General features: G+C 34.5%; 3 long non-coding RNA genes across 3 annotated transcripts; 2 read left to right on the top strand and 1 right to left on the bottom strand.

The window, feature by feature from the left end:
• Window positions 1–5,323: 5,323 nt before the first annotated feature.
• On the bottom strand, window positions 5,324–28,516 carry LOC118680763 (uncharacterized). The gene is made up of 2 exons (XR_004976363.2): window positions 27,729–28,516; window positions 5,324–6,032 (listed from the first exon to the last, which is right to left on the bottom strand). It is a non-coding gene; the product is annotated as an uncharacterized lncRNA (long non-coding RNA).
• LOC138857955 (uncharacterized) lies at window positions 16,495–17,125 on the top strand. The gene is made up of 3 exons (XR_011397203.1): window positions 16,495–16,623; window positions 16,683–16,838; window positions 16,901–17,125. It is a non-coding gene; the product is annotated as an uncharacterized lncRNA (long non-coding RNA).
• Window positions 25,805–26,542, top strand: LOC138857832 (uncharacterized). The gene is made up of 2 exons (XR_011397032.1): window positions 25,805–25,914; window positions 25,975–26,542. It is a non-coding gene; the product is annotated as an uncharacterized lncRNA (long non-coding RNA).
• Window positions 28,517–72,089: the final 43,573 nt, after the last annotated feature.

Genomic DNA, 72,089 nt, shown 5'->3' on the forward strand with positions numbered 1-72,089 from the left:
TATTTCTCGTTATTATTTATTAAGTATATTGAAACCTTTTTGACAAGGGTTTGTTGTGTTCGAAAATGATTTAGTTAATGAATTCGATAAAATCTGTTCGAAAGTTCGGTATAAAGGTGTTTCTGAATATAAATATTCAATATATTCGACTTGTTTATAAATAACGTTTGAGTAGATAAACTCACAGCTGTTGTCCTGTTTATTTAAGCAGTCAAAGTAAACGAAGTGCGTGACAGTTGACAGGCACTAACGAGCTGCCGGGAAATTCAGGCATACACGTAGCGAGATAAGAGTTTTAACTAATAATTTGTAAACCTATGGCTAGAATGTATTATATGTGCTTGTTTCTTATTCCATGAGGCTGTTTGCGACACCTACGACATATAAATGATCAGGATGATGGCAGCGAGCAGAATTCCGACTGCCTGTCTGGGCGTCCGTCTGTCTGTACAAACGATAACGTGGGTAAAAGTTCAGATAACAACAACAAAAACTGACAACAAAATACAGAGAAAGGGATGGGCTGATTGCATTAATTTTGACATTGTTCAGGTATACTCAAGGACATATTTTGAAGCAATTTTATATAAAAAAAATTTTTTTTAGTGACATTAAATGTAGTATATGGGAGTTGGGGGTAATAGGGTTCATTAAAATACCTCACATACCATCACCAAGGATATGGTGTAAAGTCAGCTGGATTGTCGAAAATCCTGATTGTTATATGGGGCTAGGTCAAGTTTTAACCCAATTTTATTCATTATACAAAGATACATTGTTATTAGAAAAACACGCTCTCTCATTTTCAAAGTTCCCTCCGAAAGTTCGAAAATCTTTAGATTAGTTATATAGGGGCTCAGGGAAGTATTGACTCAACTCATCCTATTTTTGGCATTCAGCCATACTATTATCAGGAAAGGATTCTCTTCGTATTTCAATATATGTCACACATTGACCGATATTTTCAATAAAAAGTCTTCTATGGGCACTGGGGTCCACATATTCGGTACCTAAGGGCTTGAACAATTTTGCTTCGATTTAGACAATTTTTGGTTATAAGGCGGCACACTTTAAAGGGACTATTCGTGCAAAGGTTTATGCCGATATATAATATTAATTGGTGCGTCGTTGTAGTGCGATTCCGCACTATGACTGTTAATTTATTTTGCCCAGAATTATCAGCATAGTAAATGATGTCAAAAAATAGTGCTATAATACTCAGCTTGAACTGATATTATAGACTTTAAATGAAATCCCAAATAAAAAGTCATTTGAAGTTCAAGCGACAAATGTCACCAGTCATTGAGTAAGGCGGAACTCAACTGGCAGTAGTTTCGGCAACACAGTCTGACCGGATATTCAACTCTGGTACCAAGGGAAGCAGAATGCCCTTGGACTTCGGTTCAATCTGCTCATTGGGTTCGGCCCTTTGGGGAGTATCGTAGTGGCTGTGGTTTAAGCCTAATTGCTGGAAGGACTGAATTTTCAGTTCGAAAAAAGAAGTTGCACAAGCAACTGGGTTCCGTACCCGAAAACGGAAGAGGTTTTAGGTCGGCCTCGAATCTTACCAAGATGGTAGTGTGGGCTCAGACACACTGTCACTGGTAACCAAATTAATACTTGCAAATAGCTCGTATTATTTGGGGCACGTATCAACGCATTGTATTGATACGTTGTGCTTTGGAGCACCGTGAGGTAAGGCCGTCGCCGGCAGGTACTCACGTAAATCAACAACGAAAGTTGTAAAATACGTCTATCAGAGGAGTGTTATGTGCCGAATTTGTTTCAAATCGATCAGGCAGGTCTAGAGATATGTGATTTTACCTAAAAGTGGTTGGTGTCACGCCCAACGTCCAATTTTGACACCTACTCATGTGCCATTCTAGATGTAAAACCTAATGTCTCTAACTTATTTAGTTATTGATTTTTAACACTTTAAGTAATTTTTCACAAATCTTTCATATAGGAGTGCGCGGGGTTATCATCCAGTTTCACCTATTTTCACACTATCTTAAGAAAAGGTGAAAGATTTTGTCTTGCGCAAATTTAGATGATATAGATTTATTAGTTTGGAAGATATATTATATATACTAAACTAATGTGATTCGTTGTGCCAAATTAAATTTCTGTATTTAATTTACGGCTTAGTTACGGCACTATATACGTTTTTGATTAATGGCGTTTTGTTAACCTGGCAGTAGTCCAATTACGCCCATCTACACACTCGACCTTATTTTTTTATCAAGGAACACGTGCAGCAAGTTTCATCACGATATCTTAATTGTTACTCATGTTACAGTCGGATTTCAATTCGTCACTTTTATTTATTAGTTCTTTTTTCTTTATCGCTTTTACCTTTAAGGCTTTACTATCGTTTCTTTCTATTGGATGCGATTTTAATTTCGGCAAACTCTAAGGCCTCGTTTACGTTCAGAAATATTGTAGGATATTATAGAAAATTCAAATTTAATGGGGAATGTATATTATCATTCGAAAAAACATTATTTGACCTTTTTTTTGAACATTATCCTTTTCAAATATTGGCCGCGTCTCCGATGGTCCATCTCTTGAGTCCAATTTTCGAAGACTCGTTCGAGCATTTCGACTGGTAACTGGCGAATGACACGTGTGATGTTTTGCTCCAAGGCCTGAATCGAAGTGGGCCCGTCCGCATAAACTTTAGACTTTATATATCCCCACAGGAAAAGTCTAACGGTTGGATATCACCTGGTCTTGGTGGCCAATCCATCGACCCAAAACGGGGAAATTTTCTGCTCAAATGTTCTCTCAATAAATCCATTGGTTGGTGCAATGTGTGGGAAGTTGCGCCGTCTTATTGAAACCAAATGTCGCCGAGATCACGGGCTTCAATTTCAGGCATCAAATAGTCCATTGAGCACCGGCTCACAAACCAGATCAAGCCATTGAATTTTCTGGATGAAATGGCAGCTCTTGAATCTCTTCAGGTTGCTTTTCGTCCCAAATGCAGAAATTTTGCATGTTTACAGATCCTTTTTGTGTGCTGTCAATTTAAGATCTCGACGTAAAATGCGCCAAGCCGTTCCATACGTCAGTCCGAGTTGCTGTGAACGGCGCCGAATCGACTCTCCACAGTCTTCGTGCGTACTAGACGTGATTTATTCGGTCGAATATTATCCAATAATGAATGCTGGGTCTCAAGATGGGTGATGATGTTACGAATAGTACGCTCAGTAGGCCGATTAGGTTGACCATAAATTGAGCGAAGCGCTCAAAACACATTCTATACAGAACGTGAATTTTCCTAATAAAGTTCAACGATTTGTAAACATTGTTCAGGTCTTTTCATGATGAAATGCCAAACAATACTGAACAAAAATAATATGGCAGCTAGACGTGACTCACGCGTGATCTGTCGGTCTTTAGGCATCTCAAAATCTCTCAAAGAGTTGAGTGAAAAAGTTCAATTCAAGGTGGTGTCCTGTAATTTTTAATCCTTAATTGGCCTTCTAGCATGAGAATTAGGGAGAAGAGGGGAATTTTTCGATGTTATGTTTTTTATTTTACATTTCAATGGGCTCTCTTATGTTCAATTAAAATTTATTTTTTTATCGTTTATTGCATAACTTTCTTCTGTTTTGGTTAAAGTTCTTGAAATAAAAGTGATTGGCTTTACGTTCTGTTCAAGTACTGCTCCGATGGCGTGTTTCGAAGCATCTGTAGTCAAGTGAAATTCTGTCTAATAGTTCGGATAGGTTAGTGTTATTTCTCCTGAAACTAATGCTTGACGGTTTTCTTTTCTGATTAATTTTTCATTATTCTTCCCTTTTTTCCGCCTATTTCCAATGTAGCACAATTTTAAATTCCATTTGATTCTTTTACTTTCCCGTACACAAATCAAACACCATTGAATATATTCAGATGAAACAAATTGTGCCTCAAAATCCGACCATAACTCTTCAAGAGATCATCAAAAATGGGTCAATATTTCCCTTAGCTCCAGTTGATTTTATACTACAAACATATGTATATCGGCCAATGTGGAAGTTATTTTAATGAAATTGAGAGAACGTATTTTCTAATAACAGTGTATTTTAGTGTCTAAATTGAATAAACTCGGTCGAAAACTTGCCTTAACCGTCATATAACTGATATCTACGATTTTGAAACATCCCGCTAACTTTTCTTCATATATACCTATCTTTATAATTATAAAATTTCTTGCAAATAACTTTTCAAGTAAACCTGAACGATGTCAAAAATTAAAATATTGTAACACCGCACAGTGACTCGTTCTGGGTGAAGTTTCGTCTCGAGGATTATTCCTGGATTTGATTTACTCCATAAAAGAACAAATACAACTAATCGATATAGATATTAAGTTCTACATATATAAGTGATCAGATAGCAAGATGAGTTGAATTCCGAGTGACTGTCTGTTGATCCGTCAGTTCGAGTGCAAGCGATAAATATGACATATCGAGATAAAACTGGGTACATATGTTACTTGGCACCGAAGAGGAGTTGGTATTGTATATGAGAAGAACCACTGCCACGCCCACTAGGCCACTGGCACGGATTTATTCTCTAATAAATTTAATGTACATAAGTACATATATCACAAACCACTAAAACGATATTTAATAAATCAGGATAAATATTTTGGGCTCCTACTTTGACATACTAAAAGTGCGATTAATCAATACCTAATTTCGTCAGAGACTTAAAGTCTTATACGCAACAAGGTATGATAGGGCTTCCTAGGTGCCGGTATCAAGATTGTAGAAAAATTGTCATAGTTGGTTTACTTAGACGGAATATATTGTGTGCCCTTTATATGGGAATAATTCCTTATCTACGGTCAGGAAATCGTGTGGGGTGTAGGCTGTCGTGATTTTTTTGATGAGCCTTAATCGAAAGATAAAATGAATTATCATGTATATTGGAACATAGGTTGGGAGTTCCCTAAAGTGGTTAATTTTCTGGCTTTTAGATTAGTTTCCAGTATTTCGTCGATGCAACTTTGCTTTCGTTTATTTTTATAAGCAGAAATCCCTACTGTAAACATTTAGTTGAAAAAAAAACCCATTCAACAAAACTTATTAGCGGTTTCGTTTAATAATAACACAAATCCTCAGAGACCTTTTTATTAATCCACGTACTAAACGTTATTAAACCAAAACAAACAATTGCTCATATCGCTTCAAAACAAGTTTCAGTCGATTTAGCAAATTTTTTGCTTGGATTGTATGTACGGTTCGGGTTCATCAATCTTCACATCGTGGAATCGGAGAGTTTGAAAATCATAAAGCGCCCCAATGACCTTTTCTCACAAACAGACGGCTTAAACATTTTTACAAAGTATTTATTTAATTTTTTTAACAAAAAACTAAATAATAAATTACTCATTTATGTTTTTGTAAGATTTGCTATTTCATTTATTATTTAAGTATATATTCATTTTCAATATCAAGCAATCCTCATGGAATTCTGTATCAACGAGGTGGTTGAGTTCGTACAGCCGCAGTTTTTATTCTACCTACAAATCGCACTCCATTGGCGATTCTTAATTCATAACAGTAAATGTGCCCTTAAAGTGGACTTCTTATGGAAATCCCGTATTTTTGCCAAAGTTCCTTCACCGCTCTCCATCAATGATTGTAAGAGTATATAGTTATGTATTTATATACAAAATTATTATATTATTTATTTTATTAATTTTGCTTTCGTTAATTCTGTTGTTCTGGTTACTGTAAAGATGTGACACCAGTCAACACTTCCGTGGGGTTCAGTTGCGCTGTCGATGATGGGTTCGTATCTCACACATGTCTGTGAGTCTGTAGAGTTTTCAATTGCCAATTGCGTCAGTTTGCTGGTCTGGCTTCTTACTGCTACTTAAAACTTTTTCCGCAAAGTTTGTCGTCACATTTTTAGTCGATATCGTAATGGTGCACTCAACTCAAATAATTTGCTGTATAAAATGCTTGCAACTGTCAACCACTAAAAGATACTTGTGTTGCTTATTGGTATATGAGGACTTGTGTGGACGTAACCTGCAATAAGAAATATAAAAAAGTACAAACTTAAATTATTTGCAATTTTACACATAAAATGCAGAAATCATAATAACATTTCAGATTTTTTCAACACAGAATTCAATTTAATTATAAAAAATAATACGCTAAGATAAACTGTAAGCAAAGACTTCTCCTCCTTCTTCTTCTTTCTTCGTATCATATGTATACCCTGTTTCCACTTTGAAACATCGGAAAACCTTTAAAGTGTATACCATATATAAACGGTCATCGTGACGAGCTGAGTTTATTAATCCGTCTGTCTTTATATCCGCGTACACATCCCTAAGCTTTTGAGATATCGATTTTGCACACGTTCTTTTCTACCAAAGAAGTTAGCATATAGCTGCCATACAAACTGACCGATCAACTCTGTATTGAAAACTTTGTGATTTCACAAGGTATCTTCACGTAATTTGGGATGAATTATTTCCCAAAATAACGCTACAATCTTCGAACGAATTGTTCAGATCGGACAACTATAACATGTAGCTTTCATATCAGTTTTTGTATGGAAACTTCTTGTTTGGTTTTCGTATGACATTATTAATGTCAAGAGATGCCAAGGCTCTTTTTCTTTTGACTTTAACTCGGAAAGCGCATAGTATACTTTTAGAGCAGGCTAATCTACATTTACATGTATTTGAACGACATGCTCTAAAGACCATAGACCGTGAGTTAGTTCGCTGAATTTGTTGTTCTTCATTACCCAGTTTTTGGCATTCGCCGCCACCAATGTCAAAGTTTCAAAATCTTTTGTGGAAACTTCATTTCAAACTCTCTTATGCCTTGAGGGCATCTATAACTTGAAGGACATATAGTTATAAAGTGAAAGTGTTGTTCGTGGGTAGAGAACTTTATTTCTTAAATTCCTCCTCATTCCAAAATAGCGTTCGTTGGCAGGAATCAAAAGTTATGCAGATGTCATATCAAACATTGCTCATGTTAGAGTAGAAATTGGAAAAAAATGCTTAATAAACGCATTATTATTGGTGGCGAGACTTTATGAAAATGACGTCTAAAACGTCAAAATTGACATAAACTATTTGAGTTTTCTAGATTATCTGAAACTAATGAAAGAACAATAACAGCTTGAACAGTAATAACAACGATATAATGTAAGTAAGTATATGGAACGACATATCAGTTTTTTATACTTAATAATATTGCATTACTACCATTAAAAACAACGCATTCAAACCAACTTCATTTATTTTAAATTAATAAGATATCCAAACAAAATTGTCGGAATCGGTTCATATCTTCTCTAGCCCTCATGTACGAAATATGTACAAATATCTCTATCCCTTCGGCTGAGAATAAATACAATATATATGTAAGCATATCTTAATGTTTTTATATATGCGCTTCGTGTTACACCCCTGCATAGTTAAACTAAATTAACATCATTAATGTCAATTAATTTTATGGTCGGCAATCAGCGACCATAAGTTAAAGACTAGGTTTTATTTGCTTATTCCACTAATATTAAGAAAGCATGCTTTTGTTCTACGTTTTATGTTGGGCATCCTTTGTTTTTCGTTAACTCAATTAGGAAGTGAGCGGAAAAAATAATAAGCCCCTTATAAGCTAAGCAGTTGAAATATATTTCACAATTAAATTCTTTAGAAAATGAAATATACTTTATTATTCCAGGAACTCTAAATATTTATTGAACCTATGCAAATATTTATCAACTGCTGAGGAATATTCTATCAAATTTATACAGTTTAATTGTCTAATGGATGGCAATCATTTCTTAAAACGCTTATAAATATCATGCTCTTGTGGAAATATTTTTTGTATCATTACTTTTTTTTTGATTAAATTACATACTTAAGAGCGTGCCACTTTATTTGAAAATCTTGAAGATATCTATGTTTTCTCAAATTTCTTTAGCTTCAGTTAATTGTGTATCTAAACAGTTGTCTTATTTCAAACGATGTAGGTCTTTTTTAAATTTGTTTAATCTCAAAATATGCAAGTTTAAAAAATATATTATTTTTTCATTTATTTAATTAACGAGGTTAGGATCGGTTAGGTCCACATGTCAATTCTAGCAGGGATCTCATTTAAACAGTTTAGAACGCCGGTCCGTTGCGGTACCTAAAACTCCAATAAATTAATCAGAATGACCATCATAAATCGGCAGAGCCCTTTAAGTCGAAGATATGACTGCCAATATCTTTCAACCTGCTAGCTTATAACGGGCTTATTATTTTTTCCGCTCACTTCCTAATTGAGTTAACGAAAAACAAAGGATCCCCACATAAAACGTAGAAAAAAAGCATGCTTTCTTAATATTAGTGGAATAAGCAAATAAACCCTAGTCTTTAACTTATGTTCGCTGATTGCCGACCATAAAATTAATTGACATTATTTCAAAAGCTGAACAATGGAATAGAAAATCTCTCGATGTTTCAACCTTACCTTTATCATAAAACTTTAACAAGCTGTGTCCAACAAAATCTTTGATGAGAGGCCGCCTCTTCCTATAACTCCTCTAAGGCAGTATAAGGCAGCCAATACCCCTCTTACTCTTTTCTCAATGTTTGTCCTCCTTATCAGCATAAAAATAAAAAAGAAATTGTATACAAAACAAGTAAGGGAGGGCCAAGTTCTTGAGTAACCGAACATTTTATACTCTTGCAACTTGCAAGAATCAAATGCTCAGGTACTGCTACAACTTCATATTAAAAATGTTGCGAAAGATTTAATCATTCAATATTCGAAGAAATCGTGGAAAAAATTAATTCAAATTTGGTATCTCTTGACTTATATTGAAGATCATTAATTTAGACTTAATTTTATTGCTACAGTTCAAGTCCGCGTCAGCTAAAATTTTATTAAAAATTCCCTCAAATGAAATATATGTATGTGATATCAACTCTCTCATTTTCGTTAAAATAACTCACGATTTTTGCGGAATAAAGTCAACCAGAAGTTCAAAAATATTCCCGCTAAGTATATGGCGGCTAATATTAGTATTGACCCGACTCAAACCATTATAACATACAGATATACCATTATGAAGAAAGGATTATCTCCTAATTTAATTTATATATCTCACACAATGACCGATATTTTCGGTAAAAAGTCACTGGGGTAAACATATTCAGTACCTAGGGCCTTGAACAGTTTTGGTTTGATTTCGACAATTTTTGGTCATAAGGTGGCAAATATCACAGGCATTATTCGTGCAAAGTTTAACTCGGTACATTTATTGGTACTTGATTTGCATACTGAAAAGTGAAAGAATCAGATGGAATTTAAAATTTTGTTATATGGGAAGTAGGTGTAGTTGTACAGGTTGGTTGAAAAGTTGGTTGGTCGCACCAAAAAGTAGCACTACTACCTTCAAATTTTTTTTCTCAAGCTGGTACATCTGTCGTGAGATCACATGCAAAGTTATAAGTCATTCCGTCTATTAATTCTTTGTTTGCAAGCCATTTGAAGTTGATGTGTCAGAGTTTTTTTTTTTAAATAGAAAAAATTAAATATGGCGCAATGATTAGATTTTTTGTTTCGGAAGGATTGAAAGCAAAGGAACAATTTATGAACAATTGTTAGAAGTGTATAAAGAGTCTTCACCTTCAAAACGCATCGTTGAATTTTGGGCTGGTGAATTTAAACGTACTCGTATTAGGCTTTAAGACGATCGACGCGAAGGACGACCAAAATGATACTAAATTGAAACAAGAACGTTTAAAGTGAACTGAAACTGGTTGTTCAGCTCCAAAGTAGGTGAAGTCACACCGATCAGCAAAAAATGTTATGACATCAGATGCAAAAGAAATTTGTTAACTGATTATCCGCATAAAGATAAAACAATCAACTCTGAATATTATTGCTGCCTTTTGGATCAGCTGGATGAAAAAATTCGTGAGAAAAAACCTGGTTTGCAGCACAAAACAATAATTTTTCATCAAGACATTGCACCTGCTCGCAAAGGTTTTTTACCTATGACAAAATTCAACAAATTAAAGTAGGAATTGCTTGAGCATCCACCGTATTCACCAGATTTGGCTCCCAGCGACTACTACCTCTTCAGAAACCTGAAACAATTTATTATAGTCATTATAGGGTTGGCATAAAATTATTAGAGGATCATTAAAATAAGTGTGTTGAAGTTAAGGAAGATTTCATTAAGATATATTATATATATAGTGATCATTAATATATATATAAACCTGTATCTAACTCGATACTAGCTGATACAAACAACCGTTAGGTGAACAAAATTATTATACTTTGTAGCAACATGTTTCAAGAGTATAAAAAAAATCTTAAAAGCGGTCAACACTCGTTTTAAGCTTCCTTTAAAATTACCAGGGTTATGATATATAAAATTGGTGCCCTCACGTAGGTTAAGTTACACAAACAATTCAAACAAGTTTACTGTTTTATTTAATAATTTAGTTCAAGTACCCATTGTTATGCCACAAAGCGACCTCTGACATAATCTTCAATTGAATGCGGTGGAAAAAATTTGGTATGTAACTAAAGCTCATTCTGTGTACAAATAAATCGACACAGACAAACATACTTATACTTTTACATGGGAATATCACCAGGGTACGGTATGTAGCATCACTAACGCTAAATTCCCCAACTCTATATGGCAGCTTATGCACAAGTATTGGAGCCGCGTATTCTGGGTACACCCGCCTCAGCTTATTCAAGTTATATTGCCATTATTTCGGCGCCACATTCAAAACGATTTGATGTGGATTCGAGTGAGGGAGCTACTGACTGGCCATTAAATGTCTGCCTTTTAACCGCAGCATTCGCACACACCAACACAAACTGCAACGGCAAAGCGAGTATCATAGTGCCCAGAAGCAAGCATAGTAGGAGGCGTTTAGATTTATAGTCGCCGTTGCGTTCTTAGTTAACGTCGTAAAAATCCGCTTAATCTTAGGAGATAAAAGTTTTACTGCTTCACATTGTTGTAGTGCTTTGATTAAAGCTCCCAAGTTTTGTTTGTAGCCGACCCATTTCAGTCTCTCTACATCTCTTTATATTAACAAATAGAAAATAAATAAAACAAAAACAAGCAACGGGCTTATCTATTCATCGTTCGCTGTGTTACTGTTATTGAGAATATTGTTGCTATGCTGGAATATACAATTTTAGATAACCATATATCTCAAGACTTGTCAATATTTTTCAGAACGTATTTATATGTCAATAATAGTGAGCTAAATCTAAGCTTAAAGAAACATATAAATCAAACCGTTTATAAGTAGAGTATACAAATGTTATCGATGGTGGGCACAGTAGCCGCTGGGCAACCGTTTTAGAAAATATACTTTCCGAATGACTATCGAATACTGCTCAAGATCATTGCTCTACTATTTTGATAGCCTTAGAGTTTGATTGCATGGAATATCTTTTAGTTACTTAATCAAAACAAATACTAATCATTAGTACATGGAATACTAGAAGTTTATACGAGAGCGCAAAAGTAGCCAATACGATATCAGAAATAGAGAAATGTTGTTTAGATTAAGAAATATTCCATAAACAAAATTTTATTAAAAGCTAACTATGAATGAAATTGGTCTTGGTTGACTTTTTTTCATAGACCCAATATGTATATGTGTATGTATATGTAGATAGTATCATTCCATTCTCTGGAACAAGGCAAGCCCATAGTATGAGTTCATAATGGAAATATTTCCTCAATTTTGGGTTGCGTAATTTGCGAAAGTATAAAATGTTCGGTTACACCCGACCCAAGCATTCCATACTCTTTTTCATTTATTCCATGAAAAGAGGTCTAGATTAAATTTTATCAAACACTTCTTTACCTTCGACAAAAGTTATTGATTTTTTTAAAAGTTTGTTAATTAATTCAGCTTTTATATTCAAAATGGCTCTCGGAGTGCACTGCACAGGTCAAGAATATTATCAAAAATTTTAAAATAAAGGAAAACCAAGTAAGGAAGAACTAAGTTCGAGTGTCACTGAAAATGTTATACTATTGCAACTGGCAAGGATCAAAGACGGGCAAATAACGAAAATAATATACGTAGTATATGGGAGTTTGGGGTAATACGTAGACCAATTTCACATATTTTCAGCATTAAACTATAGTATATCCCTTGGACCATGGACCAATATATGGCATCGCTATAAAGCGATGGGATATAGGGGTAGTATTGACCCGATTTTATATATTTTTGGCATTACTACATATTATTTACCGAAAAATACGTTTTCTGTGTTACATTAAGGTACCTCACGTACCATCATCAACATATAATATATGGAGTAAAGTCAACCGGATATTTGAAAATTTGGATATTAGTTATATGGGGGCTGGGGCAAGTTTTCCCCGGATTTAATTCAGTTTAGTCACACAGATGCATCGTTATTAGAAAAACATTCCCTCTTAACTTTGTTAAGATAACCTAAATATTGGCCAATATATCCGGTTCGAAAATCTTTCTATTAGGTATATGATGGCTAAGAGACCCGATTGAACCCACTTTTGACATACAGATCTCCGAATTCCCATAATATATCTCATACATTGGACGACAATACTAATGGAGGCTCGAAGAGTTATGGCCCGTTTTTTACAATTTTTAGACTTGATATGATATATCTTGAAAGCACTCTTTTTTCAAAGTTTTATTTCAATATATTCATTATTTCGATTTGTATACTGGAAAGTCAAAAAATCAGATGGATTTTAAAATTGTGTTGTATGGGAAGTAGGCGTGGTTTTTATCCGAATTTTGCGCTGTAATATAGGCATGTCAGGATACCACGCCTATTGTCAAATTTTAGTAATGGCTTCTATAAAGCTTAACTACACCATACTATGTGTAAAATTCAAAGCCTCTGACTTGTTTTTAATGAGTTTAGTAGTTTTGATTAAAACCGTTATATGGGGAGATGGCGGGTTATCACTTGATTTCGCCCGTTTTCGCACTGTCGATAAAGGTGCTAAAAAAATTTGCTCTGAGTGCATTTGGTTATTATAACTTTAGTGATTTAGAAGATATTCACATTATACCTATTAGAGGGAGGAGCCATGCCTAATTTTTCAAAATTATTTAAGTTGCAGAGGCCTCCCCCTAATGCGATTCGTTGCACCAAATAACAGTCTTGTATCTTATTGTGGAACTTAGTTACGGTTTAAAACTAATTGATGCCGTTTTGTGGGCTTGGCAATAGTTCGTTTACGCTCTGGATTGGACATTAATGAAGAGATTAATTGAAAAGATTTGAAAACACGCTGAGAGGTATATAACCCGTCAAAATTGGAGTAACGAACTGTGATCTGATCAAAATAAAATTGGTTTGTTCAGATCTGTTGGAGAAATACAGAGATGCCTAAAGTCTACTGTCTTTGGCCCTAAACACAGCATAAAACTGACATATGCCCTTAAAATGGGAGTTCATGCAGGATAATGAAACCCAGCATGCCTTAAAACTTGTTAAGAAATGGTCCTAGGATCAAAAAAATAATGTGATAGAGTGGCCTTCTCAATCCCCCTGACTTAAATCTGATAAAACACTTGTGGGTAATATTAAAAAAAAAATTGTGGGTAGGAATTCGGTAATAAATAAAATCCGAGTGGTATACAATTGACCCGCCAACTTGCGCCAATCTGAATTCGATACGTCGTCGGGACCCTGCAGGCTTATAAAATATAGACTTTACTACTAAATATTAATTAAATAATTATTTAGGATACCTGGACCCTGCAGGCTTATAAAATATAGACTTTACTACTAAATATTAATTAAATAATTATTTAGGATATTTGAAAAATCATTGTTTCTTAGTTTTACGGGTTTGTTTCTACAATTGGGCATGAGTTATTTTCTAAAGCAACAATAAAATCTACGAAGAAATTGCTTCGATCAGATCACTATAGCATATAGCTGCCATACATATTGAACGATCGAAATCAAGTTCTTGTAAGGAACCTTTGTAATTGAGAAGGGTATTATAGCTTCGGTGCAACGGAAGTTAACGTTTTTTCTTGTTATATTCACAGATTTTTACAAACCTCATATCATGGCATCCCTTTATTCGCTTAGATCTTCTAAAATTCAGAAAAAACGCTATATCAACATATTGTCTTCACCATGACTCTATTGTATGTAATATGTACATACATACGAGTATGTTCCTGTGCGGTTTCTAATTTTGATAGCAAAACTTTCGAGAGCTGCTTTCTTCGCTAAGCGCATTGCTGTGTTTTGCTTTGTCTTATGTATATTGGATATTATCAATGAATACACATTGTTGACTGTATCAGAAATATCAAGGTTAATTAGCTCCAGGCCCCTTTTTTTCCTACAGCGTTCATATTAGCATATTCTCATAAATATATAATAGGTATATGTGGATTTGTACTACCTTGACTGTTGTGTGTGTGTCTCGGAGTTAATTTCATTCATGACAACAGTGTCTCCAGTACACGGTATGGATTACTTTACTTATTACTAATTAAATATTACTCATAGGCATACATTTTGTCTTGTCCATATATATCCACAAACTGCTCATGTAAATGCCAATTTTTCTCGTGGGCACCCTGTAAGCTATGTCAGGCCATTTTGCGGCCCAAAGCTACGAAAGATAACTACGTATGTAGTATTGCATTTTGTAATGCATACAAAATCCGGCGATACAATTACTTTAGTTTTATGTTATTAAGGTTCAGCGGGGCTATATTTTATTACTTGCGATTTCATACTCAAAATAAAAAAAGTTTTACTTTAATTTTAAGCACACAATAGAAACCGGGTGAGATTTTTCCATTGTTTCCCTATCTGAACACACGATGTTTCTCGGTTTCGTATAAAATTAAACGAATTCTAATTTTGACAACACATATCCATCACATCCCTTTAAAAAACAAAATTTCTATAAAATCCTTTAAGTTTTAAATTCAAAACAACTAAATTAATTGACACATCCTACACAACTAAAAACAGTCAATTAAAACACTTGTATGCAATCGAGGGCATTTTAAATTTTCATTGATTTAAATAAGACTGCGATATTTGATACCCCTTGATTGCTGGAAAACTTTGCTACAATTGTTAACAAACTTTAACCGCTTTATTGTAACACTAAATCAACTATTTTACAGAATTACCTGGCGTAATTTAATAAGTTTTCATACTTTTTGAAGTGATTATCCAGCTTTGAGCGGAGTTTTCTGCACAGGTGCAAAACTTTTTATCAGAAAAGTTTAAACAATATTATCTTTTTTACTTCATTCATTCTACAAATCCAAACGGAGACTACTCAGTAAAGCTGCTGCATCAAGCCACGGATTAGGAAACTCATTGCTTATTTACTTCACACACACCACATAATCAGCATGAAAACAAACTAACATTATGAATGCACATTTTGGTATAAATACTCCTAAGATAACTAAATGCTGTATCATTAAAAATTAGTAAGTGAATAAATAAAGAAGTGCACGTCACTGCATTGAATATTTCATTTTAAAGATTTCCTTTTTTGATCAAAACAAAGTCTAGCTTGTTAACTCGCGCTTAACAGAAATTTAATACCAATTCAATCCTTGACAAATACTTCAGTTATTTTATTATTTACGGGTATGCAGTGTTCTTGAAAGCACATGTATGGATATACCATATTTATAAAGCGACGGATTTATCAGAAGGCTGAGTCGGATGTTGCCTAGGGCAGCAAGTTTCAAGAGGCGGCAAATTTTGCTCCAAAATTTTTTATTTTGATTTCCTGAATTAAAAAAAAAATAATATACCGATGGTTACTTGACAATATGAAAAGGACCTATCTACGAATAAGTAGATTTACGCAATTTGCTAATTGGAAAATCGATATATTTTACTACTTAACTACAATATGTTATTGCGTAGTCGTAGATGGGTTATAACGCAAAACATATGACATGATCGTTCGGTAAGTAAAGAGTGTCTATCCAAATGGATATCACGAGTGCGGAGTAATCGGGTTACGGCGCTAGCGGAAGCTTTATTCAATTCATTTTTGTTACTAAACTTTCTTATAACTTAAACTAAACTGAAAACTTAACTTTAAATGTAAAAGTTTTTGTGACTAAGTAGTGTTGCGCTCCATTACGTTTGTATCGTGTACTGTTTAACTAGGAGTGAGTTGTAAAAGACATTGAAATCTTACCCTAAATCAAAGCGGCAGCGACAAATTACTGTTAAAAATTTCTGATGACCACAGATTTTGTATGGCGCACACATAAATAAAAGCGACGGCAACGCTGAGTGTTGAAAATGTCAATTTTGGCAGCGCGTTAGGAAGTAAAGTTGGCTGCAGAAAACAAATAAATTGTAATTTTTCTGAAAAACCGTTGGGTTATTGGAAGAATTGATGTAAGTATTATTAATAAATTAATTCGTTTTATATTATATTTCATTTTTTTCGCACTAATTTTAGAATTGAGAAAAAATAATAGAATTGGTGCACATCAACCCTTGTCTCTACGACAAAAGGGACAAAAAATACAAGGATATTAAACATAAAGAGCGAGTTTGGCTGTAAATCGCCAATCAACTAAAATAAATCTGCCGGGTAAGTTAAGCAAAAATATATGTATTACTTAGAATTAACTAATAAAATATTTCTTTCAGGAAAATAGTGTAAGATGTAATGAAAAAGTCTGCGTGAAAATTTAGAACGATAAAAATTTCGAAGATATTCTATCCGGATCCGGAATAAAACTGGGGCCGGCTTTGGAAGTATATGGCGAATCTAGAGTTTTTAACGGAAGCAATGGAGCCGGCCAGGTATGAAAAAACGTCGTTTATATATGTGAAATAAATGAAAAATGTAAACTTTTAATTTTTAGTACAACAACAAATGTTGAAATGGACACTAGAGAGCTTTCAGAAGACAGATGGTTGTCGCACAGCTCTCCGAAAAGTAAAAATGGAAGCGATGGTCTCTTCAATGATGTTCAAGTAGCAATGAAGAGTAAGTAGGTACATATGAACAACCACAACCCACCAACAAAGCCAAATACGAAACTTTCTTCGGTATGCTCAGGAACAAATTGGATAAATTAAAGTTGATGAAGTGGAAATTGAAATATTAAATTAATTTAAAAAAAATTATTACATTGAGGTATTTTTCGATGTAAAAATTCTTCTATTAACTAAATTTAAAATTTCAATTTCCACATCATCCACTTCACTTTCTGCTAATTTATAAATATAAATTTATAAATATAAATTGAAGAACAGATAAAAAAACTATTGCATTGATTTACTTTTCGATGTAATTATTTTTCTATTAACTACATTTAATAATTTAACTTCAACATCTACAACCTAATTTTTTATTTATTTATACATTATAGACAAGCTACTAAATCACTGTATTTTAAATTTAAGTGTTTTGAAAACGATAAAAATATCTTAAACTAGTAAGGAAGAGCTCATTTCGGGTGTAACCTGAAATTTTATAATTTTATAATCTTGCAACTTGCAAGGATCAAAGCATGGAAAATACCTTCAAGTGTTAGGAAAAATGTATATTAAAAAACGTTGCGAAACAATTCAAAATGGATTACAATCATCTTCAAATGAGATATTTAGGATATAAACTCAACTTAAGAAGCTAAATTTAATATAATGATTTGGTGTGAAAACGTCAACCAGAGGATCGTAATTCATTATTTTAGGGTTTGAACCAATGTCTAGGCCAAATTCTTTCATATTCCCACACAAATATTAAGAAAACTTCTTAATTTGATTTTATTAAAGTATCGCACATTTTGTCAGATGGAAAGTCGGAAATTATTATACAGGCTATATTGGGGGCAGAGAAAGGCTTAGGCTGATTGAGTTAATTTTGACATTGCTGAGGTAGAACTCACACATTGAACGATATGGTCGGTTTGTTAGAATAACGAAAATATATTTTTGGGAGATGGGGTAATTCGTAGACTAAATTCATATATTTTCGGCATTAAACAATAGTATATTCAATATTATACTTTGAGCTATAGTATATCCAATATTAATAAGTTAATTTTGGTAAGATATATTACATATTGACTGATATACCTATATGGCATAAGGCCAACCGGAAGTTTGAAAATCTTATGTTAGGTATATGAGAGATAGGTGTAGTATTGATCTAACTTTATCTATTTTTGACAATATAAATACCATACTATTAACAGAATAAAATACTCCCTGAGTTTCATTAAAGTACCTCACATACAGTCACCAACATATATGGAGTAAAATCAAGCGGATGGGTGAAAATTCGATGATTAGTTCTATGGGGCTAGGACAAGTTTTCACCCGATTTGACTTATTTTAGGCACAAGGATACACAAAACAAACAAACATATTTTTCCTGTGCAAATGGTGATATACTTGTATACATTAAACTTATTAGGGGGCAGGGCCGCGCGCCTTTTTATCAAGATTTTCAAACCACAGCTGCCCCTTCTTAATGTGACTCCCTAATTATAACACTTTATACGTTTTCGATAAATGGCATTTTGTGGGCGCGGCAGTTTTCCGAGTAAGAGCATACACGAACTCGTCCTTACTTGTCTACCAAGTTTTATTAATATATTTTAATTTTTACTCAAGATACAGCTTGCACAGACAGACGGACGGACGAGACAGTCACCCCGGTTTCACTTCATATCGTCATCCTGATTATTTATAGATATACAAGTATGTATATCCCTATATCTATCTCGATTAGTTTTAGTGATACAAGCAACCGTTATGTGGACAAAACTATTATACTCTGTAGTAACATGTTGCAAGAGTATAAAAGTATTAACTTCAACATAATCAGCTTCATTTTTATTTATTCGTACTACATAACAGCTAAGCTGTTAAAATATTGTATTTTAAATTTAAACTTAAGGAGTAAAGCAGGGCTAAGTTCGGATGTAACCGATCATTTCCTGCTGTCACAACTTCCAAGGAGCAAATGCAAAGACACACCTTCAGGTTTTGGCAAAACTGAGGAAAGTATCGAGATGATTTCATTCATTTAAAGAAAGAGGATACACTGTTATTAAAAAAGATTTTTTCTGAATTTCATTAAGATATTTAATATATTGAACGATAGATGCGGTAGAAAGTAAACCGGATGTTTAAAATATTTATGTTAGGTATATAGGGCTAAGGGAAGTGTTGTCCTGCTTTTACCCAGTTTTGGCACAAGTTATAGTGCAATTTCAACAATTTTTGGGCGTTGGATCAAGGTATTTGTCAATGTTTTACCTTAATGACTTCATTGATGTTTAATTGTATACTGTAAAGTGAAAAAATCAGACAGAATTGAAAAGTTTTTCATATGGGAATTAAGCGTGGTTGTCATGCGATTTCGCTCATTTATGTAGTGTCTAATAGGAATGTTGGGTAGAAGTTCCCGAGATAAGGAATTTCTCCTACAGGTGTGCAGTGCCACGCCCATTGTCCAATTTTCACACCTGATCTTAAAAAGCATTTCTCTACTATCCTGTCACCTCCCTTGGGTGCCAAAGAATATGTGCACCAAGTTTAATCAAGATTTTTAATTTTTACTCAAGTTATGGCTTGTACGGGCAGACGGACGAACGGACAGATAGTCACCCGGATTTCATCTCGTCTCGTCATCCTGATCATTTATATATATTTATTTAAAGGAAAGATAATTATAAATATTTATATTACAGTTTAAAGGCACTACCAACTAAGGCTATCGGCCTGACGATAATATATATTCGGTAATTATGTACAATAATAAACTAGGTAAAAAAGGATAAAGATCTAAACGGATAGTCCTTGAGTCACAAGTTGTCTGTCAGTACGAAAAATTAAACTTAAATATGATACAGTAATTCAGTTTGGTATATAAACTTATGCATATCTTTTAAATTATCTAAAGAAAATTCTGTTAGCAGATTATTGCATGCTTTGCAAGATGGAGCAGCAGAGCCACTAAGGAGATGTTGATGTGTGATTGCTGTGTGTCGTAGGCGTAACCTAGTGAATATTTTTATTTGCTCTGCAGAAGATCCAATTGGAATAAAGGGTGCGATGCCGTATTTGTTAATAACTGTGAAAGCGTTCTTATATGTTGACCAGATTTCCGCTGACTTTCTTTTTATGTAGTTTTCGACAGATTTTCGAATGTCTGATCTAACATAGGTGGCGACAGTTTCGCTTGGGGAATGGCAAGTTTCTTTATCTGCCACATTCCACAGTGGCCAGGGGTCCCCCATAATTTTATTTTGGAGCTTAGTTCTATTAAATTCTCACGTATCCTTTGGATCAAAGGTTAGTGGTTTTTTATATTTTGTAGTCCTTCTACTGCCGATTTACTAACCGAGCAAATAACATATTTGCCTTTAGATGTGGCTGCTAGGACTTCGGCATTAAAAATAGAACAGTGCGGAAAGAGTAATCCAGCCCTAATTGTGTTACCATCTTCGGACACTATGGCAAATGAAACAGTGTCACTGTATTTGGAGCCGTCAGTAAAAATAAATTTCCATCCGAGTGCTGTCAATTTTAGTCCAGTCTTTATAGTAAGTTCACCTCGGAATTTAGATACCCAGCTGTAAGTCTGTAAATACTTGTATATTGACACCCTAAAAGTTGTCGCAAAACCTATATATGGTAGGGTGTACGCAACTATTAAATTTCAAGGTCAAAGGTCACAAACATCGGTTTTTTGAGCTTTTTTTGTAAATATCTCATTTCCTATGGGTTTTTTGCTATTGGTATTTATTATTAATATTGTAGAATACAAAATTCTCTACAAATTTGGTTTAAAAATTTTTTTCATACGGTGAACCGTTTTCGAGATAGAGGGCTTAGAGCGCGCGGTCACAGCATCACTTCAGGTCAACCGGTGCCTCCGATCAAAAACGCGCCATATATAGTTGATGAACTATCGATAAATCAATGATTATAAATATTTGTCAATTTTTATTAACTATTATATTATATTTTATCATTTTTTCCTAACCTATCCACTTTTTATTCAGTATTAATTTATTTAACAACACTTACCTGCCCATGAAATTGCAGAATTGTTAATGAAAATATAGGAATTATATTTGAATTTAAACCTTATTAATATAAATAACTTCTTACATGATAAAAAAAAAAATAAAAAAAATTTATTAAAAAATATCATTCAATACATTTATTTTTATTAAAAGTAAAAAAAATGGAATAAAGGGTACAAAAACTACAATTTATAATTTTAATCATCTTCTTCCTCTTCATCGTCGTCTTCCGGCTGCTGGTAAGTCAGTGTACGCCCAATTAAAATGATGAGTAAATCAATATCTTGTCCTATTATTTACAAATTTACAGATTTTAAAGAAGATGCACTTAATTATTTTCTAATTAATATGTCATTAGTGTTAATGGGAATATAATTATAGTAAGATTTAAGTTTTTCCCTTCATTATTTTTTAATTTTAGGAAACGGTGATCAGTATTATTGAATAGATAAAGATTTAAGGCATTAAGAAAATGATAAAATATAATATAATAGTTAATAAAAATTGACAAATATTTATAATCATTGATTTATCGATAGTTCATCAAATTAATACTGAATAAAAAGTGGATAGGTTAGGAAAAAATGATAAAATATAATATAATAGTTAATAAAAATTGACAAATATTTATAATCATTGATTTATCGATAGTTCATCAACTATATATGGCGCGTTTTTGATCGGAGGCACCGGTTGACCTGAAGTGATGCTGTGACCGCGCGCTCTAAGCCCTCTATCTCGAAAACGGTTCACCGTATGAAAAAAATTTTTAAACAAAAGTTGTAAAGAATTTTGTATTCTACAATATTGATAATAAATACCAATAGCAAAAAACCCATAGGAAATGAGATATTTACAAAAAAAGCGCAAAAAACCGATTTTTGTGACCTTTGACTTTGAAATTTAATAGTTGCGTACACCCTACCATATGAAGGTTTTGCGACAACTTTTAGGGTGTCAATATACAAGTATTTACAGACTTACAGCTGGGTATCTAAATTCCGAGATTCTTACCTAATTTAAGCTTAAATGACTGGACTATTTACTTCTGATTTGCAAAAAGGTTTTTTGGTATATCAAAGGTGAAGTGTTTTGTTTTGGATGAGAAAGTAACGAATTTATAAACGATGATGTTGGAAGGTTCCAAGGAGGCAATCGAGGTACTCTGGCCAGAGTTGGTTTTAACGGATTTTAGATAGCTGAGCGATCTACATACTGTTGATGGCCGCCTTAGGATTCGTTTCCTGTTCAGGGCCCTTTTTATATCGTTGTTCAATATCGGGTTATTGGACACAAAAAGCTTTGGAATAAGTCGGGCGGCACAATGGGTGGTGCGATATTTAAGTTCAGGGAGTCCAGATTCAGTTAAAAGATTTTTGATTGGTGTTGCTGGAAAAGCGCAAAAAACTTTTCTACACTGCTGCGTGGTAAATTGCCGAAATGTTTGCGAGGGTTCTTTTTGCCCCGTACCCATATAATGGTAGACCATATTTGATAACAGAAAGAATTAAGGACTCAGTTAGATTAACTAAAGTAGTTTGATTACAATTACTATGTTTAGAAGCAAAATATTTTACAATATTCAACCTTTTATGGAGTTTTGCTTCTAAACGTTTACAATGTTCCATAAAACTAAGAGTTTTATCAAATATTATTCCTAGAATTTTTAAATTAGAAACATTTTCCATATTTTTATTCATATAAGATAAACTATTGTAAAATTTGAACAATTTCTCTTTTTACATATATGTAAAGTTTTACATTTTTTATAAGATAAATTCGAGCCGGTGCTTTGAGCCCATTCTGAGATATCGTTAAGGACATCATCTGCATAAATAGCATGTTCTATTCTATAATTCTGCAATTTTGCTCACTTCGTGGAAAGCTATAATTAAAAACACTACCGATGTAGGGTAACCTTGAGCAATACCATTTGATAAAGGGACTTTATCAGAAAATTTTTTAATAATTTAAACTCTGAATATTCGATTTGACAGAAAACTTCTTACAAAATTAAATGTATTTTTTCCGACATTCCATTTTATTAGCTGGCGAAGAACAACGTGTATACCTATTCGATCAAAAGCCCTTCCGAAGTCCAGTCCGAGTGTAGTAACTTGGTTTCGACTTGAGATGGCAGTTGAAATAACGTGTTCGAAATGTAAGGTTTAAAAGCTACTTGGTTAGGGCTTATATGGTTTCCTCTTTGCGCAAACCACACTAATCGGTTGGCGATAATCTTCTCTAATACTTTACTCAAACATGAAAGTAAGGAGATCGGACGATAGCTATGAATATCGGCGAGAGGTTTACCGGTCTTTAAAATTGGAACGATGTCAGCATTTTCCAGGATTGTGGAAATATGCCCTGCTCAAAAATATTATTATATAGGTTTAGTAATCTCTTGGCAGTGCCATGTGAACAATTTTTTATAATTTGATAGGAAATTCTGTCAAAACCAAGTGTTTTTCCTATTGAGCTATACAAGGCTTCTTTAAACTCTATGATGCAGCAGATGAGGTATTATATGGGGTTTATATTGTACTTTTCTGTTTATTGTTTTCTTTTCAGAGACTAATGCCTTTTCAAAATTAGAATCTTTAAAGTATTCTGACTAAGTGGAGGAAAAATACTTTGCTATTTCATTTGCACTACATATGGTGCCTCGATCAGTATTCATGGCTAAAATTTGACTTTGCTTGGCTGTGCCTGTTAGTAACCTTATGTTATGCCAAATTTGCCTTAGAGACGAGGAAGGGTTAATGGTCTTGGTTATTTGCAAAAAAAAACACTCTCTTTTAGATTGTTTGGAATGATACCCAAACAAAGCTTTTACTTTTTTGTAAATCATCAAATTGCCGACCCCGAGTCAGTATTTTTTGAATTCCGCCCAAGCCTGCTGCTGGTTGCTCCTAAGTAGTGAAATGTTCTTATTCCACCAAGGTACAGATGGTTTACGGGTTTTTTTGCTTGGGGTATATGCAAATGAGATGCCAAACGAAACATTTTTTTTATAAGTGCTGCTTCTTTGCTTATATTTTCAGAGACGGGGGTTTGCGAAGATATGACATCCCAGCAAGCTTGAAATTGGGGCCAATCCGCTTTGTCTGTGTTAAACTTTGGGGATTTTTTGATTATATGGTTATGATCGGGAAATGATCACTTCCGTGAAGATATTTTTGGATCTTCCATGAACATTTTGGTGCTATGTTTGCTGAACAAAATGTTACGTTCACATTTGTGAAACTTTGGTGAGTTGAGAAATAGGTATGTGAGCCATCATTGAGGACTACCAAATTTAACGTTAAGAGCACGTCTTCTATTATATTTCCTCTTTGATTGTCTGTGGTAGAACCCCAGAGACGGCTCCATGAGTTCAAATCACCTAGTAAAATGATTGGTGTGGAAATATTTCTTAATATTGTAAGAATTTCTTGCAAATCTATTTGCAGATGCCGCCACTAAATTCTGCCAAATATTTTGAACAGTGCTTCCCAAACACGTAAACTTAGGATTGTTACCTGCGTTTTCAAATATACTGGCTTTTGTAGCCTTCTGGAAATAACCGTCTTGTCTCACTATGCAACAAAAGCTTAATGGCAGCTATAATGCACTAGTCTTCCAAAATGGGGGTGTAAATGAACATTAATAACAATATTACAAAGACCCAGATACCAAATATGTAGACACCACTGCGTATGGCTTTTACCGACATATCAGTGAATCTGTGAGTTCCATGGATAAAATCGAGTCAATACTTTCTTTAGCCCTCACCTTATATAAATATTTTCGAACTACCGGTTGTCCGTATGGTATACTCATCTATCGTTCAATATACTTGTATAAGAAATTTTATTGAAATTCAGAAAGAATCTCTTTCTAATAAGAGTATATCTTCTTTCCTGTGATTGTAAAAATAATGGATGCATTACTTCCTACTTTAAATTAAAATATATACGAAATTATATTACTTTACCTTGCGAGAGTATAAAATATTTAGTTAGGCGAAATTAGAATCGAATTGAATTCTATCATTGTATAGATATGACGGAACTTTCGTTGTTGCTTGCCGTGAACTTTTCAAATAACAATCAAAGCGAGAAATATTCGCAGCAACATTATAAATTTGATTTAGAGATCAAAGCTACATATTTCAGTTGAAGTTCGATTCGCTGTATTTAATCGAAGCCAATTTTATTAATTAATTTGATTCGAGTGAACTGTTGCTGGCTTTTGTGGCACAGACACAGTCTACTCTTAATATTTTCAATTTTTTAGGAAAGCTTTATAGAAAAAACACGATTTATTGCGAAGAAATCGGCTTATTTGTTATTTTAGTTATTAGCAAATAATAAAAAATCTCTCCTATGTTACCTAGTGAGTTATATGCAGACATATCGTAGTGTTTAAAACTTCAAAAGCATCGGTGCAGTTGTATCGAAATTATGAAGGGCGCCGACTTTGAAAATGAAAGGAAATTGTGGGAAAACGTTTTGATGTTTTGAACACTTTACATTCGTCGTAACTTCAGTCAATTTTGATCCAATCCACTTGAAATTTTGACAAAATATTCTTGAAATACGTACATATGTGGTCTTTTATATTTCGGGATTTGGTGTTGTTGTTGCAATCTGGCAACTCTCAGCTTTATCGTAAAGTTTGACATTTTTGATGTTTTACATTCTCAGAGTGCTTTGACATCCGAGCGCTATTTGTTTTGTTGACAGAAACTTAAAATATTAATTTCTACATCGATGAATCCAATTAAATTTTTGGCGATGAGGCTCCATCACGGACCACCTATCGTGAGATAAAGACAACTATAGGCTTTAGTGGGACCAGCATACATTCGATATTACATGAACATTTGACTTTAAATAAATTTGTTTTAGTTGGATCCTATATAGCGGTACTTCGAAACACGTCTATGACATCGTGACGATTGTATAGATGTTTCCAGATGAGCCGAATCCAACAAGATAGGTGCGCACACGAAGCACTTCCATTTTTTGGAAAAACTGGATATGTCGCAACCATATCAATCGAACAACCCAGAACAGTAAATTCTGAGTGGTGCACAACCATATGTTTGCCAGTTGTCTTTCAAGAAATCAGGAAAACCAATCGCCGAAGTCAGATAACTCTTCACCACGATAATGCGAGCTCTCACACATCGACTGAAACAACTGCATTTTTGAGAACTCAAAACATCAATTGGAGGAGTCATGCAAGTCCTGACTTGGCACCGAGTGACTTTTTTGTATTCCCTCATATAAAAAATTAACTAAGAATGTTTTTCGGCAATTGAAGAGGCGATTGATGCCTTCAGAATGCATGTTTTGGAGATGCCTCAATCAGAGTGGCAAAAGTGCTTCGACAATTGATTCAAACGCATGCAAAAGTGTATAGATCTTAATGGAGAATGTTTTTAAGAACAATAAAGCGATTTTCGACGATTAATATTTGTTTTCGTTCCCTAATACCGAAATATAAAAATCAATCCTCGTATGCATTCAACAAAAAATATAAAAAATACGAAATAAATATATTATTGGATGAAGCGGGTTTCAGCGGACTCATCCACGGTTTTCATGAAAGTAATCAAGGTAACTCTCCTGCCACCTCCTAGGGATGGCACCACGGAATCCTGTTTCCTAGATAAAAAGTCCCTGGAACTTCTCAACAACGGAAAAAAGGTCAATTAATTAATTTCGTATCTTATTAACTTATTGTATAAGTCATAGAGTCTTTTAGTTTCATTACTACATTTTGATTCGTGTCCGAGATATCTAAATTAAAATCAACGTACATACATATGCACAACAAATTTAGGTCAGCTGGCAAGTCAGAAATCACTATATTGGGTATATTGGTACGTGAAGAACGTCTGGACTGATTCTATTCTTCAAGATATCTCATTGACCGGTACTCATATATACGGTATAAAATCAACTGGAAGTTCTAAAATTTGTGTATCAGTTTTGTGGGGGCTAGTGGAACTATTGTGTTTTTAACACAAGGATACATTATTATCAGAAGATTCTCTCGAACTATTAAATAAAAATAACTCATTCATTAAAATAACTCACGTATTCACAAAAATTTTTATATTGGGTATTTTTATATTGGGTATCTGTTGACTTGAAAATTTATTGACCGATTTCGGTCATTTTTCGATGGAGAGGTGGACTGCCTTAAAGGTACTATTTCGGAAAGGTTTGTTCCAATGGATACATTGGTGCTTCATTTATGTACTGTAAAGTGAAAAATCAATTGAAATTTAATATTTTGTTCGCCCTTTTCACAATGTCCTATAAGAATGTCAGGGTAATATTTCATGTATGCATCATAGTTAGTTGAAATTAGTGAAGTATTTCCCTCAAGGTGGGCGGTGCCAAGTCCATTGCCCTGCTTTGACACTTTATTACTCATCGCTTGCACGGAAGGACAGGCGGACAGACAGTCACTAGAAGTCCAATTCGTCTCTATATCTATCTCGATTAGTTCTAAGTTTTACAAACAGCCGTTGAGGAACAAAACTATTATACATTGTAGGGTCATACGAAAAATGGTCCGTAGAAACATCACACAAATCCATTAAATAAAGCGGGAAATTATGCTGGGTTTGTGAAGGTATTATACTTACCTCGCAATCAGTTTGAGCCTTTCAAACATTATGGCGGTGTGACAACGTACAGCACGAAAGTAAGCGGGATGTGGAAGAATGCCTCAAGGGAAGTGTTTGGCACTTAGCTGCCATTCGTCACTTGTATGAATTTTTGTATTTGCTTTCTATTTTCAATTTATTCGCTGCTTTTATCGCAGTTTTCGAACTGTAGGTATATGCAAGTATATTGCGGTACCAACGTTTTTTTAATGCTTTTAATACCGGTTCACTATATAATTCACATATACAGCTTATGTGGATTTTTAGCATAATTCTTTCAAGTTTCACTGTTTGGCACTCTGCATTCTAGACACATTTTTTAGTATTTAGTGTTTTTGTTTTTGTATTTTGCGCGTTTTCATTTTAGATTTTCGACTAAAACATTTCGTTTAAAATTTTTTTCCCAGCTGTTTGCAGACGGACCGCCGCCTCCGAAGTTTGGAAACAAACTGCCTTAACAGCCGGCAGTTATCTGCAATTGTGTGTATATGTGCACCTAGCTGATCTCTCTTTATTGGAGCACAGCGCAGTCACCATGGGGGCTTATGGCCAATTCACTTAGAACTTTTACTTCGCTTTGCGTCACATATTCGTTTTGAAAGAAAAGCTCGATGGCCTTTGTATGAGTACGTACACAAAGTTTTCGGTAAAAAAGCCAAGCACAATGTTGAGCAACCCTCATCTCTTTACGCTTTGCCAAGCAAAAGTCGCCATTTTTATTAGAGAGAAACACTGAAAACAAAACGTTTCGTTGTGGCATACCCTTTGTTTTCTGCGCTTCGTTGTTTCAGGATGAACTGTCGCGCAAAGCGTGGACAGTTGTATGTGAATGGGCTTTTAATGCTAGATAACATATATACGAGCGAATGTGAGAGGTTTTCGGACAGTCATCTTGCTTTCGAATAAAAGATTTATGTTTATGAATCCAAATATATTAATACTGGTAAAATGATTTATAGTTGTAATTTTTATTGCAAAATTCTGCGGCCTAAAGGGCAGTCCTCGAAGCCTACGAACTGAACTTTTCTACTTAATTTCGGGCAACTTTGTACTCAAGGATGTTATCAGAATTTAACTCCATTTTTTGTTTGACAAAAATGGCGTAATGAAGGGAACGAAAGCTAACAAAATAAAGTTTGAAATTATTTAATATTACATAATAAAATAGTTCTACAAATTTAGAAATATATCGAAACTATTGATCAAAATTAATGGGTGCTTAATCAAAATCATCGGCAAAAATAAGGAAGTCGTATTGTTCTATTTTTCCAACAAAAATATAATTCATCACCCACTTATGAATAAAATTTATTTGACGTTTTAAAAAAATGCCACAAAAAGCTGGGCACATTTGAATTGCTTTTTAAATTTGCCACTTTTCCTATGTTACCTCTTCTCATTCTAAAGGATGATCAGTATTAGGAAAGCGTTTTAATCACCCTATTTATGCGTTGGGTGCACCAATCGCTCTAAACGAGCATATAATGAACACCCATATAATTCATATAATGAAAACAGGTTTTACAGAGCCTCTTTGTTGGTCACTTGTGCTTTTCACAATGACGTCAATTCTGTGTTCAAACAACTCTTTCGTGTTACTTTCGAGTGCTTTTTCTTGGTAAGCAACATTTTCATTGAGCCAAATTAGACATGTGTTGACTCTCTTTTGCTCTTTTTATCTCGCTCTCTCACTCAATTACTTGAAGAGCTATCATCTGTTTCGAAATTTCATTCAAAGTGCCGGTTCACACATGGACTCTTTTGTCCCTCAAACCGAGTTTTTGTGTTCTTGTTCGTAACAGTAACAGAATATATGTAATAATATTTATAAATGAATTTTAATTTATATAAATGGAGTTGCATTTCTTTTAACCGCAAAATGTTTAGTTCGAATATCATTTTATTTGAAACAAAAAATGTAATTAATTCATGAACGTTTTTTTAGAAAAAGAAAGAAAATTCCGCGTATTTAATACTTTCCGATAGATTAGAAAACTTCCGTCATAAATTTGGCCTTGAAAATATTAATAGCGGCAATGTAATACATTCTAATGGATTAGGGAATTCCCGTCATAAGTATAAGTCTTCCCTTGAAAATAATAATAACCTAACGATTACCCTAATCCCGCCCAACCGACGCGAGGGGCGCAATCCGCATACGTGCGGAATTAGCCGAGTCAGAAAAGGCAAGAGAGTTTTTTAAGTGTTGAGATCTAAAACTGCTCAGCAACAGAAACAAAAATTTCAACAACTAAGATCTAAAGTTACAAAATAATAAATTATTAGATTTTCATTTATTAAGAGAAAACAATAAAGTCTTTTTAATTTTGAAAAGTGAGTCAGATAAGTCAAATGTGCTGGAATGAGAATTAAAATCATGACATATACGGCGGAATGGTTCATTTTGCTTTGATCTACAGGATTCTAACCGTAAAGGTTTAATTAGGAATATTAAATTTAATTTCAGACAGAAGAAAAGAACTGCAAACTGTTCCATTCAAGATTTTCACTATGAATATTATGCCAAGCATTTCCCTACGACTAGAAAGTGCAGGTAGATTAATAAGTTTTAAACGACTAGTGTATGGAGGTAGACTTACCCTAGCATCCCATCGGAAATACGCTAAGGCGAAAAGTAAAAATTGTTTTTGAACCGACTCTAACTTGTCAGAATGGATTCGGTAGCTAGGGTTCCATACAACAGAGCCATATTCCAATATAGGTCTAACCAAAGTTGTATAAAGTGTTTTAGTAATATACGGATCTCTAAATTCTTTAGACCAACGTTTAACAAAACTGAGGACAGCTTTTGCTTTTGAGACCATGGTATCAATATGAAGACTGAAATTAAGCTTGGGGTCCATATTAACTCCCAAATCAACATAGTTAAAAACTTGCTCTAGAATATGGTGTTTTATTAGATAAGAAGAGGGGTGCACAGATCTACGGGAAAAGCACATCGTCTTACATTTATTGAGATTCAATGGCAAATCATTTCTATCACACCATGCAACCAAATTGTGTAAGTCTGTTTGCAACAGACACCTTTCCTCAGTTGAAGTGTATGATTTAAAAAGCTTTACGTCGTCAGCGTATAATAAAATTTTTGAGAATTCTATTACTGATCGTTAATAAACAACAAGAACAGAATCGGGCCAAGATGCCTACCTTGCGGAACACCTGAAGAAACACTAATTGTATCTGAAGGTGTATCCTCAAATATCACTCGTTGTGTTCTATTATAAAGATAGGAAGATACTCATTGAAGGAATATTGGCTGAAAGCCCAGCAGATCAAGTTTATGTATGAGAATCGAGATATTTACTTTATCGAAAGCTTTGCTAAAGTCTGTGTATATAACATCCGTATGCTTATGTTCCCTAAAACCCAATGATACATGGTTTACAAATTCAAGTAAGTTTGTTATAGTCGAATTCCCTTTACGAAATCCATGCTGAGATGAGGAAATTAACGGAGAAATCGAAAAGGTTATATGGTCAGTGATGATAGCTTCAAAAAGTTTAGTTATAACTGATAGTTTTGCGATACCTCTATAGTTTTCAATGTTGGATCTAAATCCACTTTTATGCAAAGGGATTATAAATGACTGTTTCCATATTGAAGGAAATATACCGTGCTTAAGAGATCTTAATAATGAAAATATTTAGATTAATATTGTTCTACCACATTCATGGTAATTCCTTGTCTCAAAATGTGAGACACCATACCAACATAAGAATGCATGCAGGTCAAGCATAGCACTCTAACTGACGTCCCTAAATAAAATCGCCAGTGGTAAATTATTGTCAAAAATTTCTGATGTCCATAGATTTTGTATCACGAATACATAAATAAACGCGGCGACAACGCTGAACGTTCAAAAATTCGATTTTGAGAGCGCGTTAAGAAGTGAAATTGGCTGCAGAAAACGAAGAAACTGTACCTTTTCTGAGAAATTTCTTGACGTGCGATGTTTAATGCTTGTATAAATGGATGGAATTCGTTTTACATTTGATTTCTTTTGTACTAATTTCAGAATTTAAATGAGAATTTGACGTTAAGTTGACGGCTTTATTTAGGGATGCCGCGTCAGCTCTAAAGCTGAGCTGTAAAAAACACGCCGCTCGACGCTTTTTTAAGGAACTGCAGTAAGTGTCGAGTAACCGAACCGCACAAACATTTGCGAAAATTTTATGAAAAGAAATAACAGAAAAACTCGACTCGAGTTGCCAAACTCGTGTCGCTCGTCTGAACGTACTGGACGAAACCAAAAAGATAATTTGCCGATGATGAGCGAATACTACGAAAATGTATGCTTTGAACACGACTGCACGACACAATTTTTCTTGTCTGTAAATGTCGTCTTGAACCCCGCGTTTTGAACATTTTGAAGACCGCAACGACATATCAAACATCTGATGTACACAATTTCGCTGTTGTTGCGCCTTTCACGTCAATGAAATTTAAATATTTTGTTCAAAGTGAAATATTCGGTGCAAAAAGTAAGTAAATAGGTCGATTAATTTGTTTTAAAATATGAATTGTTATTACAAATAATAAACTGAAAATATCAGATAAAAGTGAAAGAATCAGATGGAATTTAAAATGGTGTTATATGGTAAATAAGCTTAGTTGTAATCCGATTTCGCCCATTTTCGTACTATTACATAGAAATATGAGAAGAATATTATGTACCGAATTTAGTTGAAATAGGTTAAGCAGATCCCAAGATATGGTTTTTCACCTAAAAGTGGGAGGATGTTAGTGATAAAATTTAATGTCTCTGACTTGCTTAGTGCTTGGTTTATCGGGCTTTTAGTAGTTTTTAACACAACCGTTATATAGGGAGTGGGCGGGGTTGTCACCAGATTTCACCCATTTTCACACCGTCGATAAAAATGCTAAAAACATTTGCTTTTGTTATTATAGCTTTAACAGTTTAGGAGAAATGCACATTAAACCTATTAGGGGCGGGATCACGCCCACTTTAAAAAAACCAATTTAACTACAGATGCCCTTCCTTAATGTGATCCTGTGTATCAAATAACAGTCTTGTATTTTATTGCGGAGCTTAGTTATGGCGATTTATTTGTTTTTGATTTTACTCAAGTTACAGCTTGCACGGACGGACGGACAGACAGTCACCCGGATTTCAACTCGTCCCTTCATCCTGATCATTTGTATATACATAACTCTATTTCTAGCTCTATTAGTTTAAGGTGATACAAACAACCGTTAGGTGAACAAAACTATTATACTCTGTAGCAACAAGTTGCGAGAGTATAAAAACGATACCATTTTTGTAGAAAAAAAATTACCTACACGACTACTTTGAGCTTTGCAAGTTAAAATCATGTTTTTTCATTGAGTTATAAAATATAGAAGAAAAAAACAAGTTTGCCCTCAAATAGGGAAAATTCAACCGTTAGCATCTTATAAACCTTTAGGTAAAGGTAAATGTCAGATCCGTTTTTTAGGTGCATTAAATTTCCAAAACAAAATATATTTTCAAGTAGTTGAAGGCGAGATATGAATTTTGATAATAAGAAAAAAATAGAAAGCCGTAAGGCGGAGGACTCTCCCGTTACAACAAACAGCTCATACTGGGAGAGTATTTCTTAGAAGTGTCTACCAACCAAGTTTTCAGAGTATCAGAGAAAAAACAAACATGCGAAGTTCGGTCGCATGGGGCCAGTAAAGATGAAATGCCAAAGCCCTGTGTTTTATGTTTTGTTGAGCAAAGTAATATTTAAAACATAAATTTTGACAAAACATGGAAAATACTTATTAAATCATCGATTTAGGATTCTTTTTTAGAATAAACATTTCAAATAGCCTGCAAATGGATATAAAAGAACAGTTTTACCTTTCCTGTCATGATCCGTAAATGTTTCTCTTACTAACCTCCAAATATAGTGTCCAATCCTATATACTGGCTTTGATAACGTCTCTCTAATTCCATTACATCTTTATGGAAGCGTTCTCCTTGTTCTTCTCAAAAACCACCCATATTATATTTAATTTTATCTTAATAGAATGTAATCATGTCACTGATCAGCTCGTAATAATTGTCAGTTCTATGGTTTCCCAAGAAACTATGCGCTACTGCCTTAAAACCGTTCAGACTTTTTTTCTTTTCATTGCAAAGTAACTTCGGGAAAATATCACAACCTATAATTTTTTTTATGTGAGGGCCTACAAAGATTCCTCACCATCCAGAATTTATCTGAAAGAATTTGTTGTTGTTTGTATCACCTAAATATGTATTTATATATACATATATAAAAGATCAAAAAAACGCGACGAGTCGAAACGGGAGGGGCTTGTTATGTCCGTCTATCCGTGCAGGCTGTAACTTGAGTAATAATTAAGAGATCTTAATTTCTAATTCACTAATCAAACCCGTATAAAGTGCCATTACTTAGCCTTAAATTAAGATATATAACACATATTTGGCACAAGGAATTTAATTAAAATTGGGCACCTGTGGTGTGAAAATCTATAAAAAGGGGCCGCGCCTTCTAATAAGTTTAATATATATATCTTTCAAGCCAATAAAGCTATATCACCCAAATTTGCACAGGACAATTTTTTTCAAACCTTCTTACTATAGTGGGAAAATAGCTGAAATGAGATGAAACCAAATTCGGTACATAACATTGTATGACATTACTATATTACGAAAATGGACTACAAATCGCCCATTTTCATATAACACAATTTTGAATTCCATCTGATTATTTCACATTTATGTATACAAATAAAGTACCAATGAATGTAGGGGGATAAAACATTGCACGAATAGTGCTTTTGAAATATGCGATCTTATGACCAAAAATTTAATAAACGCACTTGGATAATCCGTGAACTGGAGGATTTCACACATTTTGGGCATTAAACTGTAGTACATCCAGTGTTATATTTGCCCTTAATTTCTCTAAAATATTATGTAAGGTATTCACAGATATATACGGTATAAAACCAACCGGAAGTTTAGAACTCTTTTATTGGATATATAGGAAATAGCGGTAGTATTGACCCGATGTAATCTGTTTTAGGCGCAAAGGTACACTTTTATTAAAAAGAGATAATTTCTTAATATATACGACAAAAGTTTAACCGGAAGTTCGAAAATCTTTATATTAGGTATATGAGGGCTCAGGGAAGTAATGTTCCAAATCTACTCAATTTAAATTTTATTTTTATCAAAATATTCTCTCGTAGTTTCAATAATATATGTGGGAGAATTGCGGACAACACGATCCGGACAGTCCTACTAAATGCGACCCTGTAGACTGGAAACTGACGCGACGCTTGGGATGGGAAAACGGGACAATTACTGAAAAACGAGAACATACAGTACAGTTTCAAGTCGTATGCAATAAAGGGCAGACGTGCCACTATACTAAGAAGAGCGTGTTTCATTTAAACTAGGAATATCCTACAAATTTGGGGACTCGTCCGGGAATTAACTTTTAAATTTGAAGAATTTGGAGCGTACAATTGTCTTTTTGAGTGCAACGAATGATATTAATAGAAAGTCATGTGAAAAAGTATAATGTAAAAAACTTGTGTTTGGGTGCGTGTGAGTACAAGCAACAGAATTTACTCGCACCAAATGAAACTTGTAAACCACAAAATTTGAACATATAATGTGTGTACAAACAGAGTTTTCTAGAACTTAAAAATTTGGTAAAGTGACGGTTACATACATACGTAGTTTTAAAATATTGAGGACGGTGAGCGCGTATGTTAAAGGATTTCAGAAACAGTCAAAATCAACGTGTTAAATTGAAATTTAAAATTGAAGTGCAATTCGCCGCACAGGAGTGTACCGAGTAGAGTGGAGGAGAAACAGTCAAAATCAACGAATTGAGTTGAAATTTAAAATTGAAGTGTAATTCGCCGCACAGCATTATACAGAGTAAAAGAAGAGACAGCAGAAATCAACGAGTTAATGTAAAATTGAAGTATAATTCGCCGCACAGCATTATACCGAGTAGAGTGGAAAAGAAACAGTCGAAAGCAACGAATTAATTTGAAATTTAAAACTGACGATTTGCCGCACAGCATTATACAGAGTAAAAGAAGAGACAGCAGAAATCAACGAGTTAATGTAAAATTGAAGTATAATTCGCCGCACAGCATTATACCGAGTAGAGTGGAAAAGAAACAGTCGAAATCAACGAATTAATTTGAAATTTAAAACTGACGATTTGCCGCACAGCATTATACAGAGTAAAAGAAGATACAGCAGAAATCAACGAGTTAATGTAAAATTGAAGTATAATTCGCCGCACAGCATTATACCGAGTAGAGTGGAAAAGAAACAGTCGAAATCAACGAATTAATTTGAAATTTAAAACTGACGATTCGCCGCACAGCATTATACAGAGTAAAAGAAGAGACAGCAGAAATCAACGAGTTAATGTAAAATTGAAGTCGATTCAGAATTCGCAGCACAGCAACTTACGGATAAGAAAACAAGACATATAGCAACATTTAACGAGTATCGGTGCAGTTGAAATTGGGAGCAGAATTTGTAGCACAATAAATTATTGAAGGAGGACGCAAACGTCACAGCAGGATTTAGTGGATAAATTTGAATTTAGAAATCGATTCAGAATTCGCAGCACTTATTGAAGGAAAAAACAGCAGCAGTAGTAGGTATACATATTAGGTTTAAGTAAGATAGAAAAGCGGATAGAAAAGCGAAGAATACCATGCAGGAAATAATAAATTAAAACGGAGGAACGAATCAAAATCATATTAGAAAAACAAAAGAAAGGTACAGCTGGTCATATTTGTAAAGATCAAAATATTTATATTTAAGTACACATACATATGTTATCACTTCAATAATTTGCAAAACACTGTATTTTACTATACCTATTATTTGTTAAATATTAAGAGACATGGACAGTCAGACGATTTTAGCTATGACGGTAACGGCTTTGAAAGAAGAATTAAGACGAGTTGGACTAACCCAGACAGGACGAAAGAGTGAGCTGAGGGATAGACTTTTGCGACATTACGAACTCATACAAAGTGACGATGAGGAGAGTGAAAATGAAAGTACTTATGAAGATATAGTTAATCCATCAATGGACACCGTAGTAGTCAAATCCAACTTTACCTTAAAGGATATCGAAGGCAGTTTACCCTCATTCAGTGGAACTGATTCCCTTGAAGTTAGTGAGTGGTTACAAGAGTTCGAAGATAATGCTGTTACTTTGGGTTGGAATGAGCTTCAAAAGTATGTGTATGCGAAGCAACTGCTTAACGGAGCTGCTAAGTTGTTTTTGCGTAGTCAGGTGGGCATAAAAAATTGGTCTTCGTTAAAAACTGCTATTGTTGATGAGTTTGGCACCAAATTATCTGCATTAGAGATTCATAAGATGTTACAAAATCGCCGTAAAAAGAGTAGCGAATCTTGTAGGGAATATTTATACGTTTTGATGGATATAGCCAAGCCAATAAATCTAGATGAAATGAGTTTGATAGGGTATTTTGTGGAAGGTATTCCCGACTCGAGGCCTAATAAAACTATACTGTACCAGGCACAGACGATTAAAGATTTAAAAGAAAGTTTGAAAGTTTACGAACAAGTTCATGGGGCGCGACAGCACTCAAACAGAACTCAATATGAACAAAATGCGCGAAAGGTCTCTGCTGGGCAAGGAACTAATGGAGCAATGAGGAAATGTTACAAGTGTGGTAGTATCTGGCATCTAGCGAAAGATTGTGGGGAAAATAACAAACAATATAAATGTTTTAAGTGCGGTCAAATGGGACATCGCAGTTTCGAGTGTGGCAGCAACGTAGGTAGGCAGATAAAAACCGAGAGGGGTACAGTTAATGCGATGCTTGATTGTCCTTATAGTAAATGTAGTGGATTAATTTTTAAAAAGATCAAGATGGGAGACCTATATGTTGATGCCATGGTTGACACCGGGTCTGATCTAAGCTTACTTAGATACGATATTTTCAAAAAATTCAATTGCCCTCTATCAAGTTTCGAGAAACGACGATTAATCGGCATCAAAGAAAGTGAGCTGAACACTATAGGCAGTATTACTGAAAATATTGAATTAGACAGGCTTACAGCACCAGTCACTTTCCATGTTACCACAAGTAACGACTTGAGATATGAAGCGATCCTCGGAAATGATATTTTAAAGTTAGCAGACGTTATATTTTCAGAAGGTACTGTAGAGTTTAAAGAAAAGATTCAAAACAAAACCAGGGAAGTTGGGATAGAAACCGAAGAAACACAACGAAGTAGTGAAAAAGAGGGTAGTAACAAAACACCCGAGGCGAAATGCATCACTCTCTTATCAGAATTTACTTCTCTTTGCCTAGAGAATGATTTAGAAAGGGTTGAGGACTATCCACTTTTGAACTTAACTCATTTGTCTGTAGACTATCGCTCGCCTATAATTGATATGGTCACTCAATACACTCCGGTAAAACAATCCCAATCACCAGTTGAAATGAAAATCATTTTGTGTGATGACCGACCTATCTACCAAACTCCACGAAGAATGTCATATGCAGATCAGCACGTGATAGATACGCAGGTGACTGAGTGGTTGAAAGATGGCATTATTCAGCCAAGTAACTCAGAGTATGCTTCAACAGTAGTACTCGTATCGAAGAAAGATGGCACAAAACGATTGTGCTGCGACTTCAGAAAGTTAAATGAAAAGATAGTGAGGGATAATTTTCCAATGACACTCATCGATGATGCTTTGGAAAGATTACAGAGAGCCAAAATATTCTCTACTCTCGATCTGGCCAATGGATTTTTCCATGTGCCGGTCGAACCAAACTCAAAACGTTACACCTCATTCGTAACCCATAGTGGGCAGTATGAATTTAATTTCGTACCTTTTGGAATTTGTAATTCTCCTGCCGTATTTTGCCGTTTTATATCAGCTATTTTCCGAGATCTGGTGCAGCAAGGAGTAATCGTCATTTATATGGACGATATAATTATTCCAGCATCAAGCAGTAATGAAGGGTTACTTAAACTAAAAGTCGTTTTAAAGAGAGCCGAAAGTTTTGGGCTGAAGATTAAGTGGCAAAAGTGCCAATTTTTGATGAGGAGAATAAAATTTTTAGGATACATTATTGAAGAAGGAGGTATAAAACCATCGGACGAAAAAATAAAGGCAGTACACAATTTTCCAATCCCGCGGGATAAAAAATCTCTTCAAAGATTCTTAGGACTTACTTCTTATTTTAGAAGATTCGTGGAAGGGTATGCGTTAATTGCTAGGCCTTTAAGCGATTTGCTGAGGAAAGACACTGAGTTTAGATTCAACGAAAAACAAGTTATAGCATTTCAGCAACTTAAAGGGGCGTTGGCTAAAGCCCCAGTCTTAAAACTTTATAACCCTAGTGCCGAAACAGAGATACACACGGACGCTAGCATGCACGGTTACGGTGGTGTATTACTTCAAAAAGACCCAGAAGATCAACAATTTCACCCAGTCAGTTATATGAGTCTCAAAACTCGACCTGGAGAAGAAAAGTATCATTCTTACGAATTAGAGGTACTTGCGATTATACAGGCTTTAAAGAAGTGGAGAATTTATGTTATGGGGAAAAAGATCAAAATTGTGAGCGATTGCAATGCGTTCGCACTAACCATGAAGAAAACAGATGTACCACTTAGAGTCGCTCGTTGGGCTATGTTTCTCCAAGATTTCGATTATGTTATTGAGCACAGACCGGCTACAAAAATGAAACATGTCGATGCTCTTAGTCGAATGGAATCCATGTTACTTGAAGATTCGTTAAATTTTCGGTTAAGAGAAGCACAACAAAGTGATGATTGGGTAAAAGCGGTATGCAAAGCTTTAGAGGAAAATACTTACGAAGACTTTTATTTGAAAAACGGTATACTGTATAAAGATTCCGTAAAAGAGCTGGTGGTAGTACCGCAAAAACTGGAAGAGGAAATAATTCGGATGGCACACCGTGTAGGGCACTGGTCGGCAAAGAAGACCCAAGATTACTTGGAAAAATCGTTTTATATATCCCAAATAGGACCAAAAGTGACAAACGTTATTAGAAATTGTGTAGAATGCATTATAGGAGAAGCAAAAGCAGGGAAAAAGGAGGGCTTACTCTGTCCAATAGACAAGGAGGACAGACCGTTGTTGACTTACCATCTTGATCATTTAGGGCCTATGGAATTGACCCATAAAAAGTATAATCATTTGTTGGTAGTTATAGATGCGTTTAGTAAATTCGTGTGGTTATACCCAACGAGGAGTACAGATTCGGCTTCGGTAATAGACAGATTACAAAAACAGGCTTCTGTGTTCGGCAATCCAAGAAGAATAATTACAGATAGGGGAACAGCATTCACAGCTAAGAGTTTTGAAGAATATTGCACTAAGGAGGGCATTCAGCATTTTCTTATTGCAACCGGCGTGCCACGTGGAAACGGGCAAGTCGAGCGTATCAATCGTATCATACTACCATTGCTGACGAAATTATGCCACAATAATCCAGCCAATTGGTACAGACACGTTGAGAGGATACAACAACTTTTGAACAATACTCCTCCAAGAAGTACTAAGTTCACACCTTTTCGAATTCTAACTGGGTTAGATATGCGCACATCTGATAGTATTGACCTCCGGAATATGCTAGAAGATTCACTACTTAAGGAACTAGATGGGGAACGAGAAAGTATTAGAAAGAAAGCTGCAGAGAATATATCCAAGATTCAGGAAGAGAATAGGCGAACTTTTAATTCAAAACGGAAGCCAGAAGAAGAATACAATGTTAATGATTTAGTGGCGATAAAGAGGACACAGTATGGCTCAGGGCTTAAACTGAAGGCAAAATTTTTGGGGCCGTATTCAGTGAAGGAACGACTTCCACATGGAAGATATACTGTCGAAAAAATAGGTGACGTTGAGGGACCGGGTAGAACTACAACGGTGGCCGAATACATGAAGGCGTGGAACCCAGCGTTCGGGGCGAACGGCAGGTCAGGACGGCCGAATGTGGGAGAATTGCGGACAACACGATCCGGACAGTCCTACTAAATGCGACCCTGTAGACTGGAAACTGACGCGACGCTTGGGATGGGAAAACGGGACAATTACTGAAAAACGAGAACATACAGTACAGTTTCAAGTCGTATGCAATAAAGGGCAGACGTGCCACTATACTAAGAAGAGCGTGTTTCATTTAAACTAGGAATATCCTACATATATTTCACAGATTGAACTATAATGTCGGTAAAATGTTAGCCATATTCACTTTGGCCCACATATTGGGTATGCTTGGACAGTTGTAGGCCGATTTTGACAATTATTAGTAAAAAGATGGCACACCTTCATGCAAAGTATATCCCGATATATACATTAGTGTTTGATTTGTATTCTGGAAAGTGAAAGAATCAGATGGAATATAAAGTTTTTTTATGTGAGAAGTAGGCGTGGTTGTATTCCGATTTCCCTCATTTTCACACTGTGAAATATAAATGTCCGGAGAATGATATAAAACAAATTTGGTTGAAATTGGTTCAGTTAGTCCAGTATCCAATTTTGTCACGGGCTTCTATGGATACATATTGGGTGTGAAATGTAATGCGTCTGGCGTATTTACTTAATAAGTTATCGCGTATTTAGTAGTTTTTAACCGTTATATGAGGTAGTTATACGATTTGATTCGTTTGATGAGATTATATCTCAGTTTAGAGTTTAGTTACTTTAGCAATTTATAGTCCCACAATAACGTTCTCCCGATTTGGCCAAGGAACACGCGTACAAAGTTTTTTGTCGATATTTAATTTGTATATCTTGCACAGACAGACAGACACCCGGATTTCAACTCGCCTTATTATTCAGATCATTAATATATATATATAGCGCTATATATACTTATCTTGATTAATTTTAACAAACAACCGTTGGTTGCACTAAACTGTTATACTCGATAGCAACATGTTGCGAGAGTATAGAAATGAAGCAGGAAGGGATGTTTATAGTACAATATTCTCTCTTACCGCAAGTCCTATTCGTTAGGGCCACCTTCAGTAAAATGAAGAGGCGTTTAAAGAAATGCAGTTAATTTAGATTCAGCCGTGTGTAATTTATTCATCAGATTCATACATTAATTCATCGTGACATATTCATTTGCCACTTTGGAGACTATTCTTAGTACTCTGTTCTTCGTTACGCAGTAGTAGTAGTACAGAGATTGTTTGTTTAATAGGCCATGAAAGTTCTCCTTTGTCATTCCAACTAATTGGTGATTGCCAATTACCAATTCATATCTTCACATACACATCCTACTTATATTACACCTATTTATATATATGTACATATAAGTATCGGGTGTTTTTTTTTCGAGGTATAGAACTTTAAGTTGGCATTACTGTTCAAGATGACGACCGATTTAAAAGCTGTCAAGTGATTTATTCTCAGTTTGGTTTGGCAATTCATCATGAATTGACTCACGCCTGAACAACGCTTGCAAATAGTGCAATTTTGTTTCGAAAATAATGGTTCTGTGCGGAATACGTATCGCACACTACGTTCATTTTATCGTATGATGCGATGAAGCGCACTTCTGGTTGAATGGCTACGTCAACAAACAAAACTGCCGCATTTGGAGTGAAGCTAAACCTCAAGCGTTATATCCAGAAATACTGACTTTTTGGTGCGCTTTATGGGCTGGTGGAATCATCGGTCCATACTTCTTCAAAAACGATGATTGCCAGAACGTTACAGTCAATGGTGATCGGTATAGAGCCATGATTACTAACTTTTTCATTCCTGAATTGAACAACTATGATGTCCAGGAGCTGTGGTTCGAACAAGATGGCGCAACATGACACACAGCTCGTGCCACAATCAATTTATTGAAAGACACGTTTGGTGCTCGCCTAATTTCACGTTTTGGACCTGTGAATTGGCCTCCAAGATCTTGCGATTTAACACCGCTAGACTACTTTTCACAAATGTTGTAAAAAGTCAACGAATCTTGGACGTTCAGATTGGGCTACATCCGAGCCAGCCATGGCGGTCATATGCCATTTAGAAATCATACTTAAAATGTAATGCCACAAGATTATCTTTCGGATATATAAAATTCATGTCAATAATAGTCCATCGTTGTTTTATTGCAATTTAAAGTTATATGCCTCTAAAAAAACACCCTTTATGTATGTGAATAGCTTTGTTCAGATTCAAAAAGGGAGATTGCAATATTGTTTATATTCGCGCAGTTTCCAATGATTGTGGCTATGTTCTGCGAATATCATTCGAACCTTTCGTACATACCTACACACATACATACAGAAATTAAACTACAGATACAATGTTACGGCTTTGTGTAATTGAGTTCACTTTTGGCATAAATGGCAGGGTTTGTGTTCTAAATTGATGTGGAACCGGAAAGCATTAAATTATACTGTGAGCAATAATTTTATAATTAAAGGTAAACTGTCGGATTGACCACTCTGAAAGTTTGGCAACATCATCACCTGCATTTTGTGATGGAAAGTAGAGCTAGTTACTTGTAGGAATACTTATAATACTGAATAGGGTATATTAAGTTTTCCATGGAGTTTGTAGCGTCCAGAAAGTAACGTCGGAGACCCTATAATATATATGTTGTACATACCGTATACCATGTACGCCTGTCTGTATATACGCGAACTAGTCCAAGATTATATTATAACATCAACATTTGGTACAATAAATCACAGTGGAAAGCAAAGTCAAAAGTGGACGTGGCTCTGTTATTGGTTTATTGTATATATCTCACAATTTATTAAAACTGCGTCAAATGGACTTATAGGGAACATATATAATTATTAAGGCCAACCCCATGTAGATCTTAAAAACCATAAAATTGTGTTAACTCGCTTAATAAACATATTATAAGCATTAAATTTTACAGTACTGGCAAGATTGATTATTATTAAAACTTCATTCTTAAACGAAATTTAATAAGTCTACAGTTCTTGCCAGTTCACCTAACTACCATTAAAATATTCTTATTAGCGTCCATCATCTTATATTATATGTGCCGATTTCAAAAATCATTGCACCATGTGAAAGCTACATACAGACTGAGTAACATAGGCTATATTTATTGCTAAACAAGATTACAGATCGTTACTAAAACATAAGTAACGTAACTCAAGGTGTATAAAAAGTGCTCTAAAACGTCTTTCGTTACATGCACTGCGAAAACTATTGACGATAGAACAAAAATATGTTCTACAATATTAAAAAACATACCAATCACATCGAGCACGGTCATCCACATCTTCATTATCACTATTAAACTTCATTGTATCAGGACTTTTATCCATTTTGAATACAAAAATACACAAAATAACTTTTAGAGAAAGTATACTTTTGACCGTAGTGCAATGGAAATTTTCTAGAATTATAGAAACCAAGTAAAATCAGAACAGTATAGGTAGCAGAAAAAATAAAAAAGTTCCGAATTGAGTAGTCTCTTTTAAAATTGGTTTAGTAAATTTATTATCATATTTTAGTATAAAAATTATGTTAAATAATAATATAATGCTAGAATTGAAGGTTTACATGTGTACATTTCAAACCTGTGTAACATAAAAATTATCGGAATAGCTCCAGTGTTAAGATGAGTATATAATGGCTCACAAATATTCTCGAAGCCTTGCACAGAAAAATGCATTATTTAAAGGGCAACGATGAAATTACTACTGCCTGGTTATTTTCGACAGATCGGTAATTTTTCTTAATTCAAGATCAACAAAAGTTTAAACAATCGTTCTTGATGTGAAGTGTTAAGACGATTTGATTGATCACAAATATGCGTATGCAATTGCAAATTAATTAACCAACATAAATATATTCCGAACAATTGCTAGAGATTGGGAATGGTATAATAAAACTGCAACCAAATACTCAATGTATTAAACGACAAAAACTTATTAATTAAGGGTTTTTTCTTGGAAATAAAAATTAATAACTAGGATCATAACAAGCTCAGTTACCGGACTCCAATAGCGGCCACAAGATACAATACAACAGTTGTTGCCAGGTGATCTGATGTAATTTTAATCAATCGCTACTTTTGTTGACGGAAAGGAAATTAAAAATGTCAAACTGCGTTTGTAAATTCTCTAGCTATACCCGTAATGGAATCACATAAGCCTCGGTTGAAAATTCACCATTCAAAATCACCTATTATTCTTTAAAGTAATTTGAATCCAACTCGAATATCATAATTAAAGAAATTACGGAAATTATAATTGGAGTAACCATTATGACTAGAAGAAATAATGGAACAATGGTCCTGTTGTCACGTATTCCAATGGTACTGTACTACTCATAACGTTTTCGTCTTTATTCATTAATACGATTTACTAAATTGAATAGTTTATAATAATAAAATTTAATGTTTATTAAGTCCAAAATAAATTAAATATTTTAAAGTGCTGGTGAAATTTAACATTAAAAAAAGAAAAAACGCCAACTTCGGTTGCACCGAAGCTATAGTGCACTTCAAAATACAAAAGATTCCTTCCAAGAACTTGTTTCCGATCGTTCAATTTGTATGACAGCTATATGCTACAGTTCTCCCATCTAAACAATTTCTTCAGAGATTGCATTATTGTCTTAGACAATAACCTTTTCCGAATTACTTTCAGGTGTTAGCAAAACTTTATACTAAAAATGCTGCGAAAGAATTTAACATTCATCGTGTGAAGAATCGTGAATGGATTACAATCACTTTTGGTATTTTATTAACTTATATTATAGTTCATAAACTCACTTAGCTTTATTATTATATTTTACTTCCCGTCAGCGAAAATTATATTAAAATAATCTTTAAATGAGATATACTTCATACATATGTGACATAAACTCAACCGAGGAGCTCAATTTAATATATTGAATTAAGGTGCAAAACGTCAACCAGAAGAACGGAATTGATTATATCAGGGCTATGAGCTTTGGACAAAGTTCTAGCCCAAATATTGTACATTCATATGCAGCGCTAAAGAATTTTTGGGAATTTTTACGGAATTTTTTAAACGGATTAAAGACAGGTGGAAAGTCGAAAATATATAGGGTATATTAGGGGTATAAAAAGGTATGCGATGATTACACTACCTTTTGAGATTACTCAGCTATACCTGCGAACATGTTTTCAATTGCAATTTGTAAATAAATAACTCACACACTGGCTGCCAATTGGGCATAAGGTTTGTTAGACTAACAAAAATCATTATGTGTATGTAGTACGAGTATATGGGAGTCGGAGTAATTCGTAGCCGAATTTCACATATTTTCTGCATTTAACTATAGTATATTCAATATATACGCTTAGTCAGATATCCTACAAATTGACCGATATGTGCGGTATGAAGGCAACTGGAAGTTCGAAAATCTTTATTTTATAGGGATATACTATTATCAGATTATGATTTTTTCCGAACTTCAATAATATGTCTAATATATTGACTAATATGTTCGATAAAAAGTTCGCGATAGGAACTGGGATGCTGGTATCCGCTTGAACAGTTTTGGTCGCATTTTGGCAATTTTTGATCATAGTATATCACGTGCTTGATTTACATACTGGAAAGTGAAAGAATCAGATTATATAAAGTAGGTTTGGTTAAAGTCCAATTTCGCCCGTTTTTGCACTGTAACATAAAAATGTCCGGATAGTGTTATGTAATGAGCTTTGTTGAAATTAGTGGAGTAGTTCTTGAGATATGTGGGCGGGGCCAAGCCCATTGTCAAATCTTTACACCGGTTCCTATTAAGCCCTCTTGTATTATCTAGTGTGTAAAATTTAATGTCTCTGGAGTATTTATCTCTTGATTTACCGCTATTTTAGTAGTTTTTAACAAAACCGTTATATGAGGAATGGACAGAGTTGTCATTCGATTTCGTCCATTATCAAAATGTCGAAGACGATAACAAAAAAATATTCTGAACTGAGGCTGATTTAGCTTTAGTGGTTAAGGAGATATGTATATGCATTAAACCTATTAGAGGGCATGGCTACGCCCACTTTTTCAAAATTTCTCAAACCACTGATGTCCCCGACCGATATACTTCGATCCATTGTACCAAATAACAGCCTTGTACCTTATTGTGGAACTTAGTTATGGTACTCTATAAGTTTTCGTTTAGTAGCATTTTGTGGGCGTGGCAATTATCCTCATCTGTTTATTTGCAATATCAACATATTGGATGCCTTGGATGTCAGTGAACACGTGACCAGGGTTGCGAATTTTTTAATTAAAAAATAAATAAATTTTAGTCCCGATTGAATAGATGCTTGCTTGGATTAAAAATATTTATGAGAGGTTTATGGTCTGTGATTAGCAAAAACTTTCTCCAATATAAGTATTGGTGTAATTTTTTAAAAATGTTATCGGATGTTCATTTCCATCAGAATAAATGTGCGAGAGACCAACAAATTGATAATTGACACATTGTTCTATGCCAATGAGGAGTTGTTCAAGATAGCTTTGAAAAATTGCAGCTGCGCTAGCAATAGCATAGGGAATTCGTTGATACTGGAACAATCCTAAAGGTGTATTGACTACCATTACTTGCTTGAAATCTTTATCCAACTCCAACTGTAAATAAGCAATTTAAATTTGATGCTAAGACAATTGATGGTTACTAAAGTTTACTGCTTTCCAAATTTCGGTATTAATAAGCCTACCTGCTTCCTCACGGAAATATGCATACATTTTAAATTTGTGTGGTATAATCACCTTTATCAACTACGTTGTCACTTGCGTAGTTTCAAACCCGAACTCTTTGAATAAGTTGAGCCAACATAGATTATTAGCATTTTCTATATTTGCTACTATTACAACAACGCGTTTTTGGCTGTTTCTACAGTTTACCTTAGGTGCAATTCACCCAATATTGGAATAGACAGTTTGTCAAAATGCATATAATGCTTTTGTACACTTTACTAATTTCGGACAATTCAGCATATTATACGTTTGTAAATTGATTATTAAAACGGTTGCGCTCGAATCTAACTGAAACTGTATTACTTTGTTAGAGATTTGCTTCAACTTCTGCCAACATTCTTACAATGATCACCGCATCCAATGTACCAATATTTTGTTCATTTTCTTCTTTGTTTTGATTCCATTTTCGCTTTGGAATCGTTGTGCTTTTACTAATACTTCTGCTTTGATTAATGCAATCTGCAGCAATGTGTCCTTTATTGGCACATTTATAACATACCGCTTTACGAAATTTACACTGTTCTCTATTGTGCGAAAAGCCACAACTTGAACACGACTTCAGTTTCACTTGTTTCATTACGTTTGCATTAACGTTCTGTTTTCATTTAATTTGGTTTACACTTGTTTTCTTCCAGTCTTTTCGTGTCCGCATTGTGTTCACCAGCACCGTGGATGAACTCGTATTCTCTTTGATAGTTGCTGCTGTTTTTGTTATTGTCTCGTATGTTTCAGCTAATAAGAGCACATCTTCTAGTGACGGTTGCAATTTTTGAAGAGCGGCTGTGCGGACTTGATCGTACGAGGTGTTAAGCAGGGATAATAGGATGCCCAACTCTTTCCGGTGTGAAAGCGCCTCAAAATTTGCATTTTTTATGACATTTTCTATTGTAGCCAGATCGGGCAAAATAATAATATTTGGGAATTTAAATTAAAATACCCACCCACCATTTATTAAGATTAAATATTATTATACATGTATCCGTTAAACATATGCAGAAACTATTTAAACCCTTTTTTTTTGATTTTGTAACATATTAACACCATTGAACTTTTGAACTTTTAATACTTATTCAAAAAGATAAATGTATTAGCTCTCATTTAAATAACTTTCAATTGAAAATTAATACAACTAAGCATAGCCTCACAAAATATTTCATCACATTTATTTCAATTTCGCGTTTTCTTTAATTTTCATTGTTTCTTCAACAGCAAAAAATCTCTCTGTTCACATATTTTGTAGGATATCAATATGGCCGTACCTATTTTTCCAATTGCTAAACGTCAGACCTCCTGAACTTTGCCAGTTGCCTGAGTCAGGAGGTTTTGACGTTTGGCAATTGCTCTCTCATTTCTAATGAGAGATTAGTTGGGCATCTCCTTAGCTCTGCATCACATCCACAAAGTTTGCTGCACAATTAAATTTACACTCCCTTGCGATCATGGATAAAATGATCCCAAACTCTTTCATTTGAGAGAGCGCTGTCAAAGTCCACATTTTTTATAACATTTGACAGTGGTGCCACTAAGGAAAGAAATTAGTTTTGAGATTTTTTAATGTATTTCTTGGATATATTTTGGTTTCCATTTTACAGAAAAATATACATAATTAAAATTAGTTTAAGTAGCCAGATATCCTATATGACGTCTAATTATATGTACATGTATATTTTAATCACAAAAGATTTTCAAAATTAACGTTTAAAAGTAAGTTTAACAAAATATTTTAATGTTTCAAAACACTTACAAGTTTTAAATAACCTAAACATGAACCTTATTTTTTTTTATATACTCAATAAACAAATATCTTTTGATAATTTATTCGCAAGTCAAAGTTTACATTACATTTGCTGGGAATTCTAACCAAAATATGTATATACCTTTATAATTGGTACTGCTAAACAAAACAATACTCAGCGACCAAATAACCACTCTTTCTTAAAAACAAAACTATATTACATCTCTTTAAATAAAGATTAAAAATAAACGTAAAAGTCACCAAAAAATCTGATCTCACAAATTACCCACTGATTTTGCGATTTATTTCTGCGGGATTCTTAGTGGTAGTTCATTGTTTTGCTTGTCATCTGTTCAGTAGCTAATGAACTCGTGATTTTTTTTGGCAGCACTGAAAGTTCATGAGCTCTCTCAGAAGGCAAAGAGAGGAGTTTCGGATCATTTTATCTATGCTTGCGATTCCGCGAAGTTCTGCAACCCATTTGCGGTGCGTTTGCGTATGCTTCATTTCTCGATTAAAAAATTCATAACGAGCTGCGACTTTATGACGTTTTGACTGGAGATGTTCCGTTAATTTGTCTGTCAACTGGATGTATGTTTACGATTGCATTGAATACATTTTTTAAGGTTCAAACAATTCCATTCCGACCCATGATAGGAAAAACGATTTTTGCTTGTCTGAACTGCTTACCGAATGGGTCATAAAAAGTTGAGAAAGTTGTTCCAGGTATGATTCCCTATTACGATGGTCTTTAATAAATCCGTGGATCGGTGGAACCCCTGTTGCTTCTCCTCAGCCGTTAGTCTGTTAGCGTTGAATATGGACGTTGAATATGACTGCATCCACTGTTTCTGCTGTTCGAGCATCGATGCTGCGAATCTTTGCTGCTGCTGCACTAACTCTGGTATAAGGCTGTCTTATGTCATTTTGACGTTTTTACACTGTGGCACTTTGATTTTCAATTAGATACGTCTGGTGATGATTTTATGCTCAGGGCTGCCGCCTATGAACACTGAAATTCAGTGTTGTACAATTTTACGTTCATATCAAAATGTTAATTCAATTATTTTTTTAATGCATTATTTGCCTGCATGTGACCAAGTTTCACCACGATATCTCTTTATTATCAATATACTGCTTGCACGGACAGAGAGTCACCCGGATTTAAACTCCTCTTGTCATCATGATCATTTATATATACATATATAACCCTATCTATCTCGATTAGGTTTAGCTCTATTAAGCTCTGTACCAACAAGTTGCAAGAGTATAACAAGTAAGGAGAGGCTAAGTTCGTAACAGAACATTTAATACTTTCAGGTGTTGCAATTCAAAATTGTTGCGTAAGAATTCAATATTCATTATTGGAAGAATCCGTATGTACTACAATAAAATATTTATTTTTTATTTTATTAATTTATCTCATTGACCAAGGTCTAGACCAATTTCGGTCATATTTACCGCTAAGCCAAATTATTTTTAAGAAAACATGTCCACGTTATTTCATTAAAATATCACTCATTTTGACTAACTCCAACAGTTCAAAGTCAGATTGAAAGTCGAACACGACTTATGAACAGTAGGAAAATGGCGCCGACGACGAAAATTACAAATAAACCGAAGGGAAAATAGAATTACATGTATATTTCTTCTCGATGCGGAATAAATATTATATTTACCTTGGCATTAGCGCCCAGTGGATCAGAAAATTGTCAGTGTCTTGCGAATTTTCCTTTACATTAATGAACATTTTTCACTTAAACCAAAAGAAAAGCTGAAATTTCATGAAGAATGTGAAATCTGAAGTTGACATACATTCGTAGATTTTGAATTTTTTGGTGTGGTAAAAGCCGTTATTTGAACGAGAATTTTATATTTATACATTTTTCCATTGGCGTAAGTCGCTACTACTCTGATGGTGAAATTGTGCCAATAACCTACTTCAAGTAGTCATCAACTATAGTCGAAGGTATGAATCTGCACGTGAAATGAAAAAATAAACAATCAATAAACCGTGGATATCCTCAAGAAAAGCATTAAACCAGTGGTGACAGCTGGTGTGTGCATAAACATTGTTTTAAAGTGGGTGCACCGTTGCACTTGTGGTCCGCGGGGATCAAACGCGGCACCCATTGCTCCGAAAGCTTTCTAATATAAAATATATCATGCAGGATATGACTCACAAATAGATGCCTACTCTCTGAGGAATCTCGAATCACCGACCGCTTCCAAAAAAAGAGAATAACACAACTCCAATTCGGCTGCAAATTTGACAGGCATGTAGTTTTTAAGAAGAAATAAAACCCATATAATTTAATGATAGGATTTAGCTTTATTATCAAAATAAGATCTTGCCATTTTAAAAATGATTCCGGCAAGTGATCGCAGCAGCTCTCTCTCTCTCTTCACTGAGAACAAATGTTTTTAGCACCTCTATAGATGGCATGAAAATGGGTGAAATCAGGTGGCAACGGAATACAACCACGCCTATTTCCCATATAACACCATTTAAAATTCCATCTGATTCTTTCACTTTCCACTATGCAAACTAAGCAACAATGATTATATCGGGGTACAACTTTGCGTAAATAATGCGTTTAAAGTGTGCCACCTTGTGACTAAAAATTGTCTAAATCGAACTTAACAGTGCCTATAGTTTACTTTTAACCGAAAATATCGGTAAATGTATAAGATATATAATTTAAATTCATATAATGAAATAAATAAATAAAACTCTCACGTCATTGTCGGCTACCACGGAATTATGTTATTCTAAATAAACACCATTTGAGTTCCGTTCTAAAACTGATTTATTAAAATTACATTTCCCTTATTTATATCCTACTACTCGTATTACTATTGCCGCTACTGCCATTGACGCTGCTTTTCTATTGTAAATTTGTACTGACGCCTAAGCTTGTGTAAGGTATTGCGTTACATCCGCCGGTCACACAGTCGATGGCTACTGCAAGGTGTTAAATTGCGGCTGTCGGTTATACAGTTCATTTGAATCATGTGCGATCAAACTGCAAACAGTTTTGGCAGCTCAAGAGACTAGCTTAGCTAACTATTTTTAACTTCTACATGTAGCAGCAATCCAGAATTTTTGGCGCCACGGTTTTCCAGTATTTTAATAACGATTAAAAAATAGAAAAATATAATATGTAAAGAAACATCCAGTTTATTTTGTACTTCTGATTTTGGAGAATAAATTATGAAATTTAATCCTACTTATTATGTGAACATTTCGTTGTGATCGAATTTCATATAATTATATATATACAAAACATACTCATATACACGGTGATCAGTTTATACAATTACATTAAAAATTTTATTTGTAACCTTATTAATTTTTTTATGTTTTCCGTCATTGTTCATGCTTTGTTTTATAAATAAATCCATGATTATTTCATAAAAACGAAGTGTACAGTATTTTTTTTTAACTATTGAGTAGTCCGGCATTTTTCGAATCTCACTATGCTGGGCGATTATGTCGACCGAATGTTGTGCGCAGTGTGCGATGCGCGAACAGAACCAATAATTTGGTAATCAATTTTTACGATTTGCCAATTCCCGGAGTAAGTGTGTTCATTATAATGAAAATCAAATAGCAAATCTAACTGAGTATAAATCAAGTAGCAGCTGTCAAAAAGACCAACTACGGAATTACCACATACCACACGTCTAATGCTAGTAACAATACTATCATATTTCATCGTTGTATTTTATGAAACACAACTAAAAAGTAACGCACACTTTTTATAAAAACCAATTTATTTGATGTTCGTTAAAGGATATCAAATATGTAGTTTTTTGAAAGTAATAACAATAAATAAAGCAAAACATGCGGACGAATAAAAAAAAGATACGTGCTGCACTCGGGGACTGCTACGGTAAAACTATTGGATATCATTTTTTATCAACTTACGCAATTATAATTATTTATTTATTTTTATGCAGTATTCTTTTTCTTTGATATTAATTCAAGTTTTTTCTTTAATAATCTTGTAATATATTAAAACAATCGATTTTTGAACTTTTAATACTTATTCAAAAAGATAATTGAAAATTAATACTTCTGGCATCACAAAAGATTTTATCACATATATTTCAATTTCGTGTTTTCTTTAGTTTTCATTGTTTACCAATTTTTGTTAGTGATCTTCAACACTTTTCTGTAGGATTTCAATTTGTCCAAGAGGGACCACTTTTTCCAATTGCTAAACGTCAGACCTCCTAAACTTTGACATTTGCCTGAGTTGAGGAGGTTTTGATGTTTAGCAATTGCGCTCTCATTTCCAGTGAGAGATGAGTCTTTATCGCTGATTGAAACTATAAATTTATGGTAACTGAAATAAGAAACATAAGTTTGAGATTTTATATCCTTTAAATTTTTGGAAAATACCGCGTCAATGTTGGTCCCATATTTTGTTCCGGATTCGTGTGGATCATTATTCATTTTCAAATTAAATTTTTCCGAAAAAATAGTTGTAAACAGCTCTGATTTTATATCAGCGAAGTTGATGTTGAAATTGTCAGCCAACATAAGTGGAAATTTATTCCCACTGATAATCCGATTGAAATACCTAATTTCAATTGTATTGTTCAGTTCAAACGCGATACTTTTCTAAAATGTGGGGTAGCTATTTACTAAAAAAATAACAATGTTACTAATATTATGACTTCATATATTGAGTAATTTATTTGTTATTAATTAGATTTTTATTAAATTCCATATTTTATTTGCTATTCAAAAAATTTTAATTGTATATTGTTTTTGCATCAACCTGCTCTTGATTGATTGATTTGTTCCGCTTGAGATATGCCTAAAATATGCAAAGGCCTAAAACTTGTTTTTTTCGGACAAAATAACTTTTTGCCAAAACTCCGGCGCTTGTTTAAGTGCTCTTTGGTGAAAGCATTATGCACTTACATTGCATTGACTGGCGATAGGAATGACTTCCTGTGAGCGACTTGACCATTAAAACTTGCTTTTTTTTGTAATTTTGCGAAAAAATTGAGAGATTTTGGTTGCAGTAACTCGGAAGTTTTGCTTCAAATTTTCTGTCACATGGTTACGTGTTTCACGCTATGCTAGTATATTTGGCATTATTTCGATTTCAGAGAATCCCGTTGTTTTCTTTTAGGCGAGATTCGATATTCTAAATTTAATAACAAACTGAATAAAATAAAAATCTTTTAAAATGCTACTTTTACGAAAACAAGTAAAACTATAACTTTCCGACACTGTTACGTTTGGCTCTTAAATGAAGAATTCCCATTTAACTATTGTATTTGTACGTAGACTTTTTCTGCGCTGCAAATTGAAAATTTTGTGTAAATTTATCGCTAAAACTATGGTATCAGATGTGCACTGCTTTAAATTTTATAGGTTTATGCAACAGACTAATAAAAAAGCACTTAATGTGATTTTATTCTAAAATATAGTATATAAAAGATATTTTTTAACAAGAAAAACATACGACATAAGTGACGTTTTGTGCGAATTGTAGATAAAAGCTTTTGCACAAAAGCTCTTCAAAATGACATTTAAATAATTAATCAATAAAATGGAAAGTAAGAAAAAAATGACAAATTATTTTGGCACTGCCGAATCAAAGTCTTTAACTAAAGTCTGGAGCCAATACGCTAATAACTGCGAAGGATCTATAAAAATAGCAAAGTATTTAAGAATACATGCGCGGAAGTCGAAAACGAACAGATGTTGAATTGCCCACACGCATAAGCAATATAACAAAGAAGTATAGGTATGTAAACACCATCTTATTTATAACATAAGAAAAAACGTTAACTTCGGTTATACCAAAGCTATAATACCTTCACAAATACAAAGTCCACTTAGAAGAACTTGATTCCAAACGTTCAATTTGTGTGGCAGCTATATGATATAGTGATCTGATCTGAAGAATTTCTGTGGAGAATAATTTGTTGCCTTAAGCAATAACTCGTGCCTAATTTCGTGAAGATATCTCGTCAAATAAAAAAATTGTCCATGCAAGCACTTTACTCCGATCGTTCAGTTAATATGGCAGCTATATGCTATAGTCATCCGATCTATACAATTTCTTCGTGGATTGAATTAATGCCTTAAATAATAATACACGCCAAATTTCATAAAGATACCTCGTCAAATGAAAGAGTTTCCCATACAAGCACTTGATTCCGATTGTTCAGTTTGTATGGTAGCTATATGCTATAGTGGTCCGATATCGGCCGTTCCGACAAATGAGCAGCTTCTTTGTTAGAAAAGGACAGGTGCAAAATTTCAGATCGGTAGCATATAAACTGAGGGAGTAGTATGTATATATACAGACAGACGGACAGACGGACAGATGGACAGACAGACAGACGGACATGGCTAAATCAACTCAGCTCATCATGCTGATCATTTATGTATATATTTTATAGAGTCTTCGACGTTTCCTTCTGGGTGTTACAAACTTCGTGGCAAACTTAATATACCCTGTTCAGGGTATAAAAATGCAACAATTGGTAGAAATAATGGACGAAAACTTAATTTATGCTACATAATTCATTATTTAAAAATATTTATTACAAGAGTAGTGAAATTTTCCCATACATATTTTTTAGAGCCGAATTGTCAAGAAGCTATAATGGAGTCATGGCGCAATGGAGGTTTCTTTAAGTGAACATTTACTCGCTTAGCCACACACCCGGAATGAGCTATCCTTAGTTCAAATACCGCCTGATGAACTATCAACAAATGAACCGTTAGTTCTGCTTCTAAAAGTGCACAGAAACGAATACGACCCGATGATCGTTTTTTGAATGAATGAAAGATGAACAAAAGATGATGCAAAAACATTTGGATAAATCCTTGAAAAATTATGAAAAAGGTATAAAATTGCTCGAAGAAAACAAGACATTACTTACTGCGCTTATATGTAAATAAAACAAGTAAGGAAGTTCTAAATTCGGGTGTAACCGAACATTTTATACTCTCGCAACTTGCATGGATCGCAGCGCGGAAAATTTCTTCAGGTGTTGGACAAATTTTATTAAAGGAACTATTGATCCGATTCAACCCATTTTTGACACAAAAACATACTATTATCGAGAGTTTCATTATTTATTTTATTATATGAATTTAAATTATATATCTTACACATTGACCGATTTTTTCGGTAATCAGTCAACTATAGGCCCTGGGGTCAACATATTCAGTACCTAGGGGCTTGAACAGTTTTAGTTCGATTTAGACAATTTTTAGTCACAAGGTGGCACACTTTAAACGCATTATTTACGCAAAGTTTTACCCCGATACAATAATTGTTGCTTGATTTGCTTAGGGAAAGTGAAAGAATCAGATGGAATTTAAAATGGTATTATATGGAAAATCCGATTTTGCCTATTTTTGCACTATACCATAGAAATATGAGAAGAATGTTATGTACTGAAGTTGGTTGAAATGAAGATATGGGTTTTCACCTAAAAGTGGGTGGTGCCACATCCACTATCTAATTTTGAACTTGGTTCCTATAAAGTCATCTTATACCATCCCAGAGATAAAATTTAATGTCTCTGGCGTGTTTATCACGCTTTTAGTAGTTTTTAACAGTACCGTTATGTGGGAAGTGGGAGAGGTTGGCACTCGATTTTACCTATTCTCACGCTGTCGATAAATGTGCTAAAAGCATTTGTTTCCAGTGAATTTAGTTATTATAGCTTAAGCAATTTAGGAGATATGCACATTAAACCTATTAGGGGGCGGGACCACTTGAAAAAAAAATTTAACTGCAGATGCTCCTCCCTAATGTGATCCTGTGTATCAAATAACAGTCTTGTATCTTATTGCGGAGCTTTGTTATGGCAATTTATTTGTTTTGATTAATGGCGTTTTTTGGGCGTGGCAGTGATCCGATTGCGGCCATCTGCAATACCAACCATCTTACGGTACCAAGGAACATGTACCATAAACCAAGTCATCAAGATACATACATTTTTACAAATGTTATCACTTGCAAGGACGGACGGACGGATAGACAGACAATCACAGGGTGCGTGCAGTCCCTCCGTAAGAAGAGGTGAAACTTCTTGAGGGCAATTTGGAAACATGAAAGTATTGTAATCAATGTTATTGTAAAACAAAATTTTTGGCAAATACAAAAAATTGTTTCAATTTAATTCTCCCTTTTAGCGGACGGGGTATTCATTTTACTAATATTATATTTACAAGTGGATTATGATAGCTAAAATAAAATATGAAATGTTTTATTACTATTATATTAATTTTACTGGCGAATATTTATTCTTTTGTCGTTGGATTATCCCTACCACTAATCATTTCTAAAGAGAATTTATCTTTGAGGAATTGTAGAATTGGCGCAGCTTCTAGCAATGAAAAATTTACATTAAAATAAAGCAAGAATTACGGGCTGTTCACAATATTGTACGCGTTCTCCAATAACATCGTCCGCAGTTTGTGAACCCAAGTTCGATAATGGCAGTAAAGTTTTTCCGATGAATAACCCACATTGAAGCATTTGGTGATAGATAAGTTAAATAGCTATTAAAATTAATTTCTTATCTTATTGTTATTGTTATCGATGGGGTTGATTTTGCACTCTACTGCACATAAGTCCCCAATACTTGCTGCTGTTGATGCCGTGATATCAGTCACACTTCAGTAAGAGGCTTTTATTTGCAAATGAGGAGTAACAACGTAATATCTGTCGGCAACACCTGAATTTCGAGTTTCACTACGTTGAAATCTTACAAAAAATTCAAAATTTGGTACTTGTGCAGGAGATTCAACATCGCTCATAAACGTTTCTTATAACATCAAAATGTTCCTATTTTGGAAGATTCGGTCGGTAAAATCATTATCGTTTGCACGAAGACTTTGACAATTAAATACTACTATCGAAATGTCTTTTTTCGAATAAATAAAGTCGAATACTTGTTTATCTAATGTGCAAATTGGATTTCCCGCAATTTGGTCATCTCATTTCGCAAAGGGCTTTGCTTTTGAAACGTTACTTCTGCAGGAATCAACTCAGGCTCAGAACTTGTAGACAGGTTACTAGTTACCATATTTGATAACTTTTATTATTATTATTATTGTTTGTTAGGAATAATATACAAATATTAGACCTAATTACATAGAGGAGCACAAGCAACGGTGGCCATCGGCTCCGAATGTTAATATATTATATGAAGAAAAAGCTAAAGTAAAACTTATATTCTATTTTGCAAGTTACATTCTACTAGAAAATTATAAATCTTTGTAATATTATCATAAGATGGTGTAGTTAATAATTTATGATACTGCTCAGTGATGAAGTGATTATTCCTAATACTCTCTAAAGCCAAACAATTGTTGAAAATATGATCGATGGACAAGTTGTTCCCGCAGTAAGGGCAATTTGGTGACTGCCTGCCGGTGAGAATGTGTTGATTTGATAACTGAGTATGACCTATCCTTAGGCGTGTGAAAATGGTTGATTGTAGGCGACTGATGCTGGTGGGGTAAATGACTTTGTTCCGAGCAGGATTGAGATTTGTGTATCGGTGTTCAAAGCGTCTCCACTCCATAATACTTTTATTGCGACTATGTTCTTGAAGCATTTTCTTAACATCATTTTGGTCCAGGGGCTCATATTGGAAGGTTGGCGCTGATTCGACATATTTCGCTGCATTATCGGCTTGCTCATTACCGGGAATTCCGACGTGGCCAGGTACCCAGAGCAAAGCAATTTTTTGCTTATGTTTAATGCATAGATCTCGGATTTTTCCAATAACGTTTGAGCTGTTACGTATGTTTGTTACTGCGTTCAAGCAAGAGAGGCTATCCGAGCAAATCACGTATTTACCTTTTTGATGAATTGCGTACTCTAATGCTTTGTAGATAGCAAAAGTTTCGGCCGTAAATACAGACGAGTGAGGTGTAAGAATACCCCCTGTTATAATAGTTCCATTGGATAAGGTGGCTGCAAAGGCAGTATTTGTTGCTTTGGAGCCGTCTGTGTAAATTGGTGTAAAGTTTCTTTGTTTGTAAGTGTCAACTAGCTCCAGAAATCGTTGTTGAAAAGTTGTGTTACTTGTGTTTGATTTTTTTAAGGTGTGAAGTGATGTATCTATCATGGATTGGCTAATAAGCCAATCAGGATGCGTATTGGTTTTATTAAAATTCGGTGGTATATTGATTTTCAAAAGTTGACAATATCTGACGCATCGACGAAGAGTCGACTTTAGCCGGAAATTTCTTTTGTGTCTGGAGGCAGCTATTAAAGTCTTATGAAGTTCATAGTTAGGAGAATGTAAAACTTTTGGAATGAGTTGAATCGTGGTATCGTATACTCTTTGTCGCAATGCCGGAAACCCAGCCTCTCCTAGGATGCATTTTATAGGAGATGTAGGGAAAGCGTTAATACTGCGACGAATTGAGGCGTGATAGATGGGTTCAAGTTGCTTGATGTTTGTGTTGGCGCACCAGCCAAAGATAGGTAAGCCATAGTCGATCTTGGAGAGTATTATGGCTTTTGTAATATTGATGAGAGTATTGGAGTGTATGAATGATTTTTTGCTTGATATATACTTAATAATATTGAGTCTCTTAGAAAGATTTTTTCTGAGGTTAATACATTGATGCTTAAAAGTAAACTTATTATCAAACCATATACCTAAAATTTTTAAATTGGATACCGACTGAATAATAGTATTGTCAAAGACTAGTTGTGGAAAATTACATTTAACTTTTTTGCAAATATGAAGAAGTTTGCATTTGGGTATAGAGATGGATGCTCCTGATTTAAGGCCCCATTTTTTAAATTCTGATAGTACTTTATGGAAGGTCTCATTAACCGCTTGTGTATCTTTTAAGTTAGTATAAACAATGGCATCATCGGCATACAGTGTGAGTTTGACGCTCTTGATATTTAAACAAATATCAGTGAGTTTGTCGAAAGCAATAATAACAAGTAAGGAAGGGCTAAGTTCGGATGTAACCGAACATTTTATACTCTCGCAAAGTCAAATGGTATACTCGTTTGAGATTTCTTTGTGGATTGACTGATATTTTCGGTAGAAGGTCAACTATAGGCACTGGGGTCCACATATTTAGTACTTAGGGGCTTGAACAGTTTTGGTTCGATTTAGAAAATTTTTGGTCACAAGGTGGCATACTTTAAACGTATTATTCACGCAAAGTTTTACGCCGATATAATCATTGTTGCTTGATTTGCATAGTGGAAAGTGAAAGAATCAAGTGGTATTTAAAATGGTGTCATATGGAAAATAGGCGTGGTTGTAATCCGATTTCGCCCATTTTCGCACTATGACATAGAAACATGAAAAGAACGTTATGCACCGAATTTGGTTGAAATCGGTTAAGCAGATCTCAAGATATGGGTTTTCACCTAAAAGTGGGCTGTGCCACGCCCACTGTCTAATTTTGAACGCGGTTCCTATAAAGTCATCTTATACCATCTCAGAGGTAAAATTTAATGTCTCTGGGAGTGGGGAGTGGGCGGAGTTGCCACCCGATTTCAACTATTTTCACACCGTCAATAGAAGTGCTAAAAATATTTGCTTCCAGTGAATTTTGTTATTATAGCATTAGCGGTTTAGGAGATATGCACATTAAACCTATTAGAGGCGGGACCACGCCCACTTTTTAAAAAAAAATTTTAACTGCAGATGCCCCTCCCTAATGTGATCCTGTGTACCAAATAACAGTCTTGTATCTTATTGCGGAGCTTAGTTATGGCAAGTTATTTGTTTTTGATTAATGGCGTTTTGTGGGCGTGGCAGTGGTCCGATTACGCCCATCTGCAATGCCAACCGTCTCACGTTACCATGAAACATGTCTACCAAGTTTCATAAAGATATCTCAATTTTTACTCAAGTTAGAGCTTGCACGGACGGACGGACAGACGGACAGACGGACGGACAGACGGACGGACGGACAGACAGTCACCCGGATTTCAACTCGTCTCTTCATCCTGATCATTTATATATATATAACCCTATATCTAACTCGATTAATTTTAGGTGATACAAACAACCGTTAGGTGAACAAAACTATTATACTCTGTAGCAACAGGTTGCGAGAGTATAAAAAGTACTACTGATAAGGGCGAGCCTTGAGGTATACCGTTTTTGAGTTGGTGTGTATCTGAAAAGACGTTATTGACGCGTACCCTACATTTTCGGTGAGTCATGAAAGCTTTTACTATTTGGAAAGCTTTTGGACCAATTTTCCAGGACGCGAGTTGGCTTAGAACTGCATGAACACCCACGCGGTCGAAAGCTTTCTCGAAGTCGGTAGCTAAAATTGAGGCATGGTTTTTTGTAGAAAGAGAGTCAGAAATAAAGTGCTGGAGTTGAATAAGTGAGTCCATTGTGCTGTGCTTGTTTTTAAAGGCGGTTTGGTTATGTTTGATAAGATTGTTTTTAGTAACAAACCACATCAACCTTTTAGCCAAAATTTTTTCAAACGTTTTGGTGAGACAAGACAGTAAAGAAATGGGACGGAATGACGAGGGTAAATTGATGGGCTTACTTGGTTTGGCTATTGGAATCACTGTGCTCTTGGAGAAAATAGAGTTATAGAGAGAAAGTAGCCTATGTTTGGCTAGTAACGGTAGATTAGAAAGCATAGGATAAGATATCCGATCGATACCAGGAGTTTTGCCTTTCGCATGCTTGAGTGCGGCTTCTAATTCGCAAAAGGTTATTTTGTCTTCTACATATTGTGCAGATCGTGAAAGATTCATCGGGTTATATGGTGTTGAAAGCCAGTGCTGCTTTTCGGAGATGTACTCCGCGGGAAAACTTTTGTCATCTGAAAGGTTATGCCAAAAATTGGCGAATGTGGCTGCAATGTCTTCGGGGCTCGTCAGTAACGTATTGTTAGATTGAATGGCAGTTATAGGTGTTGGAGGGACTCTAGTTAGCCGTTTAATATCCGACCATATTTTTTTGGGGGTGGAAGATGGTGAAATTTTGGAGGTGAAGATTTCGAGGCTTTTCCTTTTGGCTGTTTTAGCCGCTTTTTTGAAAATGGAGTTGGCCCTTTTATAGGCCATAAGATTTTCGTTTGATATATCACGTCGGAAAATTTTCAACCTCTCATTTTTGTGAGTGCGAAGTTGTAGAAGATCTTTGTTCCACCAAATAGGTGAGTAGTTGGAAAACTTTTTTTGAATCGACTTATTTGCCGCCGAACGTATTATTTTCGTAAGAACTGCTGTTTCTTGGTGGATATTATTTGCTGGTGAATTGGGTAGATTGTTTCTAATTTCTGTTTGAAACAGCTCCCAGTTAGCCAGATCAGTTTTGAACTAAGGAAGATGGTTATATTTTATTGAGTGTAGGTTGACTTGAATAGTGATTAAAATAGGGAAGTGGTCGCTACCGTGAAGGTCGGAGCTGACTTCCCAGTTCATTCTGGGGGAGATTTGTGATGACGAAAGAGTTATGTCAACATTTGTTAAAGATGAGTGTGTTGAAATGTGGGTTGGGGAATCATTATTTAATATGGTTAGATTATGGTTTGAGACAAAGTTTTCAATTAAAAGTCCTCTTCTGTTGGAGTTGCGCGAGCCCCAAATTCGGTTCCAGGCATTAAAATCGCCGGTCCACAACAGAGGCTCAGGTAGTTGCAGGAATAAATTAATAAGTTCAGCATCATTAAAATCTTGTGAGGGAGGGATATATGTATTTGCAATACAGAGTGTAGAATTAAGTTTTACTTTTAAAGCTATTGTAGACAGGGTAGAGTTTATGTGTATCAATTCGTGTGGAATTACCCGTTTTATGATTATTCCAACACCTTGTTTGTTTGTTTGTATATTTTGCAAATTAGGAAAATAACCAAGGTATTGTTTGGGATAAACAAAATTGTTATTGGATAATACACCTATATGAGTCTCTTGAATGCATATAACATCTGGATTTTTCTCTTTAATGAGCAATTCAAGCTCATGGTAATTATTAACATAGCCGTTCATGTTCCATTGGACAACTTTAAACGTCATTAAAAAATATAGTGGGAAGCAGATGTAAATATATATATGTATGTGTATGAGGTGTATTTAATTTTAATTTATAGATGAGTTTGGTTTTGTGTAAGTCACATGTCATCGTCTGACGTGACATGCATTTGAGAAGTGGAGATTACTCGTGAGAGCGAAGGGAGAGGGTCGTAAAGAGTTTGGGGTTCAGCAGGGTGGGAGGGGGATGTGCTGGTGAGAGTATGTTGATCTGTGGTGAAATCATTGTTGGTTTGGTTGAGATATGAAGAATTATATAAAATATTAAGAGATGAGGAATAAGACGAGAAGTCATACTCCTGATTATTTGTTTCTACAAATGAGGTGGGTTCTGTTGCTGAAGAGTGAGGTGTGTTGGTAAGGTCCATAGAAGGGGAACAATTGAAAGAGTTTTTTTCGTTATGAGTAAAATTTACAAATGAGGTGGGTTCTGTTTCTGTTGAGTGGGGAGAGTTGGTAAAGTCCATAGGAGGGGGATAATTGGAAGAGGTGTTTTCTTTATGATCAAGATTTACAATTTGGTTATTGTCTTTGTTATTTTTTGTTTCATCTGAATTTTTTACTTCGTTGTTTTTGTTGGTTGTTGGTAGAGAATCATTTTTGTTTGCATTTTGGTTGGATACTATGGCAGCGTAAGAGCTGCTAGGAGAACTTTGAATGGTTTGTTGTTCTTTGTGCATTTTGATAGCTTCGCGCATAGAACATTTATTTATTGTTTTTATTTTGAGGATTTCTTTTGCTTGGAGGAACTTACTGCACTCTCTGGAGGAGGATGGGTGTTGTTGGGAACAGTTGGCGCAAAGAATGCGTTCGCATTCTTGTGGGGTATGGGGAGGAAGGGAGCAATTTACACAAAGTGGAGAACGGTTACAATGTTTTGTTGTATGCCCTAGAAGCTGACATGATTTGCAGCGCATGGGAAGGGGTATGTATTGTCGAACTAAAACTGTACACCAGGCAATATCAATTTTACTGGGTAGGTTATAAAGATTAAAAGTTAGCAACAACACTCCCGTAGGACGTTCTTTTCCTTCTATTTTTTTTTGGAATTTATGTGCTGCTACGACACCTTGAGAGCTCAGTTCTTTAATAATTTCCTCTTCAGGTACATTATTAAGGAACGGCGCATAAATTGTGCCTTTCACGTGGTTAAGGGATTGATGGAATGTGACAGACACATCACAAGAGTCTTAACTCTGAGGAATTTGTATGCGATTTCACTGCTTTTTACTAGAAGAAGTAATTTTCCATCACGAAGGAAGGTTATTGAGTGCACTTGGCTGCTGATCTGCTGGATGGCACGGTGTATAGCGAAACAGGAGTAGAATGAAAGGGGTTTTAATGGGTCGGTTGTACTAATTATTATGAATTTTGGATCAACGATTTTGGTTCAGATAAGGGTGCACTTATTTCGAGATCACTTTTCTTTTTTCTTTTAATTTGACCGGTATCGAGTATTGCGAAACGATTAGCTTCGCGAATTCGTGGCCTACGGCCCATTTTGCACGTTAACTTTAACAACAACTATGCGTATGTGATAGGCGAGAAAGAAAAATAACTAAAGAAAATATTCAACACACTTAGAAGTGGGGTGAGAAGAAACTAACTAATCAAGAGAACTCCGATTCAAAACAGACGTCTTATCGGCACGAGAGTTAGTCGAAGACTGATTTGATAACTTATTTTCCATCTCTGCTATGTTTTCCGCGAAACTACTAATCTATACAAGTACAAACAATCCCCGAATCAACAGTAACATACTTTTGTATAAAAATCAATTAAATTGGTATACTGCACTAATATCTTTAGTTGAATAAATTCGCCAACTTCTTCCAAAACCACACAAATTGTTCAGGGTTTTCCAACAATAGTGATATGATTATGTTCGAAAGAAAAACACACTAATCGTTAATAAAGTTCTAATGTTTTTTATTTAATGTGAAGTATAATCGATACAATTAAGTTTTGAATATGGCCTCATTCAAATGGCCCCCATAACTTCTTTTGCAGGAACGAATTTTATGAACCCAATTTTCGAGTACTTTTTCCACTAAATCAAGTCTTATGTCATGAAAGGCACGTTCAATATTGACTTCTATGGCTTGAAGAGCGTTTGGTTTATTGCTAAAGACCAATGACTTCAAATAACCTCACAGAAGTCTAGTGGTGTTAAAACAAAACTTCGTGGAGGCCATTCAATGTCACAATTTCCTGAAATTATCACAATTCCCAGTAATTCGGTTGTTGCACGTGCCGTGTGGCACATAGCCCCATCTTGGAGGACCAAAATGTTGTCAAGATAAACTTCTTTCAATTTCGGCCATAAAAAGTTGGTTATTATCGATATATACTGCTCTCCACCGACAGAAACGGTGTCACCAGCTTCATTTCGAAAAAAGTACGGACCGATGATTCCACCAGACCAAAAACCACACCAAACTGTGAATTTAGGTAAATGTATATATAATGGTTGTTCATGGCAAAGGCACACGAAAAGTTGATGAAATCGTAAAAATTACTAAATACAATGAAAATAAACAAATACAGATCATGACATATTAAACGACACTAAAGGCCCAGTTATGCATACATAGCATAGCACTACCATACATGAGAACTGTCACATAAATAATCTGTTTAATACGTTTTGCATGTATTTGATTACCGTACGGAGAGCATGACATAAAAACTTGTTGAATTATGATTTCTATGCTGTGTGACATTTCATCGCTGCTCTCTTTCCTCCTCTCTTCCTTCTTGCGTCTGTTGTGACACTTCAACCGTGTTCCTAACTATCAAAAAATTGTCTCCTTAAAACTACGACAAAAACCAGCTAAATTCCACTAAAAAATAATAATTATTAAAATCAAACTTATTAAAATAATAAATTACTTTTTTCAATTATAATAATATTTATTAATATAAACAATCAAACATTATTGAATTAATAATAAATTTAAATTTATAAATAAAAAAAATAACTCATTTAGTAACCTTTTTTACCATTCCATTTGTGTGCTCTCACAAACATTAATAACCGTTGAATTTCTATGCGCTGTGTGAAGTATAACAGCGGCTATGTTTCACATGCAATGTTTATTCATGCAGTGCTGTGCTATGTATGCATAACTAAACCCTAAGAAATCATAACACCCCTATTGGAAAACCCGATATTTATAAAACGGGACGCAAACGCCATTCCCAGCTACCAAGTTATTCGCATTGCGAATAATCACAGAACTACATAAGCCTCCATTCCATTGCATAAATCTACAATTAACCAATCCCATGATTTTCACTAAAATGTCACACTCTTGGTGCGGGTTGCCTACTAATATTCTACTACTAAAACGTCCAAACGATTCAAATCGGCTATAGTGTGTTGCCATGTTGTGTTTTAAAATTTATAACTTAAAGATGGTTTTTATTATATTATATATTCAAATATTTTTCGAATGTTATAATTCCTATAGATTCAATTTATATAGCATTGCCTTAATTATTAATTATTGTATTAAAATATTAAAAAGTTATTATTTATTCAATATTCTAGAAGACAGGAGTGTATAAGTACATATAATAGAATTAATTTATTAAAATTTGTGTGATGATTGTTTAGGATGCCTGGCGGAAAGTCTGTTGCAGTTTTGGGGTATCGCTAAATCCCTTTCTATATATAAAAATAATAGAAAATTCATATATAAATAGGTATAAAGAATAAAAGCTAATAATAGTGCGAATAACAAAAAGTTAATAGGCTCATCATAAGTGGTTTTTTATAAAAAAAAATTAAGTTTTAAAATCGTGTTATATGTTATAAAATCCGTAATTTTTTGATGTTGTTAATAAACAAACTTTTTAGTCCGATTTAATTGTAAAATTAATATCTCGAAAACCATTCGCGCGATATGAATGAAATTTTGTGGACTTATTGCTATCATAAAACAAATATTTCTGTTCTAATTGTTTAAAGAAACGACATTTGCAAAAAGTTGTTTCAACAATTGCTCGTTTTTAAGTGTTTTCAATAATGTTAAATCAGAGAACTTCGAAGAAATGAACTCCATATTGATCTGCTTAAGTATGTATGTATGTGCATACATAAATTATTAATATTGTAGCAATCGAAATTTGAAAATTTTTGAAAAGTAAAATATATATATTTTGCATAATCTTTTGCATTTTATCGTGCCACATTTATGCAAAAAAATATAATTTCATCATAAAAATCGTTTATCTGACAAAATATAATCACATATATGTGAAGTTGCATTTTTATTATGTGTTTAAAGTATTTCATTTTTCTCTCGATGTTGGTAGAAATGTATTACTGAAATAGCAACGAATACCACAGAAAATGGTTAACTCCCTGCTCAGAATTTTTCAGCTCTGTTAGCCGTCCATTTATTTAATATTTACGAATAAATATTACTTTGTGTAATGTCAAAACGAAAGTGTGTTTTCAACGATAATTTTAAGAAAATATATCCTTTTTTGAAAGTCACTTATGACAATTCTAACATTCGTTGCGACAAATGTAACGCAATTTTTTCGGTTGATGCTGGCGAAGGCAATGATATTGAAAATCATTTGAAGACAAAAAAATCATTTCAAAAACAGCAGTTATCGTTCGATTTAAATTTTTTCAAACTTTTTATTTTAAATCAAACCAAAATATTTTGAACCTGTTTCCAAAGTAAAAAATGTTGGTGTTCCAATAATGATAATAACCAATGTTTTTACACCATATGCATTTAAATGACTCAAGTCTGATGTACAGAAAGCTCGACCCATTTGCCCGACGCTTCTAATCGCAACGCAATCAATATGTTTCCTGTCATCATTTATGATTTTCTTCAATTATCTGCAGTGAATGTTAAAATAATTGAACTTTCACAAGAAAAGGGTGAAACGGCGAATATGATTTTTTCATTGATTAAAAGAGTCTTGGAAAATTTTGATTTGACTGATAAATTGATCGCTTCCTGTCCTGAAAATGTTTTTACAAAATTAAAGAAATTAAAATCGAACATAGTTGGTGAAGGTTGTGCAGCACATATCGTGAATATTGCGACTCATAATGCATGTAATCACTTGATGTTGAAATAGAGAGCATTGTTGTTCAAATATACACATATTTTTACATTCACACCATTCGCACAGAAGCATTAAAGTCAATCTGCGAGATTTCTGAAGACGAATACGATCAACTGGTTGGTTACTGCAAAACTCGATTTATTGGCGTGAGAGAAATTTCGAGGAAAATCATTCGACTGTTCGAAACTTTGAAAACGTATTTCGAAGACCTTCCTTCACCCCTCAAAAAAGGCAGATGCATCTGCAATTTTTTCATTAATACACTATCGAAGCTCTGGTTCATTTTGGTTTATGATCAGGTGACAATATATTTTTATTAACTAAAATTTTTGCGAAACCGTGAAATTATTTATTTATTACCTCATTAATTTTAGGTAATATTCTCGAAGAAACAATAAGGAAAATTGAAGGCGATGATCTTCAAGCAATTGCAACATTTATTGAACAATTTGCAAACATCCAACCAGCACAATTACTTTCCGTTGCAAGTAAAAGCGAAAATGGAGAACCTGAAGAAAGAAAACTTAACTTGAAGCAATTTAAAGTAGAGGCGAAACAATTTCGAAGTTAATATTTAATTTTACACCTCAATTTTCGTTCACTATTATACCCTAAACGGGTATAATAATTTTGCCACGAAGTTTGTAACATCCAGAAGGAAACGTCGGAGACCATATAAAGTATATATATAAATGATCACCATAACGAGCTGAGTTGATTTAGCCATGTCCGTCTGTCTGTCCGCCCGTCCGTCTGTCCGTCTGTATATACGCGAACTAGTCCCTCAGTTTTTGAGATATCGATCTGAAATTTTGAACACTTCTTTTTCTCCCCAAGAAGCTGCTCATTTGTCGGAACCGCCGATATCGGATCACTATAGCATATAGCTGCCATGTAAACTGAACAATCGGAATCAAGTGTTTGTATGGAAAACTTTTTCATTTGACGAGGTCTGTTCACGAAATTCGGCATGGGTTATTGCTAGAAGAAGTAATGCAATCTCCGAAGAAATTATTCAGATCGGATCACTATAGCATATATCTGCCATACAAACTGAACGATCGGAATCAAGGGCTTGCATGGAAAACGTTTTCATTTGACGAGGTATGTTCACAATATTTGGCATGAGTTTTTGCTAGAAAAAGTAATGCAATCTCCGAAGAAATTGTTCAGATCGGATCACTATAGCATATATCTGCCATACAAACTGAACGATCGGAATCAAGGGCTTGCATGGAAAACTTTTTCATTTGACGAGGTATGTTCACAATATTTGGCATCAGTTTTTGCTAGAAGAAGTAATGCAATCTCCGAAGAAATTGTTCAGATCGGGTAACTATAGCATATATCTGCCGTACAAACTGAACAATCGGAATCAAGTACTTGCATGGAAAACTTTTTCATTTGACGAGGTATGTTGACAATATTTGGCATGAATTTTTGCTAGAAGAAGTAATGCAATCTCCGAAGAAATTGTTCAGATCGGATCACTATAGCATATATCTGCCATACAAACTGAACGATCGGAATCAAGTGCTTGCATGGAAAACTTTTTCATTCGACGAGATATAAGGTTGGAAGGTATCTCCCTTCCGCTTTTTTGTCTTTTGAATTTCGCGGCTATGTACAAAGCGCTACAGAGCTCGTATCTGGCAACACTAAACATAATTTGAAAGGCCTTGATATAACCTACAAAACAACGCTATGCATGATTAGTTTGGATATTGCGTTCAACAGTTATAGACGTGTAAACATGGAGTTCACTAACGCCGAAATTCGCGCTATTTTAAAGTTTTCCTTCGTTAAAGGCAAATCCGCTAGAGAAACGTTCCGTGAGATTAATGGTGTTTTGGGGGATGGTACTTTATCACTTCGAACTGCGGAGGAATGGTTTCGACGATTCAGAGCCGGTGAAACCGACACCATGGATAAGCCAGCCGGCGAAGACCTGTGACGACAAATACCGATCAAATCATGGAATATATCGAGTTAGACCGGCATATGGCATCTCGTGACATCGCCCAGGAGATGGGAATTAGTCACCAAACCATTTTGAACCATTTGCAGAAGGCTGGATACAAAAAAAGTTTGATGTTTGGGTGCCGCATAATTTGACGCAAAAAAACCTTCTGGACCGAATCAACGCCTGCGATATGCTGCTGAAACGGAACGAACTCATCCCATTCTTGAAGCGGATGGTGACTGGCGACGAAAAATGGATCACATACGACAATATCAAGCGAAAACGGTCGTGGTCGAAGGCCGGTGAATCGTCCCAAACAGTGGCCAAGCCGGGATTGACGGCCAGGAAGGTTTTGCTGTGTGTTTGGTGGGATTGGAAGGGAATCATCCACTATGAGCTGCTCCCATATGGCCAGACGCTTAATTCTACCATCTACTGCGAACAACTGGACCGCTTGAAGCAGGCGATCGACCAGAAGCGTCCAGAACTGTATTGAAGTAATGAGATATTGAGAAGAAGTAATGCAATCTCCAAAGAAATTTTTCACATCGGATTACTATAGCATATAGCTGCCATATAAACTGAACGATCGGAATCAAGTTCTTGCATGGAAAAATTGTTCATTAGATAAAATATCTTCACGAAATCCGGCATTGATTTCTCTCAATGGCATATAGTTGCCATACAAACTGACAATCTAAATAAAGTTCTTATATGAAAAAAATTGTTTATGACAAGTTATCTTCACGAAATATGGCATGGATAATAATTGTCCAAGATATCGCTACAATTTTCGAACGAATTGTTCATATCAGACCACTATATTAAACAGCTATCATAGAAACTGACCGATCAAAATAAATTTTTGTATGGAAGTTTTTAGTATGGATTATTGCTTAAGATGTAACTTCAATATTCGAACGAATTGTTAAGGTCGGACCACTATAGCATACAGCTGTCAGATTTAACCACTTTACAAATAATGTATTATAAACAAATCAGATTAATTAATTATTTATACTGTCCAATTTGAGCTTTCAATAAAAATTATCTTATATCTGCCAAAAACTGTTTTGCTTGCTCCAAAAGTAAGGTGTGACATGTAGCTAATTGGGACAATAAGTTGAAAAATGTGTTAAGAATAGATACATAAGAGTATAGAGCAAAAATATTATTTAATTAACCATAAAATAAACAAATCCCTAATTATTCAAGATATATTATTATTTATTAATAATAATAGAGAACTACCTTTGTAAAGATAATTATTCAGTTTTAAAACCCTAATTAACTGATGGGTAGGTACAAACCAAATCTAGGTAGAATAATAGGTAGGAAATAAATAGTTCGAAACGTAGGTAGAAAACATAACTTAGGTAAAAAAAACCTCGATAATGCCCCTTTTGTAGTTAACGCCTTAATATTTCAACTAAAATTACTTGATCAAATTTGGCATGGATTATTGGCCACGGTAACAATAAAATATCCTAAGAAATTTTCCAGATCTGACTACTGTATCACATATTTGCTGTACAAACTGATCGATCTAAATAAATTTGTAAAGTAGAAAATTATGTTAAGAATATATACATAAGAGTAAGGAGCAAAAATATTATTTAATTACCCATAAAATAAATAAATCCCTAATTATTCAAGATATATTATTATTTATTAATAATAATAGAGAACTATCTAAAGATAATTATTCAGTTTTAAAACCCTAATTAACTGATGGGTAGGTACAAAA

The sequence above is a fragment of the Bactrocera oleae genome, chromosome 6 (genome assembly GCF_042242935.1).
Source record: "Bactrocera oleae isolate idBacOlea1 chromosome 6, idBacOlea1, whole genome shotgun sequence".
Lineage (NCBI taxonomy): Eukaryota > Metazoa > Arthropoda > Insecta > Diptera > Tephritidae > Bactrocera > Bactrocera oleae.